The 72,089-nt window shown below is 42.0% G+C and overlaps 2 protein-coding genes across 4 annotated transcripts; both read right to left on the reverse strand.

Moving 5' to 3' along the window:
* Positions 1–14,222: 14,222 nt before the first annotated feature.
* On the reverse strand, positions 14,223–51,366 carry CDH17 (cadherin 17). Of its 2 annotated transcripts, none has more exons than XM_057403014.1 (18): positions 51,215–51,366; positions 37,084–37,153; positions 34,237–34,335; positions 33,443–33,580; positions 31,743–31,881; positions 31,267–31,425; positions 30,383–30,582; positions 28,543–28,674; positions 27,568–27,718; positions 26,734–26,949; positions 25,244–25,320; positions 23,621–23,812; positions 22,368–22,612; positions 20,408–20,538; positions 19,020–19,256; positions 17,976–18,092; positions 17,758–17,874; positions 14,223–14,670 (listed from the first exon to the last, which is right to left on the reverse strand). In XM_057403014.1, coding segments are annotated over exons 1-18 (2,532 nt in total). In that variant the 5' UTR covers positions 51,217–51,366; the 3' UTR covers positions 14,223–14,560. The 2 variants fall into 2 exon arrangements, with proteins under 2 accessions (XP_057258997.1, XP_057258998.1); XM_057403015.1 differs by lacking the exon at positions 51,215–51,366 and adding an exon at positions 39,895–40,012.
* Positions 51,367–58,792: 7,426 nt separating this feature from the next.
* On the reverse strand, positions 58,793–68,018 carry GEM (GTP binding protein overexpressed in skeletal muscle). Of its 2 annotated transcripts, none has more exons than XM_057403025.1 (5): positions 67,742–68,018; positions 65,520–65,862; positions 62,360–62,433; positions 61,673–61,877; positions 58,793–60,017 (listed from the first exon to the last, which is right to left on the reverse strand). In XM_057403025.1, the coding sequence occupies exons 2-5, from the start codon at positions 65,851–65,853 to the stop codon at positions 59,740–59,742; spliced, it is 891 nt and encodes a 296-aa protein (XP_057259008.1). In that variant the 5' UTR covers positions 65,854–65,862; positions 67,742–68,018; the 3' UTR covers positions 58,793–59,739. The 2 variants fall into 2 exon arrangements, with proteins under 2 accessions (XP_057259008.1, XP_057259007.1); XM_057403024.1 differs by having other exon boundaries at positions 62,360–62,436; positions 67,742–67,996.
* Positions 68,019–72,089: the final 4,071 nt, after the last annotated feature.

Below are 72,089 nucleotides of genomic sequence, written 5' to 3' on the forward strand. Positions count from 1 at the left end.
AACCAGGCTGACAGCTCAGATGCAGGAACCATGGATGGTCATGACACCAGAAACAAGGGCTTGTCTCCTCCTCCAAGATCACATGGGATCACCAAGCACAGTCTCCTGCGTCACAGGCAACCCTGTTGGGTGCAATACTTCTACACTGAGATCCTGCTGCATGTTGATGCCAGGCAAATTTCTTGTTCCATTGCTTCTGCTAGGAGGATGTGTCACAGTCCTGCTTTTCTGAGTCGTAAAACCCAAACCCTATTATCTAAACTAATGTTGTTTGTAACTAGTTTACATTTCCAACTTGTTTCCCTTATATAGCTTTTTTTCTTCCCCTAGTGTTTACTCCTTCCAGATGTCTTTCTAGAAATCCTTTGTATTTCTTTTCCCTGCTAAGCAGACTCTGGTCCCTCCTGTAGGATAGTGCTCATCAGTCTGATCCTTGTCTGCATCTGCTCCCATTTCAATTAATTCTTGACAGGGGATGACCAAGAATGTCAGCAGAGTTTCAGATGAGATCTCCCAGTGTCTTGGAGACCAATATTCATAATTTTCTGTCTGCAGTGAAAGTTATTTCCTCTGATACATACTAGGCACGTATTTGCTTTTCTCACAGCTGTGTTGAAGCAGTGGTTCATGCTCCTCCAGCACCACAGCAGTATAGTAGGCTTCTTTCCCAGTCATTCCCATCTGTTGTTTCAGATACAGCAGAAATGATTTTTGATCCCCAAGTGATGGTGCCCTTCATATTGTTAACTTTCAACCCATTTGTATTACTTATTTTTCAAGGTCACCTTTTATTCCTTTGTGATACTCTGGTTCTGTGTTGTGTTGACCATGACAGACTACTTGTGTCTCTAGCAAATGTCATTGGAAAAATTACATTTCTTTGCTGAAGTCCCAAAGGAAAATATTTGATTAGATAAAAGTAAGATTGATCTTTAACAAACTCTAACAATGTACTTCAGCCCAGTAGTTCCTTTTCAACATGATCTGGTTTTGCCTTCTCTGTGTGAAACCCTGGTATGATTTTTAATCCCTCTTCTATCCTCTACCTTCCTCACTCATATTAACCATTTCCCATTTGACAATGTATCAAAATATCAGCTGATACTCAGTAGAATTAGATCTGTTATATTTTTTTATCAGGGAAAATTTATACTTCTGTCAGTCTGGGATAATTCGCAAAACCATGTGTCTTTTATCCCATGCAGCTACTATTTTCATGTCTTTAATTGTCTTTCTTTTCAGTTATGCTTGCTCTTTAAAGCCAGAGTACTGGTCCTGGCCTGCAACACTATTTTTTTTTTCCCTTCCTGAAACAGAGGCATCATATTTGCTATTCTCTACTCATAATTGCACCACTTTTAACTTGCTTCTAAAACTGTGGCTACCAAAACTGTGGATGCATGTAATTAATTCTTCAAGAATTCAGGAGACAGAAGCCCATTTTTAAAGTACCCGAAGGTTTGTTTATGCCTCAAATGCAATAATTTCCTTCAGTTGCCTTGCTTTCTTCCATACTTTATTTCATTTTTGTTATTGTAAAGTTAGACAAAGTATGAGTTGACTCTTTCAGCTCTTTAGTCCTTACTCTGCTGTGGCTTCACTTCTCTCCCCATTGTTTGTGGGTTGTTTTGGTTGTTTGCTTGGCTGTTGTTTTTTTAGTATACTGCTGAAAAAATGTTTTGTTTTTCATTTCCACTGCAGCTTCTAAATCTATTCTGATTTTTTTGTTAGTTTATTCTTACTTAATCTCTGCACATCCTGATGTAAAAAACATCATTTCCTTTGCTCATCAGAATTTGTTTATAGTTTTTAAGGATCATAGCTTTATATACTCATCAGAATTTGTTTGTATTCCTTAAAGACCATTCTTAACTTTTTCTTTGAAAGGATTCCCAGCCAATTAAGTCTGGAGTGTTTCTCTTTCTCTACAAGTAGTTATTGCATTTTCAACTTAAAGAAGTACCAAGATTCCTGTCATTCGGTTTTCTGAGTTACTCAGTTCAGCCAGCTTCACCATTTTTCTTTATTTTACTAAAGCTCATTGTTTGCAATTTTTGTTTACAGACATATCTTTGGCAGTCATTCCAGAAAATGTAAGCTTTTAATATTATTACTAAAGTTATGTTTTATAATCAAGCATTCTATAATTTCCTCCCACTTACTGATGTTCAGTCTAAAATAGTATTGGTTTTGTTTATTTGTTAACTTTTGGAAAGTATCTTCTGGCTTAGTACCTCCAGGAACATCTGAGCTCCAGTAGAGTTTTTTCTTCAAACTGAACTTGGAAGGTTAGAGTATGTTCACATGATTGCAGCCTTTTGAGTCACTGCATCCTAAACATTTCGGTTCTGCTTCAGTTTGACAACTAAGACACACACTTATGGTCTGCTACCAGTTTCCAGCTCAGTTTCTTGAGATTGTATCCTTTCTATCCTACTCCTCTTTTGGTGGAGACATTTGCTCTTCTGTCCTTCAGTGCAACCACATCCTCTTTACTGCTTTATTTCTTCTTTGCACTCCTTTATAACCTTTTTCTTTTAGTCTTTCTTCCTTACTATTTTTTTCACTTGTAACTTACTTCCGCTCCCCTTCTCACACCAGCATCTTCCTTTTTGCATGTCCTCTCCATCTTCAGTGTTACTATTTGCCCACAGGCACTCTGTTTCATTGGCCAGATCAGGTGAATAAATAGCTGTTGTCAGATAATCCCTCTTGCAACTTCTGTTATCTTTGTCATCACGTCCATTCCTGGAGATGTCTCCACTTATGCCTCAAGAACAAATTTAAATTGCCATTATTGAGTCTCCTCATCCTTCACATTTTTCTTCACAGCTGGTACAGGAAACTCTAAGCTCCCTTTTTATAGCCTTTTATTCATTGGTTTCCTTTTGTTTCTGCTGTGTCTGGTCCAGTCAGACAGGGAAAATAATTTCTTCTCCCTGTGTACTGCAATTCAGCGGCGTGATCCTAGAGCTGCCCTCAGTGACCTCACATGTCCTGCAGGTAGCAATGGATCCTGCAGTGTGAGGATTTTTATTCTTGCAGCCTCTCCTGGTACAGCTGCTGCTGTTATTGTTTACTGCCATGCCATTGTCATAGTCAAGACACATTTACAGTACCTGGGTTTAGATGATGCAGTGCCATACATAGCATCATGTAGTTCTACTGAGTTAACAACACTAAAGGTATATTTTTTCCCTCTCTCTAAGAACTAGCCCATAACCCTTTTGCTGGTTTACTCAGCAACACTCTGGAACTTGATAGTGAAAAGTGAAGTTCATACTAAGGGTGAGTCCAAGCTTTGTCATTTATTCTGAATCAAGTCAAACCTGGAGATTTTTATTCCCCAGTCTTCAGAAATGAAGTGTTTCAAAGATAGCAGAAAAGCCCTGATTTTAAATTTAAGTTGGCTTTTCGGAAACAGGCCTGCATTTGTCAGAGCAGTGAATGGAAGACAACACTCTACATCTGATATAGATACTTTGGTATCTTAAATAATCAAATGTCTTTAAATGCTCCAGTGGTGTTCCAGAATTTTATCCATTATATTTGAGCCTTAGATTGATGTATAGGGACATGATACAGCAACCACCCCTTTTCTTGGAAAATTAGAGTAATCTTTACATTTCCTTCGCCTTGGGACATCTCTGTCAAGACAATCTGTCTAGAGGTGTCAGTCATGATATTTCTGCAGACCATCTTCCAATAGACCATAAACATTCCTCTTCTGCATCACTGTTTCGATACTGGGTGCTTGGCGGCTGATCCAACAATTAAAAAATGCATGCTTCCTTGTTGGTGGATGTTACAGGTTCACTGAAGGCTTGGCCTCTCTATCTGTACACTCCAAAATGGAGATTAAATGTTCCAGTGTATTCCATTTTGCTTTGGAGCAGCCGGTGATCACTTCATCCCTACATGTACACACTGAAACCCCACAGAGCTCTGTTTTGTGGGGGCAGCTACCTCTAACTCTGCAGTTAAGGCTGTGCTATCAAAACAACAAGCGGCATGGTCCTTGTTCTCCTCAGTGTTTAGACTTCTATATCTTACTTATCAGCCAAGTAATCAAAACAGCAAGGCAGACACCCAGTAAAGGGCAAATGCAAGTTGTACTCTTCTGAGACCTCCCAGTTACAACACTAAAAAAATGTGCAATTTATAGAGGTTGTTCTGCTGGAATTATCCTAGTAAGATAGTTCCAGTAAGATTCTTTGTGCAGATCTACCCCACCCAGACAGACAAAACCAGCTACCTTGAATTTATATTAAGACTTGAAGGCTTATCTGTCCTAAAAAAAAAAATAAAAAAAAAAAATATTTCATCCTGAAGGCACAAATTGGGTTTGAAATACTAAAACATGGGCAATTTCTGGTGGCCAGACACAGAACTCAAGATCTGAATATCTATTGATTCATGTAGTATCTATGGTTGGTCACACCAATCCACAGAAGCCCACAGCACTTCATTCCTTCCAAACATCACTGACCCTGCCCTCAGAAATCATCTCTGTGCTACCTTGCTCACAAGACTGAATCTGGTGACCGCCATCCTCAGAGGTGGATGTCTCCATGCGAGGATCCCCCACTGCCCACTGCCCTTTAGAGCACCTGGTTCCTTACAGCGTTGCTCAGAGTAATCTCAGGCTGAGGCCCACACTCATTTCTTTTACCTGATGGTAAATCCTTAGTCTTCTAAGCATCATTTTCAAATCCCTCTACATCCTTCTGTCAATTAGTCCCTTGCAATAGAAATCAGTGCTAGGTGACACCACCGACTTCTCAGTCTTCATCAGAGTGACATGATGTACACACTTGATCACACTCACTCAGGACAATGCCTTCCATGCCTTCGCTTTCTGGGGTGCTTCTTTGTCAGCTGGGGATTTCCTCCTGGCTTCCACTCTGCTCTTACTGGCTCTGCTTGAATCTCAAGTACAGCAAAGCTGATCAACCACCATGCCAAGAAAGTTTGGCAGGAACATCTGCATTGTTTCTCCTTGAAAGCACTTAATTTTTCAGCTGACAGATAAGTGTTGGAAGTCCTCAAGAAGCAAACCTACTTGCCACTGTTATCTGAACCTGTTTTCAGCTAAAGCACTGATGCATAATGTGTTTTCTTGCCCAACACTACAGAAGTTTGGGAAAGACTGTCATGTTTCACTGTTGAACCCTTTTCTGTTTGCTCACATCTTCCTCAGTCTCCTCCTCTGGTAGTCATTATTCACGGTCATGACTTGAATCCCAGAGGGTGACACCACAAGTTCCCGTATTCACAAGCTAGGAAGGGTTATGTCATTGCCATCTGTCTGGCCTTGCAGATATGATCCAGGATCTGTGGGAGGCCAAGTACTCCTCAGAGACAGACTTGGCCATAGCCTTAGGGTTCACAGGTGTTGATGACTGCTCCTGATCAGCCTATTTACTGTGCTGTAGTCACTCTCTTCCCTACTGTCCTTGCTTTTTAGATTTCCTGACATTTTTTTGAAGGCTGCACCCCAGTATTCCTGTTCAATGCATAATGTTGAAGGCTTATTGATGTTCTGAATCATGACCTCAACAATACTCATAGAATCATAGAATGGTTTGGGTTGGAAAGGACCTTGAGATCATCTAGTTCCAATCCCTGTGCCATGGGCAAGGACGCTTCACCCTAGTCTGCCTTGTCAACACTTCCACCCTGGCTTTGGTCCCAGACTGTTTTATTGCAAACCCTACTGTGTACTTCCATTACTTCTGCTTTCTCCCAGTTTCAGCTGGTCCATTCTACATCTTTGGTAACACACACATCAGTTGCAACATGCTTGCCTGTCTTTTCATGGCACCACATTCTGAAGGCATTGCGGTGCACCCTGAGAAACAGTAATGCCACTGGCAGGTTAATTATTCTGCTGCAACCATCATAACAATAAAAAATGACACAAGTAGAAGTGCCATAGGGAGTAGTGGCCTCTGTGACAGAGAACTGTTTGTCTCCCATACCTGTCAATTTTTACAGGGATGTTTCATGGGGAAGTGTTTTATGGGCACACTTCTTTGTTAAGACTACCTCCAGCTAACATTGCCACATGAACAAACTGCAGCTTGAGAGATTTCTCAGAATATATTTGAGTCGTACATCATCTTATTCTTCCTGTTGCATGTTCTGGTGGCATATTCAATACCTCTTTGGGAGAGGGAAGCCCTGTTTTAGACTACCGTGGTAGAAAGTAGGATTCCACAGTAGTTGTTGACAAGATCTCAGTTTTCAGGCAAATGTTTTTGGCAGTTGCAGTGGTGATGGTGGGTCATTTCTGAAGAGAAGCCATAGGTCTTACTGTGAGAATTTGAAACTCTCTGGACCATGGTAAAACGCTTGTATTCAGTGCAGCAGAAAACTAGCAGAGTTTGTTTAAGACTCTCAGTGATATGAAAACTACTGACAATGTTTGAATAGGCACAGGCCTGTCTGAGGGGCCAAGAGGCTTCCTAGCAGCAAATGAAAACACTGCAAAAGGAAATGAATGTGGTTTGTGCGCATGCAGGAATGCACATCAAAGGCAGACTGGGGCTGGGTGATAGGCCCTTGCAAATCAAACAATCTCTGGAGATTGCTAGTATCAATAATATTTAAATATCCAGGGTACCTTCCACTCTAAACACCCTTGGAAAGTGGCTATCTTCACAGCTCTGCTGTGATAATACCTTCTTGAGCTCATGGGAAAACAGCTTTTTCCACATCCCTGCAAACTGAACACCCTTTACATGACACCCACTCAGTGTCGCCGTGGCTCTGGCCAAGCTCCCTCCCTCCCCACCATCAATGCTTTCCCAGGCAGGGCTCCTCACTGCACGAGGGTGCTCTGCTGGGGCTGACACCCCACTTTGGTCCACCACACAACTTTTGCTCATTGCTGCTGATGTCTAAGCATTCGCTTAGTCATAAGAATAGCTCATACAAAATGGTCTTTGTTGTCAGAGCTGGGTACATCATCCATGCAAACAGCATGAAAGGAGCTGTTTGGTGGCTTCAGCCAGTGTGAACAAGCTGTCCGCCCAGCAAGGGCTCTCCAGGGAATGCCCACAGCCCCAAGCAGGTGATGAATGCCACAGGTTGCCTTAAAAGCCATTTCTCAGCAGATCTGACTTCAGCAGATGACGTGTGGACCTGGCAGAGAAGACATTTCTTTGTAACTACAGCTCACAACTTTCAGGAGCTAGGCCTTAAAAGAAAGAGACAAGCACGTGGTCTGATGACTGCAAAGCAAACAAGTGACCAATGCAGAAGGGACACAGGGAAGGGACTTTGTAATATGCATATCTCAGGAGCATTCAGGGTGCCACTGTCCCTAGGGTCACCCTCTCTTGCACCATCACAGAGCTCTGGAAAGGTAAGAGACATTAACAGGTAAGAAACCTGCAAGCCCAACATCCAGGATACTCCTAAAATACAAGATACTTATAACTAAATGACTTGTTAGTACAAAATGGTTTCTAATGCTTGAACCCACATAGCCAGCAGCATGAGCAAACACCTAGGGCTTCCCATGTGTCCCCTTCTCATTTCTCTCTTATCTTAACTAATCAGGCATCATTCAACTTTCTTTTGGCCTCAGTTCTCCTGCTGTAACTATGTAGGGAGATGCCATATCTCTTATTCATTCATCCTGTCTGGTAGCGCACACTGACAGCCTAACTTACGCAGAAATAACAAACCCCTCTGAGCTGTGCCTCTCTTGAAAGAAGTGCACTGTGCATCATGGAAAAAAAAAAAAAGGAGCCCAGCAAAACACTTCCTGACTGGGACCTAAAGCAATAGGCGTAAGGCTCTAAAAATTAGACTTGGCAAAAGGCACTGCAGATAAAACCAACAAGGAAAGGATAAGAATGTATTAACAGAAAATATTTCCTGGGGAAAAGGAAAAAGGTTCATAAGAGCAGATTTTAACATCAACAGAGTTATCCAAAGGGCACAAAAATGACCTGCAGCTTTTCAGAGGCTGGCCAAAAATAAAAATATAAAACCACAGGTGCCTTCTCAGGCAGGTCTGGCACCAGCAGCCAGCACCAGCATCAGCAAAAGAACCTCAAGAGAGGTGGCAGCTGGAAATCCCCCGGCTTCTGAAGCCACTGGCACTTCCTGTCTCTAACGTTTCTTTACCCATCAGACTCAGGGTGTATTTGCATCCTGCATTCACCATCCTCCTTCCAGGTAGGAAAGACAGTGGTGGTTTAGAGAAGCTGCACAGCCTTCAGGCATGGCCACTCATGGAGGTTTTCAACTGGGGCTCAGAGTACTCTCCTGCTCTCATTTTTTGGCATGTCTTGCTTGGTGCTACCTTCTTGTTCCTTCTGCCCTCTGATGCTCTCCCACCATCATCTCTTTGGGATTGAAAGCAACATTGCACTTGTTAGTCTTGTTAGTTTGCTCAGCTGGCTGGGACAAATTGGTTTTGAAAGTTGTCCTGGGTTCAGCAGTAGCAGTCATGTTTCTCCTTCTTGGTAGCTGGTGCAGTGCAGTGTTTTGACTTTCAGCTCGGGAACAGAGCTGATAGCGATGTTTTGGTTTGGCCAAGGACTTTGTGAGCCTCATGCTCTGCCAGGGGGAGGGGAAGCCAGGAGGAAGCAGAGACAGGACACCTGACCCAAACTGACCAAAGAGGTATTCCATACCACAGCACGTCATGCCCAGGAGGTAACTGGGAGTGAGCCAGAAGGGCTGGGAGACTGCAGGGTTGGAGGAGGTATCGGTCGGTGCTTGGTCGGGCTGAGGGGGGCGAGTTATCGGTCGGCTGGTGGTGAGGTGTTGTATTCTCTTCCCTTGTTATTTCCTTTATCATTGTTATTATTGGTGGTAGCAGTAGTGATCAGTGTTATACCTTAGTTACTAAACTGTTCTTATTTCAACCCGTGAGAGTTGCATTCTTTTAGATTCTCCTGTTTGTCCCTCTGGTAGTAGGGGTAGGGAAAGAAGGGGGGGGAGTGAGTGAACGAGTTACCTGACTGGGTTTAAACCACGACAAAAGTCTTCTTGGGTTGTAACTCAGGTAAATCAAGTCAGCAAACCTTTACTGGCTTCAGTCTATTTAGTGCTGGTCCTCTACTGCCTTCCCGCAATGGTCTTTCAGAGCTGTGTAAGAACAGCCAAGTCACTTGTCTAGGAAGGGATGAGCAGCACATGTGAGCTTGCTGCATTGAACAGAGGGATGCAATAAACCCTCTGTGAATCTCACCTGAGGATATGTCTTGTGTGCTCAGCTGTTGTGTCATTTTGGTTTTGCCAAGCAAGAGAAATAATTCAAATGTCGGAATGTAGTTCAGCAATGAGGACCTCAGGGTGTGAAGTCTTCAAGGAGGCTGTTTCTGGCAGGTGGAGAAACAGCAGAAGGTATGCCCATGCTGTCTGTTAGCAACTGGCTGCTGACCCCAGCTCTTCAGCTGGCAATGGGATTATTGCATGAGAGACAGAGTACCCCTCTTTCTTGCTTCCAGCTTCTATTCTTCTTCCCCATTTCTGAGAACCAGTAATGACATGTTAGGCCTGCACTCCCCTACTGGACATGCAAGTTAGGTGTTAGCCCTGAGTTAGCAGTGTACTGGGAGAGGAGGTTGTGGAAAAACATTTCTTGACCATATTCAGCATTAACATGCATCTTACAGAATGGTTTAGGAATGGCAAAAGGAATCTACTTATGATACTGGTATCATAACCAGATGAACTGGATGTAAGTATGCATGAGGCTCATGGCAATAATAGTTGTCATCTTCTTAACTGCAAATGCACGACACTTCTTCCCCTTGAGCTCATCTATGGCAATATCCTTTTGCAACCTTACATGTTGCCTATCTCTGGCCCCCAAGCTGTAAACAGAACAGGCTCGAGTAGTTCATATCCTTACACTGTACATACAGTCTTTCACTATCAGTGGGGGAACATGCTGTTCAGCAACAAGTTCAAAGATCTGCTGCTGGTTTGCCTTTAATCTTCTGGTTTACTTTTGGAATATGCAATTAAAAAAACTGGAAGTGTTTTTCCTGGCTTAGGATCCTTGACATGATGATGTTGTCCATCTTTCTGAACTTTTCCATGGTATTTTACTGCACTGCGGGGTGTGCGTGTGCACCGTTGTAACCCTTTGGTTGCAGGCTGAGGTGCCTGCCTTTTCTGAGTTCTGTCCACAGAACATGGGAACATCCTGTCTTTGTAGCTCTAGGACTTTGTCTTGTAGTTTAAGATGCAGATTTCTGCATCCTCAGTTCAAGGCCCAAAGTCAGCCCATAGGGAAGGAGGATGTCTCTGAGAGGGTGAATGCAATTAAAATGACATTTAGAGACTAGGCATGAGAGGTCTGTTCTAGAAGGAGTAGTAATTATGGATTGTGTGGTTCCTTGCTCTAGTTTGCACAAGCAATTAACTAATTTCAGCACACAATTCTGGCAAATCTGCAGGAGATAACACCAAGAATAAATGTGTGTATCTGTTTTGATTTTGGTTTTTCTTTTCTGGTGGTGTTGTTTTGGTTTTAAAAGTAAAGTCTTCTCAAACTCCTGGTGAGGTGCATCTAGGATTCACTGCTACCCAGAGGGACTAGTAGAGCATCCATCCTCTTTCAGCCCAAACCAATTCTCCTTTACTAGTCAGTTTCACACCCATGGTGGGTGCCTGCCTACTGCAAGAGCACAGCTCACTATAGAGCCGTTTTGCAACTGTGAAGACTCATGTGTCCCTGCATTCGCCACGTCTGGGGGTCTGTCCCTCTGTGATTGCTGCTGGCTCCAGGAGCCTGGCTGGCACTGCAGTCCCATCTTCACGGCTGGCCCGCAGCCCTCCCCATGCCACCGCTGGCTGCTTTATCTTCATCCCTACTAATAGTCACAGCAGTAGCTCTATGTGATGGATGCAGCCTTGTGCGTTTGACCGTGTGAGCAGAGCTGATGAATCATACTTCAAAACATGGATTAAGGACAATTCTTTTTCCCACCTCCAACAGCTGCCGTTCTGTGGTGTTTGTTCTGTAAACCCAGGTAAAAATCTTGTTTGTACTTTTCAAGTTTATATTTACAAAAACGTTGGAAAATAGGCATAATGACAGTTTAATTAATGTATGCCATCAATCCTGGAGGTAATCAAACCCCTGATAAGTCTCTAATCTTGTTCAAAAGAATTAGAAAGCACTGAAATATTTTTTGCTATCTGTGAACCTTGTAATGAGATGTTGCATGCTTGGAGGAGGAGCCATGGAAAGGAACAGTGCCAGAGGACATATTCTCAGCAGATTTCATCACTGGACTTCTTGTGTGATATTGTTCTTGGCAGAAAGGTTGTAACTGGAGTCCAAAGCCATCAACACTGTTTTCGAAATTTGTCCTTCTGCTACCAATGTCTAAAGTTGTTCTGATAATCTGTGGATATAAAGCAGGAAAGCTTTATCTTCTCTACAATTTTCTGTTAAGTATCCTGCATTTAAAGCACTAATTCACTTTTAATGCTTGCAGACCTTACTAGTTTGTCTGTAGTGAATTACGTATATGTGCAAATCATGCCGGTATGCCATACCTATTATTCAAGCATACAAACTGAATATAAGAAATAGTTCAAAGTTGTTTAAAAAAAAATAATGTGGCCAACTTCAGAGAACTATTTTTTGGAAGTTTGGACTAATTTCTGCTTTCAGTGCTGTCTATATCTTTACACTTTCACGTTTTAAGTGCAGTTCATATGCATGTGTAAAGTGCAGTTCATATGCTGTTAGTTTTTACCAAGCAGTGTCAGTGAAACTACTTTGGAGGATGCAGTGGCTAACAGACATTGACAGGAGTTGAAGGAGCTCAAAAAGCAGTGCTCATCCTTTAAAACTTGGATTCAGAGCAAAATGTAACGTACAAAGGCAAAACGTTCTAGTATCTGCTGGTCCTGCAGGGACCTGGGAACCAGCTGAGGCCGGTGGGAAGCATGGTGGGAAGGAACAATAACAAATATTGCTTCTCTTCCTCTCCAGAGACCCAAAGAAAACTGAATTTGTCCTCTGGAAAGGAGGCCGGGGGCATCAGTTTGCTGCTGGGGGACAGTTAAGGCTGGGTGAGAGCTTTTGTCTGGCTCCCGAAAGACTGAATCGATGGAGTACTGGGTTAAATAAAGCTTCAGAGGGCTAAGGGTGAAGTCCTGGCTGGTGAGCAGGCAGGAGGGGGGTGAAGAAAATGGGAATATTTGTGGCAGGGTTGGAAATATTTTGGCTTTATTTTTTCTTTCTTTTCTTTTTGTTGCTTGTTTGCTTGGGGGTTTGGTTTTTTTTTGAGGGTAGGACTATTGCACAGTACAAGAAACACTAAGAAGCACTAAGAAGCCCATCATACTCCAGCTGCAGGCTCGTTAGCAGCTGCATTGCTTAGGTAATGCCCATGCAAGCATGAACATGACACATCCCTTGAGTGCAGGGAAATTTGGGCAAGTGGTGTGGGGAAGGGGGTGCAGATGGGGTGAAGGCCTCAGGGTGCTGCAGGCCCTGGCTATGCTCTGCTGCAGGCAGGAGTGTGGGCTGTCTGGAAGTCATTGCAGCAGCAAAGGGAAATGTGCTCTGCCCCTAGAGATGCTTTCCCAAGGCAGCTGCTGGAGAAGGAGCATCCCAAGGCAGCTCCATTCAGACCTCTCCTACCATACGTGAACCACATTTGGTAGAGTAATACCTGCAGGAGGGTTAACCCCTGACACACTGAGGCTGGGAGTCTTTGAGACTGAAGATGTGCTCAAGACACTGAGGTGGGAAGGCTTGTGTTTGTCCTAGAAGCTCTGCTATTCACTGTCTAGGGGGCGGCTAGACAGATGGCGCAGTGCATTACCCCATGAGACACAAGAAACTGTGGCAATGCCTCTGTAGGCTAAAGGAAGGGATAAGGCCAGCTATCAAACAGCCATGAATATAGGTAAATAAGACTTTTTAATATATCCTTCTCCAGAAAAGAAACTTTTGAAAATAGGAGATGCTTTTGAGTAAAAATAGCAAGCAGAAAGGTCAGGGAGATAAAACAAAGTGAAATTTTTGCACATTTTCCCTGTCTTCAGATAAAGCTGTGTTGGTATACATAAGTACAACAACTCCTGAACTTTGGCTCCTTTATTTATAAAACAATATACTGATCCTGATGCCTGGACACACTGACGTAACTTAATGTCATACTTTCCAAATATAATGGATTGCATTCCCATCATAAAATAAATACATTCCAGCAGTGAGCCCCACAGCAAATAACAGAGCTCCAGCAGCTGAGGAAGCTGGGGTAAGAGGTACAACAATTGGGTTGTGTCACTGAAGCCCAAAAGCAAATTTTTTTCTGGCAGCACTCTAGGAAAACCTATTATAATGCAATGCTACCAAAAAAGTGCCCTTTTCTTTCTAGTTCTGTGCTGCATGCAAAAGCTATTAAAAAAATCCTGTGTAAACAAGCATACTCTTTTCCATATGACCTTTGCTTCAGTGTTTGCAGAAGTATATTGTCTTTTCAGTTTAACACAATATTTGTCAGCTTTTATTTATAGCTTAAAAGAAAAGCCTCCCTCAAACTGTCACCAGAAATGCCCTTCTATAGGCATGCTGTCAGGAGAAAGGCTTTCCTTCTCCGAGTGTCATCCTGGCTCAAATACATTTTACTGTAAGTGCCTCTGGCAATCATTGCATCTTGAATCAGCTGGGCATGTATCACTCTGTCCTGAGAGCCATTTTTAATCTGTTATAGGAAACCGAGGGTCAAATTCAATATATGACCACGGTTTGCTCTCATGCACTCTTTTTTCCTTTTTTAATTTTTATGAAATAAGCAGGCATTAAAACCTTTAAAGAACGTTTTTATTCTTATCCAATGTGTAGGAGGCAAGAACAATATTTGCACCAGTATGATAAATCAGCACATTACCCAGTTACACATGACTCAGAGTGCATTTTTTAACTTAGAAACTGTAAGAAAGTTTGTGCTTCACAAACTGGTTATACTCTGTGGATTTCAAAACTAAAAAACAGAAATATCACATTGCCAGTGAATATTGCTAGTACAAATTCACCAGCATAACATAAGGAGGCAATACCCAGGGAAGATCACAGATTGCAGTAAGTTTGGGATCTCCTTCGTTGAGAGTCAGAGAGATTCCTGCAGCTTCATGGGACATCTTCAAATGTAGCACAGGACTTTATTCCCCATTCTGCTATTCAGTAACTCACTGAGACAGAAAGACAAAGATGTCCAGTTATATAAAACAGTCCTCTGGAAAGTGTATGCATACTTCAGCTTGCCAAACAAAGAAGGCTGGTGCCATGTATTGATCCTTGCAGGAGCTCAGCATTTGGAGTTGTCATGAGTTAACACTTCAGTCAAAGCTGATATTCTTATTAATGGCCACTGCTGAAGTGTATGTACATTTTTTCTTTCATGACTGAATAATATTAACTACAAAAGTGAGGATAAAGCGCTGGGAGCCTGCTTTTGCATGTTTGTATCCTCAGTTTGTGATTGCATTCTTCTGGGCTTTGAGAGCTTCAAATCTCACTCCTTCCCAACCCAAAGGGCATTTTTGTCTCTTGATGGAACAGTCATTAAGCCAGCCTATCAAGTTCGGACTTATCCTTTACATCTTTCTGATGGCTCTTCTCTTCATTCTTTTGTTTGTATTTCATGTGAAAAAACACACCCCCTACAATAAAACCTGAAAAAACAGAAGGCACTTGTCAGTGGAGGGAAAATATATTTTAGCAACGGATCTGACACCCACACTGTAATATCCATACTCCTTTATCTCTTAAACAGAAGCAACAGCTTTGGGGAATGATCATGCAGGGCTGGACCAGCAGTGACCTGAGGCACTTCTTGGCCATGATCATATACCTCAGGTCGCAGGAGACATTCCCCAAAAAAGAGCTTTTCCTCTAGGATCTGAACAGACGGCAAAGTGTCTTTTTTAGCCCTTCTCCCCTTGAGCAGTGATTTGTCATGTTTGTCTTGAATTGTAATCCCTGTTTTTTTTCCCCACTGGAACAGCAATTCTGCTGCAGCAAAGCTGAGGTAGCTGACAGCAAAATTGTTCCTTTGGAAGTCCTTGGTATCTGTTAGGAATAACTGATGGACCCCAGAGATTTATGCACCTATGGCCAAGAATGATTGAAATTTTCTTCTGGCTTGGAATAGAAATATTTATACCCTTTATCATCACTTGCCATATCCAATCTAAGGCATTTAGATGTCTGCAAATGCATATATACATATATATGTGTGTATATACACATCAAATCTGCATATTTAATGTATATATTTCCATTTGGTCTTTTAAATACATTATGACCTTGCTACATTGTATGTAAATTTATTTCCTCTCAGTGTTAGATTACATATCACTTTCAACATCTCGTTGCTCCTTTACTAAAGTCTATAGGAATGCTCAGCTACTCCCTTGCCCCATTCATTCTCTGAATATCTATTCTGTAGCAGTTCACATTTCACATTCATATTTGTGGTATCTGAGTACTTAATCAAGGAACATGCCTAGTATCTGCCATGTGAAATTTATTCTTCTACCCTCTTCTCAGTGGGAGAAACATCTTCCAGGAGAGACACAGTTTGTCTCAATGAAAGGGTTTCTCCCATCAGAAAGGACTGGCTTTGGGTTTGGGGTGTATTCTTTTGTTGTGCTGTATTTTGTTTTCCAGTGTCTATGCTCTGTGTCTCTTTTACAGAAAGTAAGACTGCAAAGGATCCTTGCTTTTGGAACAAAAGATGCTGAGGTCTGAGAGAGTCCTTAGTTCATGCAGGAATTCATTCTGGTGTCAGGCCCCAAGGAGATGGCTGGTTTTATGATTATATCTTCTGAGTTTCAAGGCCAAACTCAATGTTTGTAATTTCCCCAGATTTCATAAAATTTTTAGATTCTTCTCATTTCTAAATTCCTTTATGAGCTACATGCATACACTGTATTTTTAAAAAGTCATAAAGCAGTAACAATTTTTGCAGTGCTCTCTGAAGCTGACCAGATCTCTTGTAATGAAAACATTTCAGCCAGTTATCCAACATAATTCTCACTTAAATGTGACACTAAATTAAGTGAGGGATCAGAATAAGACATTGTGCAGAATTAGATGATGTGAGAAGCTTGAACAGAGATGCTAAAGATGAAGTTTGAGGGGTTTCTCTGTCAATCACATAGTCTGAGTGTGGCTTCTTCTATTTTAAGTTCACTGACTTTTTTTCTCTTTTTCTCTTCAAAAGACACACACATATGCATCACATATGTATTGGCACTTTTTTGCTTTAGGGGGTTGTGTATTACAAAAGAAAATCAACACAGAGCTTTGGTTTTGTCATTTTAGGTACTGAACTTGTTCTCGGAGGCTCATTCTTCTTTTAGAATTGAGCTAATGTTAACTTATATAAGTCATGTTTTTTTCTCTTTTATCCTCTAATTTAATCCGACTCTTTCAAATATGAGGTCTGTAACATATTTAATTCCTTTTCTTTGATTTTTTTCCATGGGTTTTTCATGCTTCCTCCCCTCTCTACAGCTGAGTCATAGTTTCCCAGCCTGGCTCTTGTGACCGTCACATTCAAAAATCACACAGGACTGAGTACTGAATTCTTCTTGATCCTCACTTCCTAGGGAGCTGGATCCCATCCTTATTGACTTTTGCATTTACACTGATAACAAGAATACTGAAGGAGCCTAGCTGTGGCAGAACCACTCTCGATCATCTATCAAAGGTCTTGAGAATCTTGGGGAAGTCCCTGCTGACTAGAAAGTAGTCAATGTTATTCCTATCTGCAAAAAGGGCATGAGGAAAGACTGAGGGAACTACATGCTGTTAGTCTAACCTCAGTTCCTGGAAAAATTACGGAGAAGATCATACTACTGCAAGACAGTTAAAGAATAAATGGACTACGATTGAATATTAGGAAGTATTTCTTTACCAAGAGGGTGATCAAACACCAGAACATGCTTCCTAGAGAACTAGTTGATGCCCCAAGTATGTCAGAGTTTAAGAGACATTTGGACAATGCCTTTGACAACATGCTTTAAATTTTGTGCAGCCCTGAATTGGTCAGGGAGTTGGACTAGACCATCATTGTAGGTCCCTTCCAACAGAAATATCCTATCCTATCCTATTCTATCCTATCTTGTCCTGTCCTATCCTATACCCCCCAAAAGGTTTTGTCTTGTTTCTGAAAACCTTTTAAGCTATTTTTTAAAGTTTCATCAGCTCATGCCTTTAAGAACATAATACTGTTCACTACTGCTTAACTATGTAACTGTACTTTGGTCATGCAAATGCCAGATTCCCACAACTCAAAGCAATTATCCATACAAAAAATGGAAAGCTACGAAGGTGAAATGGGTGATGAAATCATAATTGTAAGCTACATGTGCAGACATTGTAAGCATGACCTCCCTGAATGCTTCATTATTTTCACTATAATCTAAGGGCTCCAGTCCTTTTCCTGACAGGGAAAAGGCAGTAGGTAGCAATGAAGTGATAATATGCTACCAGTGCAGCAGTTTCTTCTGTCGTAGCTGTTTTCTGTGTCATTGTACATCGATCTAGGACAGGTAAAATAAAGCTATTCCTATGACCAAAACCTTACAAGTTTGGAGAAGTCATGATACGCAATCATGAGATTCTCTCTCTTTTGCTTATTCTGCAACATCTGTGACATCTTTTCACCCAACAGGCAAATGAGTGTCAGAAATGCAGCAGCACCATCATATCCCAGAGACCTCGTTTCATATCAATCAAGAAAATTGACATACCAATGATGAGCAGGACCCCAATAAGAAGCCCAATTGCCTGGCCAGCGGTTGGCCAGGAATGATGACGCTCTACTTCAATAAAGCATGACTTTTCACTTGAACACTTGCAGATGTTTACTGCAAAAAGAAATGCCATGAGGTTAATGAGAAGTTAACCAGTTTGGTTATTCATAAAAGCAACTGTTGTCTTGAAGTGAGCAGTTCTGTGCATAGTGTACCTTCAACATTCACTTTTCCTTCCAAAGGTGGTTTTCCATTGTCATTAATTATTACTGGAACATTATACACCTTCTCTTCAAAGTTAGCATGTTTCGGAGAGAGGTAAGCATGAGTAGCTGTGAGTAGGAAATGAAACATTCATGTCAGTACAAGAAAGAAATGTAACTCAACATTCACACCAGCTGCAAATGCTGTTTTTTAAGGCTGCTGTGTACATATTGGTAGTTCCTGTTTTCCCCCATCCCAGTTGTCATTGGTTTGCAGACAGTAAGTCAAAAGGAACTAGTCTGGCCTTCAGCATCATACAATCATAGAATTAACTTCCTAATTTCCACAACAGGCCAGATCTGATTAGGGAGAGTACGATGAAAGTATCACATTTAAACCAAGAATAACCCCCCCATAATCATAGAAGTCCTAACCAACTTAACTCATTCACCCAAAAAACTCTGGAAAAACCATACATGAACTCCCTTTGCTGCAAGAGCTGACCATTTACTCCAGCTCCTCATTTTTAACTTACAATCTATCCTGTCAAAACTTGTTCCCGACAACCACAGTTTTCTGTAATGGGACATTTCATCAAGTATCTGTTAGGAAGTCAGACAGGCTCTATTGGCCAAGCTTTTATCCAGGCACTTACTGACCCCCTTTCAAATAACTCCACTTCGTGAGGCATGACTTCCCTTTGCACATGAAATGTCAGAAATAGGCAGTTTGCAAACTGCTCTATTTCAATAGCAGAAGTGATTTGTGTTCATTAATCACAGGGTACATTTTATTCTTATGTGTTTCTTCTGCTGGAAGTACTAGTGAAATTTTAGCTTGCAACATGATGGATATAATGTCTTGAAAAAAATCATGACATAGGTGTTCACTAAATAGGTGTCAAAATGCATGTAATTTCTCAGCAACCTGTTTTTTTTCTACATGGAATACTGGATATACAATAATAGTAATGAAAAGGAAATTGATATTTCTTTATATTTGCCAGAGTACTTAAAGGGTCCCATATTATTATAATAATAGCTTTATTAACTTACCATTGACTTTTGAGATTTCCCAACTATTTCTTGTATTCATATCATCCACGAGAGAAAAAGTAAATGTTGAATAATAATGCTGTTCATCAGCATCAGTAGCTTGAATCAGAGCTTTCTCTCCTCCACTTAGTGGGTGGCAGAAGAAATTAGTATAATCCATGGCTAACTGAGGAGGATTATCATTCACATCAAGTAATTGTAGCATCAAGGTTGTTTTAGATTTCTGAGCTGCATTATCTGTAGAGTTAGATATTATAGTTAGATAATGCAAAGTTGCATACACATCTTGGACACAGGCTGGGCTGTTGCATTTGCAGCTATTCTATAGGTACACCGTCAGGCAGGCAGCGGGAGGTGGGATTCTGTCTGCAGGTTGCAGAGGCAAGGTCTCAGGACACCCTAAGGGACTCATGCCAGCTGCTTTTGCTAACTATAGAACTAGCAAGTGAAAGGAGGCAGATAGACCATCGTATCCAGTAAGAGGCCACATCAGCATTACATCTGGTAAGTGGTCACATCCAAGGTGACCAGTGCTCTTTGGAGACTTTTAAATACAAACTGCCTAGCTTTCCCATATCTCTTCTATAGATAGGAAATGCAAGTCAATATTCTGCCTAAGGCCTAGACACAGGGCCCAGGAAGAACTTACAGAGCCCTGTCATTTCTCCAACCTGTTCCTGCAGGAACAGCCCCACTCTATCGTGGTGCTGAAGGAAGCATTCTTTTTTCCTGACATACAGGAAATGCGTCTTTACCCATATTTCCAAAAACAGTGGCCAGTATTGTTGTTTATCTGTTTTTAATAAAGGAACTCTAGATTTGTACTTAATTCAATCAGATATAGTCTAGAGTTTTTAACCTGTTAAATGTAAATCACACAATGACATCTCCCCAGATGGACTTTTTGAAAGATTCTAACGGCTGGAACTAGTAGCCATAATATATTTCAGACTAACTAGTGTACAGTTTTATTCATAATAAAGTAAAATTCTGTACAAGGTTGCAAGTTGCTCTCCAGGTATGCTTTCAGGATGCCTAAACATACCTATAATAAAGACTAAAATTTTTATAGCTATAGAGCAAAAAAGTGGCAGAAAATGTTAATGCTGAAAACACTGAAGTAATTCTAGCCTTTTTTAGGCTAGAGTGCTGTGTGACTCAAGCAAATATGATAGCTAACTTCATGAAACCTCTTTTAACCCTCATTATCTACAATATCAAGATTTCTTTTAAGAAAGTTAAATTGTTAAGAAATATGAACATCTAAGGCTACATTACATGTTCCTGTAATTTCATGAGTTTAGTCATGGGAAGTATGATAATTCCTCATAAAGCAGTTAAGAGCAGGAGATTCTTCTGTGTGCATATGTAGTTGTTTCATCACTTACTTAACTCTGATGCAACAACATCGACTGTGTACATTGCTTGTTGTTCTCGATCCAAAGTGGAAGCAGTGTATACCTGCCCAGTGGTTGAATCAATCCTCAGCCATTTCCTCACATCACCTTCTAAGGAGTATCTTTGGAAAGAAATAGGAAAAAAATCACATCTACTATTCCAAATCAAAAAGTTGCTGACAAAGCAAACACTTCTTCATTGATTTTAGGCTTGATCAGAATTGTGCTTGAAGAGAGGGTTCTTGAAGAGTCCTGATTTGACTACAACCAAAGAGGAAATACAGATAGTGGAAGGGAAGCCAAAATTATTGAGAGTGAGAGCAGAACCAGGGCAACACCACCACTCCTTCAGCCTGTGTACTGCAACTCAGCCTTCGTCCTGACTGCAAAGTCTACAACCTTCTGAGCTTTTGGTCCAAAAGTGCTCTCTGTTCCAACCCCATGTCTCTCTTTCCCCATTACATCGCCCACATCTTGGTTTTCATTGGGGCACAAGCCAAAGCCTGGGGGAAAGAGGGAGCAGTAGAGGCAGGCATCCTTTTTTGGATCAGCAAGGGGCCTGGACCCCAAGGTGGACTCCAGTGGTTATCTGCTGCCAGTCTTAAGCAGCCTATAGTTGAATCAGGTTAGCCTTGGAACAGAGAGTGCTTTAAACATTGCCACATAATTGCCTTTATATTATTGTTTAAAAAACCCCAAGGTCTCTGGGTATTTACTTGTACAAATTTAACCACGAACATATGACCCAGTAAAGCACAGGCATTTGCTTGAGTAGATGTGACCTGACCTTCTCATTCAATGTTTTTGTTCTTTCAGTACCCCTTGCATTAGAAACAGCATGTTGACATGCTTGTACATCTTTTACTTTTTATACTTTTTATTTTATGCCCTTTAACCTATTTCTTAGCAGAAATGTGGTTTGTGTATGTATGAATTCCTGTCATCTGTCATTATCTCCCAGAGCTTCTGGACTATATGGCTCACTTTCAAACCAGTTTGACAAGAGGCCAAACATGCTAAGTTCCCAAAAGCTAGGGGAAAGTAGAAAGCCAGATGAGAAACCTCTGGGAATAAAAATCCATGGGAGGCCTAACAGTCATATTCTGCAAGTCCATTAACTACTTGGTGTTTTGCCGAATTTTAGTAAGATTTCAAGGCTTGTTTGGTTTGGGTTGATTTGCTCAGCATCCCAGCAGGGAATCTTGCAGCAAGAGCCACAGATAATACTTTTATCTGGCTTTACTGTGTAAGGTACATTTACACTGTGCAACACAGCACTGTGCATCCATGAGCTGGCAGGAACTCAAGGGGACTTAACCATACAACATGTCATTGAGCCACTGAATGGACCAGTTTGAGGTTTTGCACCCCCCTCACAAGCGTAGGAGTTGCCTGTCACAGAGCTTTGCATCCACAGTGGAAGCAGGCATATTGTCTTTGGCAATTGAAAAAGAAAATTAATTAATTGTCGATGACAGACTTGAGCTTCACTGCAGGTTGTGTGTTTTGGTGGAGAAAAAGCTCTGTTTTCCACAGTCCAGTTTCTGTAGAACATGAAAAGAAGTTACTGTCCTACTGGTTCCTGGGGGTAAGCAGTATGTGCTTCATTCATCTGTTAAAGACATTATGGATCTGGAAACCCTGTTAATCTCAGACCAGCTCTGCCTTTTCCTTGGAGACATATATTGGCCCTTTTGGTTTCCTGGTTTGGGGGTCTTACTGGCTGATGCTTGTCACAGCACAGAAAGGGCCCTGGTTAGAAAAGCACCGCCCAGCAGTCTGTTCCAAGTGGGTCACTGGCCACCACCCCACCACTCCTCCACCTTCTTCTAGGAGATAAGACTTCTGTAAAAGTCTTTTCCTGCTGTCAAATGCTGGGTGTGATTTCCTTGTGTCTCTTTCAGAACAATTTTCTAAATCTAATAAATAAATCATGGTCACTTTTTTTTACCGTACAGTATCCCCCTCAGGATCATAGGCCTCCACCGTCATGACCAGCGTATTGACAGGAACATCTTCAGACACTTCTCCTTTGTAAAATGTCTCATGGAAACTGGGTGGTTCATCCACATCTGTTACGAATACTTTAAACAGGGCAAGGGAGCTTGAATTGTACTGCACGCCTGACACCAGAGGTTCGGGGTTTGTGGCGTTGATCACCAGGTTGTACACTGGAGCTGTTTCAAAATCAAGAGCCTAGATAAATCAGGAAAGAAAAGAGGTGCTTTAAGCAATGGCCCTACTGTCGGGGGGAGCTCCCACGGGAAACTACAAAGTCCCCCTCTTTTCAGGGGGGAGACTGCATCTCATACACAGATTAAATAAGGGGGAGCTGTCAGAAGCACAATGACACTGGGAACAGTCAATTTAAATGAAACCATATGCCGATTTGGAGGCCTCCTCAGCAACTGCCTTTCCTAATAATGTTGCCACCTGCCTGACTAAGCTCAATAACTATATCCTGATTACAGCAATTGTATTTATAGTTCTGTATGAGAAGGTCTTGGGTGACAAAAGTTGTGTAAGGGTTGTTACATTGTGGAGTTTCTCACAATTGCCTCCTTGGGAAAAAAAAGACACTGAGGTTGAGCCTGAAGAAGGTCCACCAAATGCTGCGCTTGGCCTGGCTGGCAGCAGGTGAACCGAATGCAAATAACACATCACCTCTTGAAAAATTAGTGGTAGGCTTTCTGGACCCATAGTTCAAGCACCTTTGAGAAGGCTGATTTCACTTTTGCTATTGAAATTAATGGGTGCAGAGAAAGTGTTCTCCAGCTTTCAACATGTGGGATATATCACCTGCTGCAGCATGCTCTGACCTTGGCTTTGTCCCAGTTAACATTTGCCTCAGCAGGAACACACTGCTTCTCCATCCTGACATTGAGACATGCTGGTATCATTTGCATCTCCCACCACAAAAGCCCAGGCCACCAGCAGGGAGGAGGATCTGCCCCATGACAAGCCACCACCACAACCACAGCCCATGGAAGAATTTAGCTGGCTTTCTCATTTAGAGAAATGCTGTTGCAAAATCAAATAATGCCTTTTCTTTTCTTGATGGTGCATCAAGATCTACTTCATCAACCACAGCCTGCTTTGCTGGAGAAAGGGCCTGCAGAAGAGCCAGCTACATATTTATACATATATATATATATATATATATATATATATATATAAAGGAGAAGAATAAAACCTTCTATTTACCTTGTTAATCCTGACAAACCCTTGTTTTGTGTCAGAATCTGTTTCTATGAAGAACGTGTTATATGGATCTCCTTCCTTCACTTGGTAAATGATGTAGGAGCTCCCTGTGCCGGGCTCATCTCCATCGGTAGCTTTAATTTCTAGTATCACTGTTCCTACTGGGAGATCTTCTGCAACAGTCACATTGTGATACTGAGGAAAAAGAGATCATTGAAACATGACACACCAAGCACCATCTGCAGATAAAACTTGAGTGCTACACCAAGGTTGTGACCCACAAGCACAGATGTATTTTGACCCAGAGCAGCTGTGTGAGAGAGGGAAGTAGTGGGTACACTTCACAGCAGAGACATATCCGGGTCAGAAAAATGTACTAAAGCATTAGTAAAGTGCCCTACAGCAATCAATACATGTGAGCTACCTCACTGCCCATGGGAACCCAGAGCTGCAAGCTGGGCCTCTGCAAAGTTGCTATATCCCCCTTTTTAGCCATACATTTATCAAAGGTGATGAGATATCTGTCAATGGGTGAACAGTGACCAACAGTCCCAAACCTTTACCTCCTCCGTTGAAACCACTCCATGTTCATGCAGTTCTCACAGCAGTAGTGATAGTACAGCTCCTCTGTACCCAGTAATCACCATAGCCACTGATTGTTAAATATTGAATTGCTCCATGCACCATAGGCCATTGCAACATTAGCAGCCCGGCTCCATTTACTCTGTTTGATGTGTGCCCTGACCCATCAGTCTCATCTTAAAACCAAGTCCTGGACCTTGAGGTGAGAAAATCAACAACCTGCTAGTCTGCATGTGTTCAAGCTCCTGTCATCATCAACAGAGAGCTGGGCAATGAATGCAGTCAGCAAAGCCCCAAAACCACCACAGATTCCCCAAGAAGACATCGACACCTGATGGACCAGACATCTCTCCTGAGCCCTATATTGCCTGTAAATGTGGCTGTAGCTTACGCAACTAAATGTAGATACTTCAGCCACTGCAGTGCCTGCAGGGAGGCTTAGGCCAGCAGGCAGAAGTCATGGAAGGTTTGCAGGTATCTCTTCCAGATGCCAGCACCTCCACCAGAGAAGGAGACAAGAGCCTGACACCCATTCTGTAACCAAGGGCCAGTGGGTATGCATTTGGGCATGGATCACAGGACCACTGTTTCTGGTTAAAGAAAATAGAACCTTTGTTTTCCATTCACCTATGTGTTTTCTGGATACATTAATATAGGTTTTGGAATAGAACTTGGGAGACGTTAGTTTTTTTTTCCATTTAGCTACTTTATTTAATTTCAAAGCCTTTTCTTCCACCTTTCCCTCCAGAACTTCTATTTCTGGAATAAACTGCCTTAATGGAAATATTTCTTTCTGCACACATAGTTTTCCACTGAAATATTACCTTATATTTTAGAACTATGAGTCTGTCCCACTGTTCACTCTCTAGATAGAATTTATATGCAGGCTTTGCAGCAATACCTTCCCTTTATTTTCTCTAGTAGATTGCTGTTACTTGTTCTGTATATGGTTATTTTCCCACTGACATTCAATAGACATGAACGTATGCTCAAACATTCGTCAAAAGCTATTGGGACATCAAGAATGGTGTTCAAAATACTCACATCTGATTTTTCAAAGATGGGAATCTGATCATTGATGTCGATGACATGTATTTGCACGTCACAGATTGTTTGGAATACTGCATGGAAAGAGAACAAACCGGGTCACTGCAGTCCTTCTGCTGAAAATAACTTTCCTTTGAAAGGGTTCACTGTGAGCAAAAGTGAGCACTGCCAAATTGCCCGATCCAATCGAAGTCCTGCTGTTGTAAGAAGCACTTGGTCTCCAATATCTCCTAGTCAGTGACAACCTCACTCTCTTACTATTCACTTTCCCAGTTCATTCAGCATTGTCCCATCCTGTTTCATTTAATTTCCCTCATTTTTTTCATCATATCCCTTTACCAGAGTGATAATGGAGACATTCAAGGCCAGGCTGGATGTGGCTCTGGGCCACAACCTGATCTAGTTGAAGATGTCCCTGCTCATTGCAGGAGGGTTGGACTATATGACCTTTGAAAGTCCTTTCCAACACAGACTATTCTATGATTCTATGATTCTATGAATTAGGTTAGCATTCTCAATATTACTTCTGCATGTTGAAAAGTAAGCCCCAGCTTGTTATGCTACTTTGCCCTCTTGGTGGGTCATCAGGCAGTACACCCATTTTTATTCATTAAAGTTGCATTAAATTTTAATTCTATGTAAATCTATGTGCTACTTGGGAAAGGACACCCATAGCAATGGGGGTTTGTGATTTTAAAAGAATACTCTGTCTGGTTACGTGCTATTCATATGTAGCTGGATTTTGGTGTTTTACAGATGCACTTTGTGAGCTGGAAGTTAAGGAATATTCTAAACAAATCCGTTTGGATGAAATTCAAATTAGTAACCAAAGCAAATCACCAGCTTCTCCCTGTGCAAGGTTTTCATATCATCTGCCTAAATGATGCCATTTCACATACAGATATGTCACACTACTTTCTTTACATACCAGTTCCTCCATCCACAAGTTTTGCCTGACTATGAGGACTCCAGCACAAAGCTTTAAGCTTTAAGGTTTAGTATGGGGCTTGATTTCCTTTCCATTCAGTGAACCACAGAAGACTTCTGGGAACTTACAGAATCGACAAGATTCTTTTTGAAGATTAATTTCAGCTTTTAATCTTTTAAAATACATTATCTGGACTCTCTGAACATCTGTGTTTAATTTCTTGATTTTCTTCTTTAAGTGACTTTGAAAAATATTTGGGGAAAACCACAATCATGATCTCTTCAACATTTTTTCCTTGTGGAAGGAAATCTCTTACTGGAGTACTTGTTAACAAGCTTCCCAATTTAGCCATGCTCTACCCTGGAGCTGGTTTCCTTCCATACTTGTATTATGAATCATGATTAACCTCTCTGCATCTCAAGAACAAGGCAGTACCATGCCAGAGCAAGCCAGCTTTCAGTGCTAATGCCTCTCCAGTGAATCCTCCCGGTCTCCTCTCATCTCCTGATACTCCTGAACATAATTATTTTCCAATATATATCTCAAGGCATTTACGTACCTGTATCTGTCACCAGCACCTTCAAAGAATAGTTGGATGCAATGCCCTTGCTTAATGAACGGCCAGTTAACTGCAAAATCCCAGTATCTTGCTGAATGAAGAACAGATTACTTGCAGGAACATCAGGAACCTGACTTTCAATTTTGTACTGCAGGCGAGAATTAAGGGTGTCCTCCTGATCCCTGTCCGTAGCTAAGAGGGTGCCAATATTACTTCCTGTGGCAGAGAAGAGACGAGAGTCAGTGGTCGTTTACAGAAGTACATACTGACAGCAGTGATATCAACGCAAAGAGTAGAGGGGCAATAAAAATACAACTGCATGGAAAACACTGCAAAGGATACAATTATTTGACTTCTGGGAGATTTTCTTTTAGCATCCCAACCAGCTGTTTTGGGCTTGGAACAGTCCAAAAAGACTAGGCCATGTGTTTTGATCGAAGAAGTGATTCTAACAATAGATACTTCAGCCTTGAAACCAGATAACTGATGTGAAGGCTTGGGGACAGATTATATGATATTAGTAAAGAGAGGTGTGTTTTTCTTTTTACGTTCTATGCAGTTGTCCAAAACTGTGGTTGTGGAAAATGGAATTTTACGTTTTAAATGGAATAGCATTTTTTAAGTGGGGGTCTTGGGTCTGCTTTTCTCAGGTTAATGAAACCATTTCAGCATGAATTCCTGAAGTGAAAACAAGGCTATTTGCACATGAAAACATTCATCTAGGACAGATACATTTTACTCTTTGGGATCAAAACTTCTAGCTTTATATGCACCCAGCTGGAAACAATAACAGGGCTAGAAGGATGCATAAATGACTAGAAGCTGTTTTCTTACCTCCACCTTCATTTTCTTGAACTTCAATTACAGTGAGGGCCTTCTGGCACACAGGAGGATTGTCATTAATGTCTTCCACCGCCACATGAATTTGCAGAGGCTTGTCCACCAGTTCTCCCTTGTTATCTTTTGTGACCACAAAGAAATTATACTGCAATAAGAATATTGAGATTAGATGTTTTGAATGTCCAGTGTGACAACATCGTGCATGTAAATGTGTAGCTATGGAGTGCTCCATGCAAATGAAGTATTCTTATATGTTTGTTCAGTATTTTCACTTTGTTTAACTCAGAACTCTTCCATCACCCCTTAGCGTCTGAAGTCTGAGATCTCAAAAGAATTTTTAAGTCCTGAATACTTCACTGCACTTTGAACTTGCTCTCACAACAATACAAGAAAAGCAGAAATACCTCATTATCATCACTTTGCAAGTTCATCTGTCACATACAGAAGTAGGATTCCTCCAGCATATTTAATCTCTGTGCCCAAAGTTCCTCAAATAACAAAAGGCGACAGAGGTGTTTCTGTCTAAAAGGCCCCTGGATGGGTTAACTTCCCAGTTGCAACTGAAAGTTAAACTCCGCTTCCGCTCTGGAAAGATCCCTGGGCCCCTGGGATTTGGAATAGATATAAAACATCCAAATCTCCTGTCCTTCACAAATGCCATCATCTACCTCTTGCTCATGCATCTACAACCCTGCCATGGTTGTCTGCATTGTACATTATACATACACTGTGGGCAGTGATTACTACTGCCAGATGCATGAAGAAATGTTGTAGGGTACTAAACTGAAGGCTGTTCGCAGTGTAGTAGGTGAATGTTCTGTCATATCTATCAAGTCATTCCCAAAGAGAAATGACAAGAAACAAAGATTTTACTTTTTTCTAGTGAGCTTTCTTGAATTTAGTCCCACACCAATAAACAGCTGCCTGCTGCGGTCTCTCCCATTGGTGAGGTTTTGTGTATTTACTTACAGTATCCTTTTCTTCCCTGTCCAACGGTTCGGTCACGTAAATAACTCCATTCTGATCGATGGAAAATGGGAGCCGGGGCAGCTTTTCTTTTTCAAAAATGTCATAAATTACATCTTGCTCATTTGAGTGCACCTAAGCCCACAAAAATGAGTCAGGATAGGAAGTCAGAAGTGCAGACTGAGATTTAACAAAGATCATTTCTGGACCACAAACAGAAAAGACTGCATTCCTGTTAGCTTCGGAAACCAGAAAACTAACAGTTAGGCAGTTACTTGGGATGAGCTGCAGAAAACCAAACTGATAATCCACCTCTGTTCTCTAAATTGTTGTGTTCAAGCCATTTTACCTCAGTTTCTTCAGCTGTCCAGGTGGGCTACAACATTTATCTTTTTATGGAAGGGTTTTGGGATGTGGAGCTAAATGGTGGTACACCAGAAAAAAGCATTATATATATTTGAATGTCTTGAAACTAATTTATTCCATCTCCTTACACTGTATTTTCCTGCCTGTTGTTTTGGTTTACCTAATTCAGAGGTGTGGAACAACAAAACTAATACCAGGTACCTATTGGCACAAATGCGTCTGCGTGCTCTTTATATGAATCAAAGTCTGTAATGAAGTATCTTTAGTGGGGTGTTTCAGATTTAAAATGAAATGCAGTAAACAGACTTCCAAATTAATGGAGTCAGTATTGCTGGGGCTTTTATATATACACTATATTGCAGGAACTGCATTTCATTTTCCCCTATGCAGAAACCACTTGTCATTGGCTGTCATGGGAAATTTAGATGCAAGTGACCTCTGAATAGGAGCACCATTGCATATTAGTTTTTCTTTCACCTGTTTTCCCTCTGGACTGCCTCAGACAGACACTGAGGCCAATGGGAATAACATTGAGTGAATTACTTTTGCAAACAGGATTCGAGGATTCCTGCCATGTCCAAGGTGTGACAGCATTTGGGTGTCAGTGCCAAGGCATTTTTCAAAGTCAAACATTTCTGAAAGGCTGCTGGCCCGTTAGTTGATAATTGCCAATGTATGTACACTGTTATTGGTCTACAGTGATCCGCAAAGTATTTTGTATTTGCACTGTGAAAAGAGGAATACCATGGGAATGCAGGATGCCGAAGGACAGCATCAGTCCTGCCAAGGTATTTTTGATATAGCAGGTGTGCTGCATCACACCAAACTGGTCACAGCAGAGCTTCCTTGGTCCAGGGTTGGAGTGGAGATGACCCCCGGCCAGACTGTTCTATGGATAGAAGAAGCTAACCTCTGAATAACCTTCAGCGGGTTAGCTCTTGGTCTGCCTAAAGCCTGAAGGGTCCATGGTGTTAGAGTGAGGCTGGAAATGCTCAAAGAATCCCATTAGGAGAGAAGAGTGGCACCTCCACAGAGGGTCCCAACTGTCTGGGAGCTCCCTTGGGATGTCTCAAGAGCTTTATCTTCCATATTGTGCCAGGTAGCCTTGTAAAGTACCCTTTTTCCTCCAGTCATCACACTGTAGCAAAACTATCCAAATGTTTCCTCTATCTATGCGATGCTCTCACACAAAGGCAGTGCTGACAGCCTCTCCAAACTGAAGGGCAAAGTCCAGTCACTCTAATGTTTACATTGACTGTATTCAAACTATTCACTTTCACACTAACAATAATTTAACGAGACCAACTAGAGGTCGTTCCCAAAGGATACCGTATAACAAAAAATAATAGGGAGGTACCAAAGTGTTTCTGAAGAGCCTGGTGTTGAGTGCAGTGGGGACACCTTCACAGTCAGCTGTGAAAAAACAACGCCATGAGGCACTGAGGAGAGGTAGAGGAATCACGGTCAAGGGCCCTACCTGGCTGATATTGACAGGGTGGGCCTGGGTTGAGTTTTCTTGGATGTGAATGATGGAGGGAGCTTTCCACAAGCTCTCCTTCACAGTGATGATCACATCGGTGCTGCTGGTGAAAGCATTCATTGTCATTCCTGCCATGTCCTTCACAGTGACGACGAGTGTGAAGGTGTCCTGCTTTTGAGGATCTAAGTAATAAGAGCCTAGAGACAGAGCAAAGAGCCAAGTGAAGTGAAGCAGAGGCTGTGGAGATGGGTCATCTGTCCATGGTACTATAAGCACTGTTTCTACATGCACTATGCTTCTTCATCTGCTCCATACTCACTCCGTAGATTGGCCTCTGTGACAAATCTTAGCAAGCCATTTCCTCTGGCTTTTCTGCACAATGCAGCACAGCATCATGTGAACATAACTGTATGAGATTTCTCTGCTGTGGTCTCATGTTGTGGAGATGCATCACTGAACATCCCTCACTCCAGTTACGCACTCCTGTTCAGCCCAGCAGAAGACACAGGGAGTTTTAAACCATTGCAATTCAGTTGGGATCATGTGGCCAGCTGAGTTTTTTTTGTGTTTTTCATGCTACTGCTTTTGGGTTTCTATATTTCAAGGAAGAGAAAATCCCAGGACATGGGTCAGTGTAGTCCTGAGGGCCAGAGGATCTACCTCTCTTCTCAATGTTCTTTTAGATCCTAGTCTCCATTTCTGATAACTTCCCTTGAATTTGGTAGAACACAAAGTTCCCCCAAAACCAGGACCTCAGTGGAGTATGTCCCACTGACTACATTTATTCAGAATTTAACATGAAGGCTGTGCTGTTGTTTTGCTCCTATGTACACCCAGGAATTCATGCTTGCTTTTTGACAAATAAGAATCTTTTTACATACCCATTCTACTCGGTGAGATTGCTCCAGTTACATTGTCAATCTGGAAAAGCATTTCTGAATAAGGATTGGGAAAATGATGAAGAATGCTGTACACCAGCTGTGCATGGAGAGTGGTAGGATCATCACGGTCAGTGGCGTGGACATACATGAAGGGCTTGCCTGTTTGGATTAGAGAGGAAACAGCAGTAAGAGGAGACAGAAACCTCCACATGTAGTCCATCCAAGCAGAGCCCTCAAGCTAGGAAGGCAGCTTATGGAAAGTTATGTATCTCTCGTAGTAAACGATGCTTGTGTATAGAGGTTACACTGCCTGTGTATCATCCCACACCCTACCCTGGTAGCCCCCTCACCAGCTCTGCTTAGTATTTTCCCAATAGTCATGAAGACCAGTTGATGAAGAAGATGTCAGGAAATATAATTAAACTAATCTACCTAGCTTCACATTAACTATAATATTTAATTCTTATGACAATTACCTGGACGGGAGTTCTGCCTCACTACTCCAGTATACTTCATCTGGTCAAATTCTGGTGGGTTGTCATTGATATCCTCCACATATATTGTAACAGCACATGGACCTTTCACTGTGTTTCCATTTTCATCCAAGCTTTCTACCTTGAGTTGAAAGAAAACAAAAAAAAGAAAGCAAAGAAATATTTTCATGTATATAAGTTAAATGACATAAATGAACATCAGGATGTCAAATGCTAAGTCCTTCTTACTGTGATGCAAATCTGGTGAGAGTCATCACTGGGTGGCTCCTTTTACAAGGTATATACTGTGGTGTAGCTCACTGATAATGATTTGCCAGAGTATATATTGCCAACAGAACAAAATAACTTACTCCTACTTCTGATGACAATTTTCCCACTTCCAGTCTCAGCAGACTACTTGTATTCTTGAACAGCTTAGACTACACACCTTCTTTAAATAGAAATAGATAGTTTCCAAAGAACAGGGAGAAAACCCAACACGATATAGCAGAATCAAGTGTGCTATTGTAAATATCAACCTGAAAATAGACTGATCTACGGATTTGTAAAGAAAACTTGATTCCTAGTTCTGATTGATTGCATTTTCATTCCAAACAATTTGACTTATTTTTTGTACTTCTTTGACCTTAAAGCACCAAGAATGTATTATGTCTGCCAGAATTAATTTTGTTAGCATATAATAGAACAAATTATGATTATTTATGTCTATTATTTTGACTGTTGTTGGGAAATGTGTTATTATGCCTTAGTTACTATGCCTAACCAAGTATCATTTTTCAATTCTGTCATTACTTGTCTGTAAAGGATTCCCATGTTTAGGTTAATAAGTTCTGGGGCTAGAAAATTGTCCTCTCTAATTCCATTTCAAGGGTGCTTTAAAGCTGAGAACATGAAACCATTAAACCTGAAGTGCTGGACTTTATAAAGATAGCTAAGGCTAGCTGAAACATCATAATGTTCTTTGTTCAGATACTGATTCTCTCACAATCACCTTTTCAGTTGCCTGTGCCTCAGAATAAGACAACACCATTTTTGACACAGAATAAGGGCACAACAGTACACTGAGAACAAAAGATCGCCTACCCACTGTCCCACTCCCAACAGTGTTTACAATGACACCCTTATGAAAAGAGCGTAACAGCAGGACAAACACAGAATGCTTTTTAATCTAATAGCCTCCAACATATACAAAACAAACTTTCTGCTGTTATCTAATAGAGGTTAGATCTGTGCCTCTGTGGTTTTTACTCACACCATTTGTCACTAAATAGAATATAATCGTAATAAAAAGATTACAATAGCTAATTTTCCCATTTCAGCCATGGAATTCACCCAATCAGTCTTCAAGGTTAACAAGCTAACCTCATTCATGGGCCAGATTTCACTTCCAGTCAAGTGTTCTCGTCATATTAGAAGAACTAAAGTATGGGTGTTGGCATTAGGGTAATTTCTGTTTTCTCAAAATAACTTTTGTGTGTTAAGGAGCATTTTCCTGCAATAGTTTCAGAACTATAAAAACCATGTGCCAGTCAGCAAAGCTCAATATTAAAAATGAAAAGCTGCCTGTCAACATAGACAAAGGAAAGAATTTGTAATTTCAGCAGTTTTCCATTAATTTCAGGTTTACCAAAAAAGGGTGAATATGAATAACCCTCCCTTCCTATTTTTCACCAAGTTTTTACCTGCAGTCTGTGCACTGCTTTGGTCTCCCAGTCCAGAGACCCATTGAGATACAGGATGCCTGTCCTTGGCACAATGTCAATTATTCCATCTTTTTCACCAGTCACTCGGAAGCTCACAGCAGGTGGCTCAGATGTGAACTAGAATTAGGAAAAAACAGAGGGAAAAATCATCCCCTTTTTTCAGCATTTTCACTATAATCAAGATAATTCCATGCTTTTGTGTCTTTAAAATCTGTGGCCAACAGTATACTTGTCTGAGGGAATGATATTCCAAGAGTCTGCTCAAACAAATCTGCTCTTTTCTGATCCTCAAGAGAGGAGTTTTCACATTATTTCCTGAATGCTTCAGGAAATCCCAACTGTGGTTTCTTTCCAAAGCAAACGTCTGCTTAGGAAGAGGCTTTGTCTGAGCACGGGAATGGAAAAAAATGACACACATTCTCCATTTGCCTGGGAGCTTGATCTGTCCTTCTGTGGCTATGGCTTTGGGAAGAAAACCTCAGAGCTGAAGGAAAATGATGACACAAGTTACATGGAAACCCATTCTCTAGGAATGCTGGTTTTATTAAACTCTGCCTTTGGATATCATCTCAAAATGTGTTTGAGAAGGGACTGTCTGATGTTTTTTGCATGCAGACTCTTGAATTCCCAGATAGAGGAAGTCAAAGTTAAATTCAGATCCTCTCAGAGGACTGTTCTTCCCACCAGCACAGATAACAACAGTGCGCATAAGGTCAGTGTGTGCAAACTATGAGGGTTTTGACTGGGCTGGCTACCAAGAGACATTTGATTACCTGGTAAATGAAGCGCACTCCCCCTCCTTCTGGAACAGAGAAATTCATGTCCTTCAGAGGCCCAGTCACGTGCAGGTCCCCCATATTCTGGCACATTGCCTGTGAGAGATAGAGAAAGGGACAGAAGAAAGCAGACGAGGGACGTTTGCTGTCACCACATACAAATATCAGTTCTCCATCAACTGAACCTCTTGAGAGTTATTTTGCTATAATATAGTGGAAGAGACTCTTTCTGGTTTGCACTGAACACCTCTGTGTTATTTAGTGTACATTTATTTTTAAAAGCAGTGTTATTTATTAATCAATTTGGAAACAAACATTTGGGCCCTACCTTTTTCTGACCACTGCATAATTACATGAGATTTGGTCTACATTCAAGAGCAAACAGAAGCACCAAAGAGCTGAATGCAGACTGACAGCAAGAAGAAATTCATAAAAGCATTTTTGGACCACCTCTGTGTCCCCGACAGATCCAATCACATCCCATTCAGGAGCCACACAGTCCCATGGCCACAAGTGTGTTGGGAGACCCAGTGCCACATCTGGGGATGGGAAGGAACTGGGGCTGCACCCCTTGTAATTTCCTGAGTAAATCCAACACTTTTTTGTAAGGGGGAAAAGGTGGAGATCCTCAGGTCCCTACTACCCCAGCATCTGGGAAAGCTGCTTGAGCCCTGTGACTTCACATCAGCAGCATGTGAGTGCAGTCCACAGCCAGAGCAAACATGTCCTGCTGATCTTTGGCTTCTACCTTGTCACAGAAGTGCCTTGTAAGTCTGTCTCAGCCTCTGTTTTCTTTCTAATGGCTGACAATGCCTTCACATAGTGTTTTATCTGGCAAATTTTTCTTGAGTTTTATATGAGTTTTACAACCACCCCCTCCCTAGTGCCCAAAGACCTCTTCACACACTCCTACCTTAACATTTCAGTGCTGTTCTTGTTTTCAAACAAGAAAAGGAAAGCAAAAATCAGCCTCCCAGAACAGCCCCTGCACACAAGACAATTCATCCTGTGGTTCAGATAATCTACCTCTTTCTCCAAATGCAAGAATAAACTCCTCTGAATGCCTACCCTTCTCTCCCTGTCACCAAGGTCTTGTTAATGCTGAGGAGCTGCCTGCCAGAATTAGGTCTTCACCATTTGGCTGCACAGGTAAAACTCCCTTTCTTTTGGAGTAAAAATGACTTTATTTTGCTTTATGGATTTGGAGTGCCATTGCCACCCTCTTTATTGCTCCATGGAGCCGGGCTCTGAGAGTGCATGTTCTCTGCTGCATGACTTTTCCCCTGGATTTAGTGCTATTGCTGCTGGGACAGCTACTCAGCCTCTAACAGAAAAGCACAGTCTACGTATTACCAAGGGAAAGCTTAATTCTGTCTATGACAAAAACATAACTGAGTTCAGCACGATTTACCCTAAAGCTCTGCTCTGTGTGTGTGTGTCACAAGTCATGTTTGAATAACACCAGATTCTGCTTAATAATAGCCAGAGGAGCTGCCCTCCTCACCTACAAGGGTTTGTGCCTCTTCTTGCAAACAGGAATACTGGGATATAGCGAGATCTGGGGAAGGAGGAGGAGAGATGCTAGTGAGCAACAGTAGAAAAATGTCAAAAAAAAAGCCATGTAATTGGTTCACATGCCAGGAAAGAATACTTTACAGCTACCCTTTACCATTACTGTTAAATGCTGACTGCTGGCCTCTGCCTGGAACAAAACTGCAGGACCCTAGATCTGACCTGCTGTGGCTGTTCCTGTTTTGCACTGGTGGGCACAACCTGGCTTCTGGAGGTTTTTCCCAGGGCTGCTCTGCACAGGGCTTTTGCTTGGTCGTGTTCTCTGCCATGGAAGAACAAAGGCTGATGCTATAAAACCCAAAGGGTTCAAGGTGCAGGCTGTGAAGCAAATAAGAGATATCTCTTCCTGTGGATTAAAATTACTTTATGTGGACCATAAATATTTCCAAACATACGTCTACAGCATGAATCAATACTCGGGAGCCTGAAGGGGAAATAGGCTTTTCTCCTTGGTCTGTATCCAGCTGGCATCTCTTTTGAAGATGGCTGTAATGCCTGCAGAGTGGCTTTGTTGCGGGCCAGTACTACTACGGGCAACAGCTTTTGAAATGGGAAGGAAGAAAGAGGTACTCGCTATTGTACATCAGTCCCACCCCTCGGGGTCTCTGTATTCTGAGACATTTTTTAGTAGACTTGAATTTGACTCATTTTCTTATCTTTTCTGTCAATTTCACTTGTAAAGTATAAGACACCACTGTAGCCTTCACAAACATCAATCAATTTAATAGATGACAACCATAAATAGCACAATTAATACATTTCAGCACCAGAAAATCTTCTGAAAAGAGATTTATATAGACAGCATAATGAGCATATATAATTAATATGAATGGTTTAAACTATGTGCCATTATATGTCTTGGAATACATTTAATATGTAGCACATGTATGGATTATAATACAGAACACGATACAGACGTCTTCACTGTTTGGTGATTTGTTGCATTATTTTTAATTCTTTCCTAGCATGAAACCCACTTATTGGAAAAAAAGAAATAACTAAGGAGGAAGTACAAGAGGCAAAATGGGTAAGCATGTGTCTTTTAGGCTTTTTAAAGTTTTTCCCTAATGATTGACATCTCTTCTTAACTTTTGGCTATGGGTCACACATGTGCCAGGGATGTACTCCCGCACCCACAGTTACAGCTGCTCTGCTGTAGCACGCTGCCAGCCTGACCTGCAGACTGGGACACCCCACGGACTGGAGCTCAGAGGTTTGCAGGTAACCTTTGCCATTTGCTCCCAGATAAACAAAGGAAAAGCTGTAACTCACCAGGTGAATGACAAGCAGAAATTGAAGTCCACACAGCTTAAACATACTGGAATAGGCTTTGGTTTGGGTCCTGCAAAGAAGAGGTGATAGTCACTTTAACACCAAAGAGCTGGCCCAATCTCTTTGTGAATAAAGGCTACAGCTAAGCCTTCTGGAAGCTGTAGAGTTGGAGCAGGTGAGGAGTTTGCTCTGAAGGACCAAGTGCAGCTCTGCCCACAGGAGGTGAGACTGTTGGTGTCCCTGGGCTGGTTGGGAAGGTCATTCCCATCAGGTGTGTCCCCAGTGATGTAGGAGGTGCCACATGCTGTAAGAACCTCCAACAGCAGTCAAAGTTAAAAAGCTATGCAACCTCCCTGCTGCAATGACGCTATGTCACACAAGTCCCATTTTCATTTCTGCTTTGTTGAAGGCAACAGGACGTTCTCATGAAACATTATAACCACAAGAAGATGAAGGTCTTGCAAGGACCACCCTGAAACCTCTATCTTCTGATTACAGAAAGCAGCTGTTCAGTGTGGTTTGCAGAGTCAGAGGAAGCTGGAGGTATCTGCACCCTTAAAACACATTGTTACTGGAAATGAAACTTCCAAGTCCAAGGAGCACTGCCTGCCTCAAATGCCGAAAAACTGCTGAGCATACACTGCCATGACTTGTGTTACATCCTCTTGGAAACTAGATGGGTTCTTCAAAACTGAAATCCTGCTTTCCCACGACTTCTAGATTTTAACAAAAATGACGAAGCCAGCTCTGGAAAGAGGTGAAGCTGGTGTACAGTGCTACCATCTTCAGTGGTGCTCCATGTTACGTGGTTCACACCTACAGGTAACCTTCAGCTACCGCAGCTCTGTGCCATGGAGGATCCCAATGAGAAGATGACACTGTGGAGGCAGTGTAGAGGCACAGCTTCCTCCAGATATCTTCCTGCTTGGGCTTCCCATCATACCTTTCCCCCCCTCCCACCTTTTCCTTCTTCTTGAGGAAATCAACAGCTGATGAAAAAGGGGACCTGTAAGCATAGAAACTGCTGCCTATAGTGTTGTTTTCTCCAGCATTCATTTTAGGATATGACACAGGATTTTATCTTGCAAACCCCATTCTGAGCAGGGTCTTCTAGTGTGTGCAATTACACCCTTTGAAATTACTGGGCTCTCTTCTTGGGCTGGAGCTAGCTGCATGAACATGGGATGAAGATAAAATGGCACTGCTTTGAGACCTGAATTGATCAGGAAAATCAATAAATGTGTCAGGAAACTAGGACTGAAGGTGAACCCGCGGTAGCTGCCTGGCAGTGATGCCTGCTGCACTGTTCCTTCACTGACCCGCCTGGAGCCAGTGGTGCTGGAGCCTAGCACAGGCAGGACATAGGTCAGGAAGACACTTTGAACCTCCTGGGAAGGCACTTTGAACCAAGACCATTGCTGCTCGTTCAGTTAGAGACTTGGTGGAAATTCATTCAGTTCCTCCGTAAGTCCAACAGCCTCTCTGCTCTCATGCTCTGGTCTTTTTTGGATACATTGGCCAGTTTTAGTCACACTTAATAGTAGGGTGGGAACATTAACAATCTAATCTCTTATTAATTTGGGGTAGCAGGTGGGACAAAGGACCCAAAGGCATGTCCTCCCTGAGGGTAAGGCTGCAGTGTGTGCCCAGTAGCTGCCTGCATGGTTTCATCTGCCCCTCTTAGGGAGATATATGCCTCTCAGCCAGCCTGTGGTGGAGGGACACTGGGGAGATAAAAGTACTGTGAGAGTCTGGCAAGAAGTGAGGGAAAAGGCCCTCATTTGTGCATGGGGTGGTCTGGGGATACCATGGTCTGGATTCAGGAAAAAGAGAAGGAGCAAGACTTACTATGGCAAGGAGAAAACTTAAGGAAGGGACACGTCCAGCCTTAGTGTACAGGACAGAAAATGCTGAAAATGCACTCCTTCATGTGCTGCCCAACTGCGCCGTGTCTCAGCCAGGTTTCTGTCCAGATCCGACTACAACACACAAAAGTGGAAATACAGCCATTATGTAGGTTATGGGTTTGCATGGTAAATGCCTTTGCTGTTCCTTTCTCTTATTCAAACATCATTCCCTAATGTTGTGCCACTGTGGAGCCTGTTGCCAGGCCAGGATGAGTGGCTTGATGAGCCCTTGAATGTTAATTTTTGGCTGGAAGCTGTTACCAAGTCTCACAAAGCCTTGCACTGCCAAGGACCAAAGCACCAAAATACATACTGTTCTGTCACTCGGAATAGAGTTTCAGCATATATAAATTCATACAAAAGTTTTCAGTAACAGACAGTTTCAGGGTTAGAATAGGATCAGCTTAACTGAAAGCAGCCTGAGATCTGGCTGAGCGTCAGAGCCATATTTTCCCCTTCATTTCTTAGCTTCATCTCAGCGCTATATCCCTAGTGATCCCTTATGGTTCCCCTGCCTGCACAGAACTCTCTAGGATAACCATCATTTAAATATTCCAGCAACTTTCAATAATAAACATACAAAGAACAAAGAATATTCCTGGAGGCTAAAGATCAGTAACAATCACAAGTATTTGGTTCCACAAAAAAAAAATAAATAAAATAAATACATAAATAAATTAAAAGTTATTTTCTTTAAATGATTTATTTCAGATGTTCAAATTCAGTAAAAAGAACATGGAGGAAATTGATCCAAATCAAATACAAACCAGACTCAGCCTTAGCACATCAGTCATCCATTTTACAAGGACAGCTGAGTTCCTAATGTTGCCTGAAAAGCCTTCAGCAAAGAATTTGTTCAGGTTTTAAAATCTTCCTGTGAAATGACAGTTAGATTATCCCTTACCTGTAACACAAAGAGCTTATTTTGCTCTAAAAATGCTTCTTTCTTTCAGCTGTGGGAATCACCTTTGTGCAGGTTGGACGTGTCTGCCCGTGCTTCTCCACACGGAGGTTTATAGTTCCTCAGACTTGCCCTAGAGATTCAGCAGCTCAAACATTAACAGCATGGAGAATTATTGATTCTTAATGACTAGGTGTGGTATGAAACTGCAGCCGTGTAAGGAAGCAATGTAGCCCTGAGATAGTTTACAGCCTCCAGTATTTCTATGTCCTTTGGTATTTTCCTTCTGAACACATTTTTTTCAGTTGGGCTGTGAGAAATGAATGCACAGGGAATGGGTTGGAGCCACAGAGAGAAAGTTATCCTTTCTGTAGGAGAGGAGGTGGAAAGGAGAAGGTGTGGGCCTCGGGTGGAGATCACGTTTGCTACTTGCCTAGTCACAGGGAAAATTCATGTTGAGAAGACAAGAATTTGGACATAAAGGTGGCTTGTTTTCACAGCAGATCTGTGCATTGGGAGGACCAAGCTGAGTTATGAGAATACTTGGTCAGTCATCGACTCAGAAAGCTCCAATTCTGCCTGAGCTCTGCAAGAAATTTACTTCAGGTAATTTTGGGCAAATGACTCTATTTTCCCTTTTCCAGAAGCTCATTGCATAATGGAGGTAATCATTCCTTTCCCCCATCTGTCACCTTTTATTTCTGTTTAAGGTTTTCAGCCCTTCAAGGGAACCAGCCCTGCTAGTGTCTGTATTATAGCACTTGTAGTAAGGGAAACAGAAATCAACTGGACTGTAAAGGACTAAGGTAAAATCTATAATAAATGGAATATATTTGGGAAAAAAAACCAAGTTTTTAAAAAAATCATCATCCTTCAAATGCTATGCTTTCTGCCAACTCCCTTCTTAATATCATGCTTATTCAGAAGTTTTTAACAGGGTTATTTTATTCTCTCATGAAATATCACTTTTCATCCAGGTTCTAACTTCTGTTCTCAATTTCCACAGTATGTTAGATTGCTCTTGAAAGCTGTTAAATTATTTGTACAGCACATCAATTTCTGACTTATATACCCAAAGAAAGAAGCGTCTAGAATCTATTACAGCTGGAGGGTGTACAGTTCTGGGAAAGGTGAGCTTTCTGTTTGTCTTTCGGATCACACTTTTCCCTCAAAATCAGTGTTTGTTTCTCCAGGAGAAACCCTGTGCTTTCAGCATGCTTTCAAACACAACTGTTCTCCATTTGCTTATGCACTCAGAATGATTCAGACTTTCTCAAAGCTGTCTGCTAGCAGTGAGTTATCTTTAGAACACAGCTGAAAACCAACAGTTTCCATAAAAGCATTAGAGCTCATTGTTAATGGTTTCAAAGTAAATATAATAAGAGGGTAGGAATTGAGCTTTCTTGGAAACATGTTGACTTTAAACGACTTACATGCAGATCAATTGTGTGCTAGTTGGATATGAAAGAGTGGTACTTTCAGCATGAAGTATAAAATTCAAAACAGCAACAATCCATGCTGCAATTACAAACTCACATAACCAAAATCCTAATGTCATTTTTTTTTAGCCCTCCTTCACATGACAAGTGCAGAATAACTCGTGTTGTGATGTCAGAAGTCAGAGCCACAAAAACAAGTCAGGTATTTTTCTTCAAACGCTTGTATCTCTGCTTGGAAGTCCAATTATTAGGAAGTGCAGAGGGAAATTGAAATATAAATTCAAGGTACAGAATATGCTTAATTGAACTCCTATGTATTTTTTAAGTCAGAGGAAGATGTGAGCCTGCTCACCTCCAGTATCTTTCTCTGGCTGAAATAATTTCCCAGCCACAGCAACGGCTTACAGGTTGTAACCACACAGGGAAAAAAAATCTCCCATGTCAAACGCATTACAAAGTCCAGAAGCACTTAAGGCTTTACAACAGTCATAACATTGTGCCACAGATGAAATCACAAGAAGAAACTCAGCAGTGAGACTGGTGCCTTGAGCCAGCTGTTTCTCTCAGTAAATCTGATGAAAAGAAGGCAAATCTCCAGGTGTTTATTGTGCAAATCATTGCTCAATGAGTCAGTTTTTCCAGAAACAACTCTTCACATATAATTAGTCACATCCTTTTCACTATTCCCATTTATCAGCTTTGTCATTCCTCCTTTTCTCCTCTTTGATTTTTTTCTTTCTGTCTTTTTACTTTTATTCCTTGTTTCAATTCACCCTATGTCTCTCTACATCCCTCTTCCACTCCCACAAAACTAACAGGACCTGCCTGACCTCAGCTTCTTTCCCTTTCTGTTTGTTTAGAAAATACTTCTTTTGCGGATCTCTTAGGGCATGATGACTTCACATCATCATCAATATGTGTCAAAAAGAGCTAGCACCAGTGGAGGAAAAAGAACCACAGAAAAATAGTGCTTAGAAGAAACAAGTTTCGAGTCATCTAGTTCATTTACTTCTCCTGAAGCAGAGTCAGCTAACCTTGCAACCTCCCTGATTGTATAAAGTGCAAACAATGACCACTCCTAGTCTCCACAGGTAATACATTGTGGTACTTTCAGACATCTACTCATTCACATTGTTGCCCTGACACTGCTTAGTCACCTTTGCTGCTGAGCTGCGCCCCGGATTCTCCTGGGTGAGGCTTTCCAATGCTGCTGAGGACAGATTCTTACAAACAGAATCTTCCAAATGATACAGCTCTTACCAATGCACTTATAAAGTATTTTCATGTTATCTTCATTGCATTGTTAGCTCTGATTTTGCTTGTATTTCCCTTTGTTATACAATCACCTTTAATGGTGTAGCCTACTTATGACTGTCTTTGTGCTTCCTTGTGAATTTGAGAACACTGAAGAACTCTGATTTAACTAAGTAGTTTATTCTTACAACCCTTCCTAATATTACTTCTGCATTGGGACATATTATGCCATTTTTTCCATTTATAAAGAGACCTGGTCAATCCTGCTAATGCTTTTCTTTGGTTTGTTTCCTATGAAATTCCTCTTATTGATAACCTTATGTTTTTTTCAAGTGCATCATATTTTTTTTTCCTTATCCTTCTTTCCATTTGTAAGGACTGTGGTATCATTGTGGTATAATTACCATACACTCATATCAGCCCCATCAGCTGTACTCAACACTCCAAAATAAATATATTCATCCCCATCAACATTTCACTTTCTTTCTTGACAGTTCTTTCTGAAGCACTTTACCCTTTCATACAACAGTCCAGCCTCAAATTATTCAGCCAAATCTCTGTGGCTCTCATAATCTTGAGAGCAAATTCAGTATTACAGGGCCTATATTTTGATAGCTTTGCCCTTTCTACTGTTTATACCCCTGCTCATGTTGAGATAATTTATGTTTATACAACAGTGCAAGATGTGGTGTTGAGGAGAGGGAACTTGGACAAAAAGCACGAATCAAAAGATCAGATGAAACATTTTTGTGAGCAATCATGCAGAACAAGAGGCACCACGGTAAAGGGCATAAACATGGGGGTGAACTAGGTAGGCATGTGTTGGGACAGCAACAAAGCATTGCACTGACTGTTCAGCAAGGTCCCTGCAAAAAAAGGTATGCAGATGTATTCAGCAGTTCACAGTAGTAATTCTTGGTGTCCAGGGTGATGAAGCTATACAACTTGTGCAACTCTGTTCTCCTGCCCACCAGATGAGGCTTTCTGACTGGCCTTGTATGATAAAAGTCTTTCTTGAGGCATCCCTGTTCCCAGAACTCTATATTCAGTTTTCACCTGCCAACATTAATTCTCAGCTGGATCAGTTATCCTGTCTGGGGAAGCAGGTAACAGACCACCAGTAGCTCGGGTGAGGTAACTAAAAAGGTTTACACCATCTCACAAGCAGAGACTCTCTCTGGTAGCTTTCTTCCTTGGAGCTGTCATTGTGAATTGCCCATCTGCTAGAAGACATGGCCTCTGTCCTCCCTCAGCAAAGCTCACAGTCCATTTCCACCCCACTGTTGTTGCTGCCCTATGCCTTCTACATCTTTGTTTGGCTACCCTTGGAGGACTCCTTGTCCATCATATTGATACAATTCTCCTAGCCGCTGTTGTGTCTCAGCCTAGCCACCTCCTCCAGCAGTCTTTCACCTGCATGGTACTTCGTTCTTGGCTCGCACTGACACTGATACTACCTTGCAGCTCAGTAATCCCCACCAGGACTTGGGCAGAGATATTGCAGGCTGGTTTCATTCATAGGTAGGTCTGGCCACCCTCAAAGCAGGAGGAAGTTCAATCAGCAGCATGACTGGCTCTGTTGAAGCAGCATGTCCCCACTTTTGTTCCCAGAGGATCTCCCTGAAGGCCTTGATCAGCCCCATCCCTGCAGAAATTGCCCACACATGTAGTATTCTTAGCCACAGTCCCCACCTCCCCACGCACAGATGCCTGACCTCTCTCATCACACACAGGTAGATCCTACTGGCTTGCCGCCTTCATCACTGGCAGAAGAGGCCTGTTGAGAAGTTCCCTTATTTGCTGCCTTCAGGTCCTGGCCCCTGTCAGGTGCTGAGCTAATGCTGTTAAAGTCCGGGCTGTTAAACTTGCCCAGGTCAAGATGACAAATTCTAGTTTCCTTCTTTTTTCTTGCAAGCAATGACATAATGGAACCAAATGGCTCTTCTGAAATAAACAATGCATATTCTAGAGATTACTGGTGTTTATACTACTTATTGCAAGACCTCCAAAGGAGATTAAAACTTGAGCTCCGTACTGAAGCACAGGGAAATTCACTTTCTTTCAGTGTGCTGGTGTCCTCTAGCTAATTCTCATGACATCTTAGGGTAGCATATGCATTAGAAGTTGTGAACTGCATATTCAAAAATCATATTTTTTCCTTATAAATGCAGAAGCAGCAATTTTTTTGCCTCTTTCAATCATTACTTGATACATATAAAGACATGTCCACAATTTGCACAGGTCAAAAAATGTAATACTGTGTCAAAACAAAATAGGAAAGCCAAGTCTTTCCTCAGCTATAGTTTATCTAGAAATCATGATAGCATTATGACATAATGCCTACAAGGATGCTGGAGAGGGATTCTTCACTAGGGACTGCAGTGATAGGACAAAGGGTAACGGGTTAAAAAAACAGGGGAAGTTTAGATGGGATATAAGGAAGAAGTTCTTTACTGTAAGGGTGGCGAGGCACTTGAATGGGGTTGCCCAGGGAAGCTGGGAATGCTGCATTCCTGGCGGTGTTCAAGGCCAGGCTGGACAGAGCCTTGGGTGACATGGTTTAGTGTGAGGTGTCCCTGCCCATGGCAGGGGGGCTGGAACTAGGTGATCTTAAGGTTCTTTCCAACCCTAACTATTCTATGATTTCTATGAAACAAACTTCAAGCTGGCAGTCTGACACTCTTTTATGTTTATTCACACACATGTAAATGGAGATGGCCTTAGGACCTGTGAAACAGATGGTCTTAAGTCACTATCATCTGGATGTACATACCCACCTGTAAGACATTGAAAGACACATGATAAAACAAACTAGTCTCAATGGCTGTTTATCACTGTGATCATAGATTCTGCTGCCTCAACTGCTCCATATAGCAGTCACTGGATAAAAATCAGAAATAAACACAGAAGCAAAGCCCAAATGCCAAGATTCCCTCTTCAAACTGAAGCAGAATTCAGGTACTCTTCATTTCCCTTCTCTGCTCATCAGAAATCACAATCAGGAAATCCCCACGGACCCTGGCAGGGATCTGGGACTCTGAGTCCCAAATGTAGCAGAAACACTTTCCTGCAGGCACCCAAACACCAGAGCCAGGACAGACACTCACGTTCAGCCCTGTGCTTAGCCTTCCCTGGTTCCCAGCACTGTGCAGCTCACTGCTTCGCCTCCTCACCTCCTGGGTTTGACACCTGAGGTGTTTCACTGTCCCTATTAGATGTGTCAGGACCAAGGTCCTGGAGCTTTGGGGTTAGATTTTACTCCAGTATCTTGAGAAAAAAGCACAGCAGTATTTATACTTTTTCTTATATCTGGTTCTCAACCTTTTCAGTAAAAACTGCTGTTACAATATGCAACATGCACTATGCACATGGTGACAGACTTACCAAGTAGTAAAGCCAAACTGAAATTCAGTGGAGCATACACAGAAATCTGCAGTGGCTGGGCAGTCCCATGTCCCACTGCTCAGTTGGGAACCTGGAAAACCAACCTTTCAGTGAAAACATCTTTCAAAAACTGGCACTGGAGTAACTGGAAGCTGATGCCGTTTGTTTGACTCCCTCCCACCCACACAGCTTTGAATACAAATTGAGTTTCTGCCACTCAAGCTTTTCTGACTCTGCCTTTGCCCTGGCTGTGCAAAAACAGAAACAGAGCATCAGTCCAACACACTCAAGTTCAATGAGTCTTCTAAATGGCGGGATTTATTGTTGCCATGTTAATATAAACCAAAGAATGGAGATCTTGACCAGTGAAGATAAAACTGCTTCAACATTATAGTTTGTAACAAGATGCTTCTGATGGGATGGGTTCAAAGAAATCACTTTCTTTCCCTAAACAGGCATCAGAAAATCCTGGCTCATTTGCCCCTCGGTTTGAGCTCATCTCTTCTCCACGTCGACAGTATTCATACTGACACTGTGTTACATCACAGGGTAGAACTTCTACAGCCTGATAAGATACCAAGTGGCTCTCTTGAGCACAGTACTGCTCATAAATATTTGTACAGCAACTGTAATAGCAAGAAGAGCAGCAAACTTCAACTCATAGGAATTCTTACTGATAGTTGAGTTCCCAGAGTACGTTTCCCTAAATAATAACTGCATTTCCAACATTGAGTTGTCTTCCTTAAAGCCTTTGACAAGACTAGGGACAGAGAGCAAAGGACTAAATATTTGCACTGATTTTGACTAGAAGTGAATGCACTTTATGTCTAAATATAAAATTCAGGGTTTGTTTTAGCACACATTTTCTTTAGAGGAATTGTCAGATGGCCATAAATGTAATACCTGCTGGAAAATTGTCACAAAACAGTCCTACTACCACACATCTCAGCAGTACCATGAGATCTGGTTAAGTCATGCCTTACACTGAAAGCATTATGAACTTCCAGAGAAGTGCTAGAAGTGGACTTGAGCCTTTTTAGGGATCTGACTGTTTCATTTCAGAGTCAAATTACATGGCTCACAACACAAACCTGAATCAATGCTGAGACTGACCTTTATCTATTGGAAGGAATTTTACGTTCGTTTGTTGCCATTCCTGTTTGGCCAAGCCAAACATAAAGTATCTCATTTATCTCAATTACCTACTGTGGTGATCAAGAGATTGTCACACGGATGAGCCATTAGAGGATAAGGCCTATGGTCTGCAAGACAGGACTGTGCATATTGTGTGTGACAGCCACCTACAACAAACAGTATTTAAAGTACTAGTTCCTGTGCTTAGAATAGAAAATGCCAGAAATACCACATAATTTTAACTTTGACCAGCAGTGGATAACCAGCTTTCACTGGCACACCATATGCAAGCTAGGACCTCAAGGGACTATTTCTGTGACTAAATAGCTGTGGTATTAGGCTATCAGTGTATGTAGTTCATGTTCACTTCCGTACTTCCAAAGAGTGCAACCATTTTAGCTCCTTCCCTGCCTCACTTATGACTTATATGGAAATGCCTCCCTCAACATACACGTCTGTTTGCTTGACATTAATGGAAGGTGCATGACTTGATGCCCTCCCTCACCTCCCACTTTAACATCTCAGACTTGCATGTGTCTCACCACCTTTCAAGTTAGAAGGGCAGTCAGTAGGATAAATTCATCAGTACAGAGCTACCTCTGCTTTTTTGCATCTCAAGGTCAGTGCAGTCAGAGGATGAACTAGTAATTTTAGCATCATGGTGCCTTGGAGCAGAGCTGCCCCAGTGCTGGCCTGGACTGTTGGTACCAGTATGCAACCTAGACCACAGGGATTCAGGACCAGCAAGGCTGAAACTAAATGCTGTGCATTCAGGGGTTAATTTCATGGCCAAAGACAACAGGAACACAGAACAAACTTCTTCCTGGGGAGCCCAAACACGAAGTTAAAGGTGTCACTAGAAAATGAAGCACAAAGCCATTTCCTTTTACCCCAGTCTCCAGCAAGGTGTGCTAGGCTGCACTCAGGTCAGAGCTGCACCTCTAGCCTGCTTTTACTTTTGCATTTTCTGCCTGTAGCTACTTCCTAGACCATATCCCCAGCATAGGCACAGCAGTGTAGGACTGAGCAAACAATCTTCCTGGCACCCAGCAAGCTCACTGCCATGGGCAGATTCTCCTCCCAGTCCAAAGGGAGACCAGCACGCTTCAGTAGCACATGTATAAATCAAAACCCAGCCTGATGGAGAACAGTTTGTCTGAACTTCTTGGTTTTAATGGGTCTTCTGTAAGTGCTAAGTGGACCCAGCAGTTTGTGGGATATTGAATAAATTACACCAGTTACTGGTTAATGATAAGTTTACATTTATAATTCATTATAGGAGTTCCAAGTATTAATTTAATTCTGCAAGATCTCTGCAAGTAAAATTATCTCCTTTCCACAAAAGCAGTGCTGCCATCAATTCCAGGAATTCAAAAACCGTAATTCAAGCCCCAAAACACCATGATAGGCTTAAATAGGTCTTAATAAGGACAGACATGAATGAATGTCATTTTGTTCACCTTTTGCTGTGTGACTCATCATGTTTCTTTGTGGCTATGAAGATTAGACTTCTTTGAACAAAAGGCAACTTCTCACATATTCATAGCATTGTGAAAGCTGTTGAGCAGAAAATAAGATTATTTCAACTTCACAGTCAGAACTTTCTGTGTATTTTCCAAATGAATTAGTATGCTGTTTGGAACTACAGAGATATTTAGCTCCCATCTTTAACCTAAAGTGTAAAGAGGTTGTTACCAGTCTAAGGATTTTGAATTATGTTCCTGAAAGAGTAGTGCTGGTTGTAAACTATTTTTATTAGTTACTCTTGCTGGAAAATTAAACAGCACAATGAGCAGATAATGCAGAAAGAGAAGCAATACATGTCAAATGCCTCTGATGTTCATTCAACCTACTGTGACGAGATCAGAGAGGAGAGATGGACTGCAGATGGGGTATCACACTTTGTAGTAGTTGGTTGGGATTTTTTAATAAAACTGGAGGGGAGTTTTTTGTCCTTTGTTGCCCAAAACATATTTAGCTACATTTCTATTTACTTCAAAACCAGTTTAATTTTTAGTTTAGCCTTCAGATTCCTGTGTTTAATAGGTTTTTGCTGAATTTCTTTTAGCCTTAATTTATTTACATCTTTTGTTTATGGTGATGCATTGCTTGTGGAAAACTGTCTAATATTTCTCTTAAATGTATTTCTCATATTTAGAACCTAGGAAAAGCTGGTCAGGAGATGTGTCCATCACTTCTGCTCTTCTCGCAGTGACTGAAGGGGGTAACCAGCTGCGCTGGAGGGAGAGTGTTCCTGTAAAGCTCCTTAAAGTGTAAAATCTAATGTCCAAGTCAACTTCCTGTATAGCACCTCACAATGCTTTGCACCACACTGACTGAGACATTTGTAGGTGTACCCTCTGGTCTGATGCAAAGTCAGCAATTTCCAGTGCAGCAGTCAGCAAAGGAGGAATTATTTTTGAAACCGCAACAGTATCGACCAACTACAAGATCATCTTCGTCAGACATTGACACTTCTATTAATTCTTTCTTAAATTCTATCTTTAATTTTAGAAGTCTTTTAAGTAAATTCAAAGAATTGAGTTTACTTTAAAAATGTAAATCAAGTTATTTTATTAATCTCCATTAAGAGCCCTTTTGCTTCCAGTAACACTTTAAAAGAAAGAAGGAAACACAAGAAACACAAGCGTATTTGATATTCTGCTTATTTTCAAAAGCAGGCTTGAGAGAAGTAGCAGGTTTTAACAATGGTAGAGTATTATAAGTATAAATAAAAGATGGACTTGTATGTGTATAGTTTGACTACAACAGAATTCTTACAGTTAATTCCTACAAAGTACTAATTACTCTTAGAATTGGTAACTTCATGTCACTGCAAGTTTTTACTAAATTAAGCTTGATGAGCACAACAGAAGCAGATTTATTTTCCTTTAATTTGTTTTGGTTTTTTTTTTCCCTTTATTTTTGTCTGCTTCTGGAATCCAGTTTTAAACACGCCGTATTTGCAGACTTTGCTACACTTTAAGAATGAATGTCAGCTTTTATGGTTTCGGGTTTGTTTTCCTTTGCTTTTAATATCTAGCTACTATGGAAGTTATGCATGTATGTTTATGTAGATATTTTATAGGTTATTTACAGAAAGGAAAGTAGTTTGTTGAGTAAGCACAAGTGTTTGACACAGTGGAAATGCTGCAAAGAACACATGGAAGGGAATGTTACATAAATGTTGAATAATTTCCATTTAAATAGCATACCATTATTGCCTATATATTGCCTATAATATAAATAATAAATATTTTATTCATATAACATATAAATGCATGTGTTCTTAATTTGTAAGCATTAGTTCTTTACCTATTGTGCGCTTACACTTTACTTTCTATCTTTAACACGATCCCATGTATCTGTAGTACTGATCTAAATTTTTGTTATTAATTTCTGCTCAAGTGGGCAACTGGCACAGAGCAAGCCTGCTCTCTCCTCCATTGGCTGCTGCTGTCTCACCAGTTCTAAATGGGATGCTGGCCCTGTGTGTTACTACCAATTCGAACAATAATTTATCTCACTCTTGCTATTGCCTTACTATCCTTATGGGCAGAACGAAAACTTTCTGGCTGGCTGTGCTACAGTTCCAGGCCACATCCAACTCTCATTTACATGCACTTTGAAAGGGAAGAGTTACAAGAGGAAGGGAAAAAAGACAAAAATGAAAATAAAGAGAACATAACATTCTTAAGGGCCTTACTTATGTCTGCTTGAGAGAATTCAAAACCAAAAGGTCACTAGCTCACTCCTTCATTTTCATTTCCAAACAGAAACTCGTACTTCTTTTATGCCCATCAAGGGCCTGGCTTGCTTTCCAGTTTGACAAAGAGCCTGTAGTCATTTGTCTATGCCATGCTTGCTGAGGGAGTATGGACCGGTAAGTATAAGCCATGGACTGGCAGAGGTCAGCCATGCTGAAGGGGTCAGCTTCCAGCTGAGCTATTGATGCCAAGCGGCCATGGACAGGCAAGCTAGATGGCAGCCAGGCAGCACATCTGGCTTCATTATTTTTGCTAATGGCTTTTAATGCAAAGTCCTCTGCAAAATAGCAAAGATCACAACCAAGAGAGAAGCCCTGTGAAGTGAGCAGCATTAGTGCTACTTACATAGGCCAGGATGGCAGGACTGCAAGCGGGCAGGGCAGGGGCTCAGTGGTGCATGGTCTTCCTGGGGATTTTTGGAGGTGCTGTGCAGGGAGCCTTCTGCTTTGCTAAAATCTTGCAGATCAGTGGAGAGTCACTTCAGGAACTGTAGTTTTTTTCTTATTTAGATTTCAAGTAGTTTCATTTTCTTTAGCCAGACTTATGTGTCAACAGCTGAATATGGTCTTCTATTTCTGCAAATGTGGTTAGTATTTCTGTAACTGCTTTAAATACATACTGCATCCAGGCAATAATGTGGCTTCTGAAGACACATGCAATTTTTAATAGCCTGGTTCAAGGTCAGAATCTCAACACTATATAACTATGTATGTTACATACACTTTCCTGCCATCCGGCTAAACTCCTTTTTTATTTAGAGAGGGAAAAGTTTGTTAGTTTATTTGTATTGCAGTAAACTTTAGCAAAGACTTTGACAAGGATAGCCAGAATCACTGCAGTAAATGCACAGTGACAGAGCCGGCACCATGCCTGAGGTTCTGCAGAAGGGTTTCCTCTACTGTACAGCATGCAGCAGTCTAAACTGTTGTAACCAAGGTCTTCTGACTCCCACAGCAGGACTAGGAAGCAGCATTTTTCCCCTCTAGGTTACCACTCTGGCAACCAGAACTGTCACTGGTGTCTTGTACTACAGCAGCCTTGTAGCCCATACCGTCCACCAGGGATGCAAATGTTCTACAAAGTCACTGTGGTACTCATAGCAAACCCTGCCTTCCAGAGCTAAGCCCTTAAATCCTCCTGTGAATCTGAAGCACTCTGGTCATTTCTTTCTTCTATTTAAATGGGAGTGCTTAATCACCACATTGATGAAATACTGCAGGTAGGAGCTATTAAAGTAGTGGCCCTCAGGTGTGGAGCTGGACTGTGGGCAAGGTTTGCCTGGACCTCTCCCAGCTGGCAGTCCTCAGCCTCCACACGGCAGAGCCCATGTCTTATCATACTGAGGTCAGGATTATACACAGGAAACACTGTGCTGCACATGGGAGCTGGTGGGGCTGGATGTCATCTACCGCATCCTGAGGAATGCACCTCCCAAAATGTACCAGCCATCCTTGAGCCTTGCATGGCATTTAAAATGACATCTTTCAACCACATATGGTAGAAAAGGAGGCAGCGCTGCTCCCAGCATGCAGGGGGAAAACAGGCTACTTTGTTAAGTAGCCTGGCTGTAATTGGATCCAGAGTCAAGGAAGGGATCAGGAATAAAATTAAGATGCCATCCTTAACCATGAGGTTGCTGTAAGCTCAGAGAGACCTATTTTCAACCAAATTCTACACATGAAATTACTTTTTTCAGAGCAAATGTGAATCAGCTAGTGGATCTATGTGCTATCTTATGGATTGTACCCATTTTTAACAGCTTTTGGTGATCTGGACAGCAAGTTATTGAAGAGGTTGAGTGCACAGCCTAAATGGAAAATTATACTTGCACAGAAATGTTGTCTCCATGCAGCATGCCTCCAGCTCTGAGCAGTTCAGAGAAGTTTGTACTCAGTCTCAAGACAATATCTTGTTTCGGTGTATGCCAAAGTGCAGAGCACTTCCAGGCCCCACCCATCGGAGATAAGAGCACACCTTAAAAGAAGTATCAGACAGACCAGATGAAACCAGGATGTGTTTCCTTTTTGTGTGGAAGGATGACATAACTTCTTATTCACAAACATACAACAGATCTTTTTTGGCACTTAGTCCTTCTTTGATTCAGTAAAAAGGACATCATCTAGTCCTCAAAATGCCACTGCTGTGAGTAACATGGAGTGGACCACTTGCTTAAGCAAACATCTGCAAGGACTAGATGCAGGCATCCCTCCTCCCGCTCATTGTAGGGTGTAATCCCACTGTCAGGAGTGACAGAGCTGCCCTTCACCAACCTGTCACCTCTTCAGGTGTCCATACAAGATTTTTATCTGTGGGAACGACTTGGTCCAATAATCCTTATGAAGACAAGTTTTGTGGCACCTAGACTATAGGAATTGTGTCCTGTGGCTAAACATACATATTTAAATCCCTAATTAGGAAAAGTTTGCATTACAAATTGTATTACAAATTAGTAATTTTCAAACTAATGCATGAAAGAAATGTTTAATGCATTTAAATGGAGCATAATTTACATAAAAATTATTCTTGGTGATGAAGTACCTTAGAAAATTGAGTGAGTGGGTAAAAAGATGGCAGGTGACCAGTTACCATTGACTGGTCTGAAAGCAGTGTGTAATGTCAGTCAAATATGCCAACAAATGCGAAACATAATCAAGAAGGGTACTGAAAGCAGGCTAGAAAGTGATGTTATATTGTTCTCTGAAATGTAGCATCCTGAGTAGTGTGTGCTGCATCCTCTGCCTCTCAGGCAGGAGACCATTATAGAATGAACGGAGAAGGGCAATGAACACAATTAAGGGATTTGAGCAATTGCCTTAGGGGAAACACTGAAAGGTTTGGGACTTCTTGACATGGAGAGAAGGTGGCTGAAGGGGAAGTGACTGATAATTTCAGTTTCACAAAGCTAGTGGAGAAAGTGAGTGAAAAACTGCTGTTCATAAGGTCACATAGGTGATATCCCTGAACAGCATGTCCTATTACTGCTTTGCTTCCTCTTCTTAAAGACAGCACAGGGATGGAAACACCACTGGTCCAAAGCAGTAGGGTATTTCTTCTCAAGGGTCCTTAGATTCCTTTTCAATAGTTCTCCAAGGCAAGTCTGAAGTCCTTAAACCAAACAATATCAATTTGCTTTGCCACAAATATCAGAGGATGAATTTCTGTATGGGTAAAAATCCTGCCATGGGATTGCTCCCTGCCAAGGGAGCATCCTTAAGGGAGCATCCCTACTTCTGAATAAGGAGGAACAAATGCAGCCATTCATGTCACAAGATTGTACCAAGGGGAAGAGGAAAATCTTGAAGCACAGAAGACTGAAAATATAGCTAAAAAGCATATAAAATGATACTACAGTGACAAAGCTTGAAAACACCCTATTGGCAGTGATTCAACAGTATTTAGAGAGGAAGTACACCCTGAGCAACTTCTGAGCAAAGCTGTGAATTGGAGAAATGCAAACACATTGCTGAAAGCCACAAGTAGTCACAGAAACAGCTTCCTGGCTGTGTAAAAGTTACCAAGGTCCATTCCGAGGTCCATGGACGTTAAACCATTGAGCAATTCAGTGAAACCCACACAGAGTCAGAGAATGGGTGCAAAGCCCAGCAGTGCTGGAGGTCTTTCCTCCGGAGGGGTGGGCACTGGGCTGCCCATCATCCCTGCATTCAGTGCTGCCTGCCCAGTGCCTGTCAGTGCTTCTCTCAGCTCCCCTGCTGCTCTCCTTGCCTCAGGTGGGCAGTGTCACGTCCAGCGGGGGTGTGGTATCCCAGGGTTTGCCATACGCACCAACAGTGCAAGAAGGGAAGAAACACTAGTCCCCGTGTGCAGTATGTATAGATGCAGGCGTTGGAAGTCAGACATCATTCAGTCTATCCATGTGATACTCTTGAGTTTTCCCATTGAAAATTCCCACTTCCCTTTCTCCTGTTGACCCAAAGAGCAGTCAGAGTTCAGCTCTGGGCAACCCATGTCTAACTGGAGTCTTTTGAGTATATACACTTGGAGTATGTGCTTAGGAACCACTGCCACTTATAAAATGATTGAATTTTATACTTACTCAGGCATACAAATCAGAACTGGGAGGAAGTGTGTTACACTCATCATATTCTTAGCAAATCATTAGCCAGGTGGTGAGACAGTGCTGGTGCTGTAAAGCAAGCCACACAGGACTGGTGTGCTCTCACATGGTGCCTGGTCCTTGCTGTCTGACAGCAGGGAACCCACTGCAGCAAAATCGCTAAAATCACAAGTATTCAGTACACTGAATTTCAGTGTCTTCGGGCAAAAAGCCACTACTTTGATGCTCTTTCCTGATGATCACAGAGGATAAATGCAGTAATATTGCAGGTGCCTGTGTGAGGGGGTCACTGAGAGAGGTGGTAGGGCTCTCTGAAATGTAGGAGATTTCTGGGGTGAGAGCACCATGGGGAGGGTGGAGGCAGGGAAGCTGTCGGGCTGCTCACTAGCATCATACATTCCCTGGTCATGTTGGGATTCACCCTGTTTCCTGCAGCTGTCCCTACCCAGTGCTGTGTCCCTAGCCCAGCAGGTCACTGGCCTGTGTTCCCTTCTAGAAACAACGGCAGGAACAAGGTTTCTCTGAAGCCTTTCTGGAGCATGGCAAAGAGCATAACATGGTGTTCCCTTTTTTAACTGGAGAGGGCTATATTTACAGACCTAGAGGTCACTGTTTAAGTCTCCCACCATTTGTCACGTTTAAAAGTGCTGGTGGAGCACCAGCAATGTGCTGTTTAGCATAAATTTAACACAGGATGCCACATGTGCCTTGGGTGCTACCACACACTTAGTATTATATGGGTCCTACAAGTGGATAAGCACCAAAGAAACCATGATCTGTCCTTCCTGTGCTTGTGAGTCAGACACAGGAAAGCTTTATGCAACATGTTCAGCTCCACAGTCTTGAGAGGCATTGCAAGGAATGAGTTGTAGGGTTCAGTTCTGGAGATGCAAGAATTTATTAGGCCAGAGATCTTACCAGTAGAACACCATTAGTACGCCTTAGCACCTTGTATCTTCTCTCACGGAAAAAGGTGAAAGGTAATGGGTATAAATTACTCCTGGGGAGATTCCGATTGGACACAAGAGGACAATTTTTCACAATAAGAACAATCAGCCATTGGAATATTCTTCTTAGAGAAGCGGTGGATTCCCCACCCCTGGACAGTTTTAATATTCAGCTAACAAGGGGTGACACACCTCATCTAGGTCATGCTTTGCCAAGAAAGGTTGGATCCTTGAGGTCCCTTCCAGTCTGGTGTTCCATGATTCCATGACTGTCTGGGTGCCACAGCATTCTCTAAAAAGCCCTCCCAGAGATAAAGCTGATTGTAGGGGCAATACGTAGGGGCAGTACTGCAGATGCACGTAGTGCCATAATAACTAATAATTCCTTACCGTAGTATTGTTCCGAAGTGCAACTAAACCTTTCTTCTTGCAGTTAATGTGTCATGATTAAATTAATCAAAGGTAGACATAACCCCTAATTCCTATTGCTGATCCAATCTATCTTCTTAAAAGAGTTTTTTATAACAGCCATTACACTATAATTGGCATTTTGTGTGTTCTTAGATTTATTTTTTTTCCTGTATTTATTTTATTTTATTTGGCCTCTGTAAGTTTTGCCATTTTGGCCTTGGTGCGCTCACTGCTGTGACTCACGTATTCCATAGCTACTGCCAGATCTCTGAGACCAGCACTGTAATTATCACATTAGGATCTGTCATTGTAGCCCTGACTTAATAAATAGCAAGAGCAGTGATTAGAATCGCTGATTGATCCATTCCACAGTTTTGGACACTCACATCTGAGATGAACAGAGGGATTGCGGATATATAGGGTTTGAAATGTCAGCATTCCAGATTAAATTAGTATTAATTAGTCATTCCAGGTGCATTAGCTACTATATATAATACTCATTTCTATATTTGATAATCTGGTGATGATCAGCTATAACCATGACTCAGATTCATCTCATAAGCTGCAGAAGAAAGCCCCACCCTTCCTCTGTGCCTAGTTCACTGGAGCTGTGCAGATCACAGGAGGTGACCAGGTTCCCTTTCAGGTGAAACTCTTGGTGCCTTTCAGGAGTGCAACTCAGGCACTGCAATCCCAAGTGGGCATTCAGTCCACAGGACCAGGTCCAAAGCAAGAAAATCACTGAAATTCACTGACTGTGGATGCTCAGCACCAACTCTCTCACTCCACACCTAGAGGTCTGACAGGAATACATCCGGATGGGGTCTGAGCAAACAGAAGCATCAGTTCCATGGAAGGGATGCTACTGCTGGTGGTTCTTCACCCACAGCTTCCTCCATGCTCTCCCTGAAAAGTCAGGGCAAGCCAGAAGCCTGCAGGCTGGACCAAGAGAGCCAGTGGGAGGTTGACTGGGGCATACAAGGTGGAGGCAGCTCTTTAAATTGTTTTGGTCCAAAGGCAGTGCTGTGTTATTCGGAAGGACCAGCCCTGGTCCAGCAGCAGCTCCACAAGACAGACTTGCAGTGATGTCTGTTCCCCATTCTCATGGGAAAAGCATGGTGATACAGCATGCTGTGAATGACCACCACATGGCTCTGTGGCAGCTTGTGACAGCCCTGGGGAATGGGCTTACCACACTGGGTTTTTTCTTTAAAAATCATGTGTTTTAGAAGAAAGGAGTGGAACGAGATGAGTGAGGGCATGAAAACTTACTAGATAACTCCCAATTGTTATGATACCATCTATGCATCCACTGCTGCTGTGAACACAGATGGCTTTTACCCCTAAAGACTTTATGATCAACATGGGCATTTTATATTTCTTCAAAACCTGTTTGGTTTAGATTTGTTGAGTCCATAGTTCGACAGATAAAGAACAAACTAAGGAAATGTGCTTGTTGTATTCAGCTGTGCTTTCACTTCTTTAAAACAATATTAAAGACTCATTTAATTTGTGTAGTTTTGTTTCCATTCCTGAATAGGGAAAATGTTCTGAGAGTTTAAAAGTTCTGAAAACTGGTATCAGAGCAAGTATCATTCTCTAGACTGCTCTGTATTAACCTTAAATTGCATGCTGACAGCTCAAAAGCATTCATTCAAAATCCAGCAACAGGCATCTTGTCTGTGCTCTATTCAAACTGTTGTTTTCTGTTCTTGCCAACAGGTTATTCTAGGTAAGGAATTCCCTTCCAGGGAGATCTGAATACCACACAGGTGCAGAGTCATTCTGCAATGTGATATTTTACCCTTAGAGAACAGCTAAAAGTCATCCCCTCAGCAGAGGTAATTTTTGGCACTCAGTAAGCTCACTCCTTTCCACAGCATTTGGTGCATGAAAGATGCACAGAACCCAGATCTCACCCTACTAGTTTTGCAGTTTGCTGCCTTCATCATCAAGGAAGATGAGCTGCTAGGCTGGAGATTGGCTTTTCTGAGCCACCTATGGGCAAAATATAGTGACTGTACCTCAACACTGAACTCTGAGGCATGGCCACAAAACCCAGCATAGTCAGGGGGAAAATAACACAGTCATGCCCAAAGTAATTGAGGATTAGGGCCCCACCATGCCAGGTACCTGCTTTCTGTTGCTGAATGTAGCATTTCACTTCTTTTCATCTCCAGGATGGGGGTAACAGTACTCAACAACATTTAAAAGTGTTTTCAGAATTGAAGACCAAGTACCTCATTTAAGAATGATTTGTTTTTATCTCTGTCACCACAAACCCATGCACACGAGGGATACCATGTGCTCACAGCTTTAAGGCTACAGGTGATTCTTGCTTTGTAATCACAGGTTGCTCAGCAGCCTCTGTTCAGAGGTGTGAGAAACCCTTACTGCACTTTTCATGTAACAATCATGCCCAGCATTCAAAATATTTTCTCAACTTGATAAAATTCTTAGGGATTTCCCACTGAGGCTCAAAACCAGTCATATATTTTATTTCTTTTATTACAAGGCATGTAAGTAAAAACTTGCATAGTCTGAAAAAAAGATAATAGATAGAAAACAGTAATAAAATTAACATCATTCTTTTAAGAAACTTGGTAATAAATACATTTCCCCTCGACATTAAAATGCTTGTTATTTTGCACAACAATAAATACAGCATAACTCTGGCATAGAGAAAGACCAAGGCTGGATAAAAGAAGTTCATGTGGTTTCTTAAAAAAGCTCAGAAATGGTGGTTTATAAAGGTTTGGCATCCTGCACTTGATGCTCTTCGATACAACTTGCACTTTCATTTTATTATGATTTTTAAACAGTCCCATAATATGAAAATAGGAGAGGAAAATTTGTTTGATTATAGGGGTTTTCCTTTAAATATTTTCAAAGTAAGAGATGTGTAAATTCATTGAAACCAATCCTTGACATTAAAAGAAATTACAAAATAGTGTCTTGGTGGCTATTCTACAACAATGCAGGTTTTTCGGCAGTGGGTGCTCAGGCCTGGCCAGCCAACTGGCACAGGACCAATCCCCAGTCGATTCCTCAATTCTTTACACGGTTTTAAAAAAGTAATAATAATACCAAGAAGAAAGAGGAAAAAGTGTAGTATTCACTTCACAAGTCATTACTGTTTGAAGTTCTTACACTAATATCCAAAGGTGAGAGGAGAAAGAGCAGGTATATTCCAGAACACTTCCCACCATATCTTTGGGTCATTCTGGTCTATATTTTTCTATTAAAACTACTGACAAAAGGAAAGGAAGAGAGATATTTCCATGCACTGTGCTGTTCTTATGCCAGCACGTATAATCACAATCACAACTGTGAACCTAAGTCACTTTGATAGCCCAATCTAATATAGATTGATTGATTGTCCCACGACATAGGTAATGTCCACAAAATGCCACAAGCTCTGGCAGAGTCCAGCGTTCTTAAAGAACTGATAGGTCATGGCAAGACTTGGACTTGAGTTTGAAGGCCATGTTCTTGTTGTTCTTAGCAACTATTTTGCCCCAGAACCGCCTGGCTTTCTTGGGGATGCTCTCCCTCCGTTTCTGGTATGCCAGCCGCTTCTCGTTCTTCTCCTTGCTGTCCCTGCGGAGCCGCACTTGCCGCACGATGCCTTCAAACAGCTCTTTCACATTATGCTGCACGGCTGCCGAGGTCTCGATGAACTTGCAGTCAAACACAACGGCACAGGCTCGTCCCTCTGCAAAATTGCAAAGTGAATATGTCAGGAGGCGTCATGAGCAGGGAGGGCAAAGTGGCTGAAGGTTGCAATGTGTGGGGAGCCATTGTCACAGGGGGGAATTCCTCAAGCCAAATATAGGCACGGATAAGTCTTTAATCGCCTGATGCCGCCTGTTAGCCCATGATTCATCTGCTCTGTGTCACACTCCCTTCCCAGTGAGGGGGGGAGAATCCCCTCCTGGAAAAGCCCAGTCCCTTCCCTTGACTGTGAAGGCAGCTGGGGCTGACTGACTCACACTGGGACACAGAGGCTCAGAGGTCAGCCATAGCTCAAAACCACCTGGTCATCTTATGTCCAGGATCCCTCAAGTCGCATTAAAGTGTGACGACAGCACCCTGCATGCACACAGCACAGCACAGGAGGCAGGGCCAGTCCTCCTCTATGGGTCATGGGTGTAAACCAAGACCCATAGACCAGACCTCTGAAGGTCCTGGGACAGCAGCAGCTTTGGTGTGAACAGACACATGTACAAAACGCTTAAATGAAGGCAGAACTATACAGCTTTAGAGGTACATCTGAAATCATAGTTCTTATCCTTAATTACATGAGCTTAAGCTAAACCTGACAGCTATCTTTCACACACAAACCAATTTATTCTGTCTTCTGGCTTGCTGTAAACTCATCACCAGAGTGACATGAATGCACTTGCCATCTTTCAAGAGATTTTTTTCAAGTGGGGCAGAGAGGAATGAGAAGGCAAATAGTCATCCATGGGCTCCCAATGGACTCCCCAGTTCAAACTCTTCACCTGGGTCAACTGTGAATGGAGCCAGAGGAACTGTGCACACCCCCAGTGGGAAAACAAATATAATCTAGCTCAACTGCGAAATAGAAGAAGGGAATAGCTGCAGAGAGAAGATAATGGTGAGCAGAGGACCTCACGTTTTTGATAGGCAAAGTTGAAATAATCTAATGCACTGCTCTGTGTTATGTTGTGTCACCTAAGCCTCAGGGAGACACCCCAAGAAGACGTTTTACTGACTGCAGGCCTCAAGAGCCAGCAGTAGCTTTTCCAGCAGTCTCTCTATTCCTATTTATGGGCTTAGTGGGTAGTCATTTGTGTGCAGCAAAGGGAGGGCTGGTTTAGCATCCCAAAGCAAGGCACCAAGATCTCTCCTGAAAGGCTGCATGGTCCCTTCCCAGACTAAAGAAAACAAAGGGGGAGAGGGAATTTTTATTCATCAGGGAGGACAGACGACTGGTTATAAAAAAGATATAATCTTTGGCAGCAGAATAAAGGGGCTAAACTTGTTACACATAAACATGTATTGGAAATATAAAATGTTTCCAGCTATCACAGAAATCACATTCTGCAGTGCTCTTACACTGGGAGCTGGAAGGGAAGAAACTCAAGTTGCTTTTATGATGGTTCTTAATAAATTTAGGAAAGAGATTATCTGACATGTAACAGCATTACCAAGGGAGGCTTAAAGACCTGGTAGACCCTTCCCACTCCTCTGCCTTCTGTTTCAGTCCTCCGTTGTTTTATTGTTCTTTTATTGTCCAGTCCTGATCACAGCATATTCCTTCGGCCAGAGCTCTGCAGTTCGTTCAAAAGCTACGAGATGACTTTTTAATGTTGATGTCAGTTTTATCTTCATCATTTTCCTTACCTGCCACGGAAACTTCACGGCACCTGACAAGGTCACTTTTGTTGCCAACCAGAATAATGGGGATATCTTCCTTCTGCCGTGCCCTGCGGAGCTGTATTCTGAGTTCCGAGGCCTTTTCGAAGCTTGATCGATCTGTGATGGAGTAGACAATCAAGTATGCGTCTCCCACTTGCATGCAGTGGTCTCGAATCCATTCTCCCTCACGCTGTTCAAGTGAAATGGTCAGATATTGTTATGTCCAGAGCAGATTTTACTTAGTAAGTACAACATTAGAGAATCCAAATACATTCCTGCTGTAACTGTAATGGGTATGGTTTGAATCACAGTTATACTGAAAGTAATTCCAATGCAGTGATGGTATGAATACTTCACCACAAAGGAGGGCAAAACTTGTCCCACATAATTCATTGTGCTGACTTTAGACTGGAATGAACATGGTCTGGAAAATGGCTTGAATGTTTTGGTTTATCATTAAAAAAATAAGGAAGGTTTGTGCTTCTCAGGCTCACTCTACAGAGCCAATAGGCATGCTTGCCTTGGAGCAGGGGTGGGTTTAATCCTATATTTTCCCTGATGTTGACATATGGAAAACACCTACTTGCTTTCCCAAAAGATACCTTCTTTTGACATTAACAGTCATTCATATACATTTCTGTTTTGACATTTAACTAGAATAAATTAAAGTACCTTATTATCCCACATGTCGAGAAGTATAATGGTTGCACTTTCCCCATCCACTATCAGTGTTCTTTCATATGTGTCTTCTGGAAGGAAAAGCAGAAGAGCTGGTAATGTATTATTCCATGGCATCACGTACATTACAAAAACCATGTAGTTGAACATGTGTAATTTGTTCACAGTTCAAGTTATTGAGCCAAATTTTATGCTGGCCCCCATTCAGTTCTTTCCTCATTTCCATCAGCACTGAACCTGCACTCTGTTCATTACTGGTTGTCTTACTTTCCATGATATATGAAGAAGGTTGAAAGATCAGGAAATGAAACGTTCGTTGTTTTGGCTGATATTCTCTTTATCTTATGTGAGAGAGAGAAAATAGAACCAGTGGAAGAAATAACCAAAGGCTGAACATTTGCCCCATGGGAGCAGCAGAGTCCAGTGAGGCTGAGTAATGGAAAATATTTGCTTTCACTTTAACAGGGACAGTTTACGGGTGAACAGTCACTGCTGCTGAGAGCAATACAGCTAACGGCCTACCAAGTGATGAGGACAGGGGAGTTTCAGACAAGCTGTTGAATTTTAGAGAAACTGAGACTTCTACTGCATCCTAGTTCTCTCCCATTTCAGTTTCCCACATTACCTTTGATGTCAAACACCCCACAAGAACCAACAAACCACAGAAGTTTGGTTGTTTCATACTGAAGCCACAAAAATTTATACCTAGGTTATAAGCACCATGTGGCAAAGTTGTGCTTAGATGTGAGGGGGCTGTTCCCACTCATAAATTTGATCAGTCCTTGCTGTGAAATCTCAGTCTAGGTTCTGCTTCAAATACTTATCTTCCTTCTTTTCCCCAAACATGGGAACATTTGGAAGAGTGATAAGGGATTTGGACCCATCTCTAATCTTGCACTGCTGGTCAGTGAGCATACCACCCCTCTCACTGCTTTAAGGGGTCTGTCCCAATGACACTTGTAAACAGGACTGTGTCTTAACCCTTGTCATAAAACTTCTGCTGGGCATTAATGGAGTGAACTGTCCCCTAAATTCTAATCAGAACCTTTCCTCAAAGCCAGGAATCTACATTCATACCAAAGAAGGAGCCAAAAATATTACATATTTAAAATAAAATCAAAGAGACCCCAGGCGTGACCCAGCTTAAAATGGCAAGATTAAAAAGACAGAGCTAATCAATAGGAGCAGTTTCCCTTGCAGGTCCAATAGCATGACATTTTTGTTTGCAAGTAAGCTTAACCTTAGAGTCAGTAGCAAAGCCTGTCCATAAACCAGCTGTATGCCCTCTGTGAATTGGCTATCCTGAAACCATTCTGTCTTATGATCAAATTCCAGTTTGCAAGCTAAAGTTTGGAGAATATTTTCTTCAACTGGATGCACATCAGTGTGGGAACAAGCTCCATATACACCAGAGGACAACATCCAGAAGAGATTTTCTCCGCTCTATTACACTGATGAGGCTACAAATACATAATCACACTCCCTGAATATATTATGCCCAAATGGTCATAGTCAGCACTGATTTGCATTCTGGTGAATCCTAAGGAAATTCCATAGGATATGAAACACACTGAAAGTGAGCTGTTAGTTCACCTCATGCTTATTTTGAAGCTGACACTGAAAAAGGAAAGCTGTAACAACAGCAAGTTTTCCAATACCTTAGCAGAGCTGGCCTTGAAAACCTCTCACTGCTACACTCCAAGCAATATTGCTAGGAGTGCAAAGGAAAGAGGAAACCATACGGCTTCTCAAGGAGAAGAAAACTGTCTGAAAGGGCTGTGCAAAACAAATCAGCTGCACTTTCTGACTGCTTGCCCAAGGGTCCTACTCTAGTTCACTCACACAGTACTAGGAAAACTTATTGGAGACACTGCAGGCTGAGGAGCTGATGGGATTATTGGGAAAGTGGGTGGTAGAAGCTGAAGACAAGGCACACCTGAATAACTGATTCAGGGTGACTGCACTGTGGGGAGCTTCAAATCCCTGAAAGACACAAAGATCTGTGTCCCAGTCTATGCCAGCAGGCAAGGAAAATGTTGGTCTGACCTTCCTGTTGCTGGGCTGTATTAAATCCTGGACAGAAGACACAAAATGCTATCCTGCTTGTGCTCCACTGAAGATAGGAAGAGAAGCCCAGGAACTCTGTGCTAGCACTGGCACCATCACACCAAGGGATCACAGGCAGGAGAGGGAAAGGATAAGCAGGGACGAGGAAAGCCCTGCACACTGATGAGGAAAAAACAGTCACTTGCACTTCCTCCAAAGGTGACAACATCTGCATCCTTAGAACTACAGCAGACTTCTGCTGCAGCCCAACCCTTCCACATCAACATCTTGCATACAGTATAGCTCAGGACTTAGTGCCACAGCTTCACTTTCTGCATGATCAGATCTTTGGGATTAAAGAACACTTTGCAATCCTAAACAAAGCAGAGGAGGATAGTAAGGGGGAACTATCAAAGAGAATCCTACAGCTTGTGCCTTTTCCCCATTTGGGCAATAGCAATTTTCCTACACTGCTAAGGGACCTTTATCTGTTTTCCTCTGGGGGAACCCATGCTGTGCAAGTAACATGAAATGAGGAGAGAACATATTTTACTCAAACTCCATATAGGCTACACTGAGGCAATGTGTTTATACAGAAAGGCTGACATGACTTCTAATGGCAAATGTCTGGGAGGTGACTGAAGGACTCAGCACTAGCTTTTCTATTTTGCTATATGTATTATTTCTAAACAGTTAATTCTTGTAGACCATGGGGACCTTTGGTTGTTTTCTCTCCCCCATAGAAAACTGAAGTCAGCCCCATGGAGCCAGTGGTGACACAAACGTTTGGCCAGCATGAAAGCTGGACCAGACTTTTGTGTAGTATCATCACAGGCAGGAATGAGGCAGCTTCCAACAGATATTTTGGAATTAAAAAGCGTGTGAATCCAAATTATTCTAGAAAGAGATTTTCAGTCACTGTTGGTATTTTACTCATCTTATTTTGCTTTCTTGTTTTTGTAAGAGAGATGCACAAGTTGAATCAGTTTTGAAGACCAGATCCAAACGTTTGTTACCTCAGTTTTTCATTAAACAGCCTCTCTATTTTTCCCTGCCATGCCAGAGCTGATTGCAAGAGAGCACCAGCATCCCAGGACATAACGCTTACCTCCGAGCACCTCACAGTCACTGTCGATGCTGTCATGCACCCCTGCAAAGATGTTGGCTAGCGAGGACTTGCCTACGCCATGCTCCCCGATCAGCACCACCCGGTAGCAATTGCTGCCTGACTCAGAGGAGATGACAGAATCGGATGACTCCGAGGACCAGCTCCTTCTGTAATATTCATCAGGACTGATGGTGTATCGCTTCTGCGGGTTGTACTCATTGGAGTCTTTCTGGACCAGCAGATTCTTTCCATCAGCAGGGATGCTCCATCGCTGCTGCTGCTGCTGCAGGCTGCTGTTGTGGGTGCGACGCATAGTAACGTTGTTGAGGGTCATTTTCTACCCCTAGCAAGAAACAGAATCACAAGTGTTAACAGAATCACAAGTGTTAACAGAATCGCAAGTGTTAACAGAATCACAAGTGTTAACCCACAAAACATTTAAAAATTCATTAACACTCTGTTATTAATTTCAAGGCAGCACGTGCTTTAAAGTGCTTTTCTATAGGGATCTAGCATACAGCAAAAGGAAAATTAAACTTTCTTTACTCTTTCATAGTTACTGTTACACAAAGTAATTCTCATTAGTGACTTGGAGGCTATTTCCTAGGGATGATACCACTTTCCCAACCCTAAATACTATCTTTATTTAGCTTTTATAAGTTCACTACTGTGCTAAGTGCATCCTAGACATGAAGAAAGTGAGGCAAGGCTGTGCCCCAAACAGAGAAGGAAGGTGCAGCATTCACCAGAGCTGTCTTACATGGGAGCTGCATCCCTGCTGAGGGGTAGCCTATGGTGCAGGCAACACCTATCGGTACTGCTCCCCACCCTTTGTGCTTAACAGGGGCAAACAGAGGCATCTGTCCCCATTGCCTCCAACTGCCAGTGCAGCTGGGTGTAGAATGTCTTTCATATTGTCTCAGTTAAGAGCTGAAAGTTTTGGGAAATCAGTTAGGCATCACCCACTATGCATGTAGACAACCCTGACATGAGAAAAGAGACATGCAAGTAAGTCTTGCTGTGATCCTATGATTCTATGGTTCTGTGATCAGGTGGACATGGGTATGATCTACTGGCTGGGTGTACAAAAAATGACTCTGCTCCAGACAGTGACTTTTTGTCTGGTAAGAGGGAGGACACAGTGAAGTCCAACAGCTTTCCTGAGGAAGAACAGGTTCTAGCTGCTGCAGGAGAAAATACAGTGCTGGGAGAAAAAGCCCATAAATTTGCAGACTTTAAATCAGCAGCTTCATTCACTGCAAGTCAGCTGGGTAAGTTCACTCTTCTAAGCATGGCTCTTAGCTGTGTTTTACTCAGCACACTCTATTTTGCCTTGCTTGGAGGCAGAGGACAGTGATGTCATTCTCACAGGCCAGCAGCTACCATTTTTAGGAAAGTGAATTTGATGCATTCCAGTTCTCAAAGTAAGCTTTTATTATTTGGATTTTTTGCTTTTTGCCATATATTTTATGTGTCTTGTCTATCTTCTCCATATTAGTAAATAGGATAATTGTCTATAAAAAGCACTCAACCACTTTAAAGCCTGAATAACAGGTGGTGAACAAAAAAAAAAGCACATCAAATCATGAAAACAACACATACAGATTGCTATTTCTCTTCACACAAAACTATCAGAAAACTCCCGTGAATAGATGCACAGCAGGGCATAGGATAAACATATAGAAAAGCACACCCTGTCTGAACTTACTACCGCACGCACACTATTTTCTCCATGATGCGCAGTACTTGGGGGCAAAATGAGATAGTTTGTCTAGTCCTAGTCCCAGTAACTTTGTCAGTAAGAAACACGTCTCAACTAGAAATCATGCACCAAGCAAAGGCTGCTTCACAAACAAACTGAAGTATTTACTGTGGTTGCATTTCAAAATGCATTTCTTCCTTGCATTTTCTCCACTGAAAAGACCTGATGAGAAAAAAAACTGGCTCTAATTCAGTCAAACAACAGCCTAACTCACAACCTGCAATAAACAGTTACTCGCTAAACAATCACTAACACACAACCTGCAATAAACAGTCACAAACATGAGCATTTCATGATTTCACCCCTAAAAAATTATCAGCCTTCATTAAACAAAGCCAAACAAGTACCTGTCGCACCCTGCGTTTGAAGTTCAAACTGGTTTTGATACCCTGTACTGCCTTTAGCTGTCAGGGTCTCTAGCATCAACAGTAAAAGACTGCTCGAACCAACTCTGCCTTACTTGTGCCAGGATTCTTCAGGCAGCCAGGTCCTTTGCTCACACTGCCCTTCTTTCTCAGTGAGCTGTGATGCTCTGAGCTGCTCTGCCGAAGTAAATCCTCTCCTGCTTTGGAGCTGGCTCTTTAATTCTTTCTCGGCAAACCTGGTTTATATTAAGCCCATCTGATCAGAGACAGGGCTTTTCCGTGACGTGGTTGGCCTTTCCATACAACAGCCAGCCCCCAGCTGGGAGGAAGCAGACATGCAGAAGAGCAAAAACTTGCAAACAATCTCAAAAGACTTACTCAAAATCATATGATTGTCTTTATACTGCCAGTAAAATAAACACATTTGGTTCTTTCGTGATGAAAACAGGAAAGTGGAAAAACCCAAAATAATACGTGTTATTTTGCCTCACTCAGTTTTACATTTAAGTGCTACCAGAAATAATGTTGATTTAAAAATTACCTAAGTTTCATCAATGCATAAAAACCCGTAAATATATTATGTTCTCTGTCTGCAAAATACACTTAACCCCCTGTTGGACAAAACATTCCTTTGGAATAAAATGTCTGACTGTTTTTTTGGAATTATCTTAAAAGTAGGAATATTATTCTGTTGTTTGGGGGTTGGTTTTGTTGGATTCTGTTTAAAAACTCCTATTTTTCTCTGTCAGCCTCCAAGTGACTTCACCCAATTTCCTGAACTGCTTCCACGTCTGCTGCAGCCCTCTACTAGCCAGGGCTTGAAAAAACTTCCAGCTACAAATTCAGTGTTACTTAGCTGAATGGTGACAAAGATGCATCAAACCACACAAAGTCTGCACAAAGCTGGAGTAGCTCACTGCTGATGCTGTCCACAGGAAAGATGACTATATTGTGTACATGCTACAAACCCATAAACCCAGGGGCTGCTCCTTAAGTTCTTATATTCTCATAGCTCATTGTTGGAAGAAATATTGCCAGAAGGGAAAAAAACACAAACCTGTAACATGTGCCACCAGATGACACTTCTATCAACATACACAAAGTACTCCCTGATCAACAAATGAAGAGTAATAAACTTCCACAGCACTTCTTGGGAAGGGTACTACAACTTACATGAAAGTATATGGAAACCCTATAGTCATCTCTCAATTATACAGTCTCTGGATTAAACATGATGAGCTCAAACCCAAGCTCCTACAGCTTTCCTTTATGTTTACAATCTCCTAGTTACTCTGTCAGCCCCTAAATCTGATAGGTGACTAATTCTTATCCAGCGTGTAGGAAGTCTGAGCAAGGGAAAGAATATGTTTTTCATGAGCCCATTCTTCTCACCCTTGTTGCTACAGGCAAGCAAGCCATTAACTGACAATGTACCTTTATTGAAGGGAGCAACGATATGGGCAAAAGAACATCTCTTGCTATGATTGCAGCTTAGCACTTATTTCACATTCTTCTGCTGTAAATTTGATTAGTTTTCCTCTGAAAAAGCAGACCTTTACTAAATTCTTCAAGTGAAATCTGCTTCCTTTGTATCCCCTTCGGCTTTATGGCATTCCTTGGTCTTTCATGAAGATTTGCAGGGTCCTCCTGAGCTCATTCTCAAGTTTGAAGAGCCAGGAGCTTTTCCAAAAGTAACATGCACTCATCAGGGTACATGGAAATTACTCACATCTACCGAGGGAAGAAGTGATCAAAAATATGCTCTCATTTTCCTTCACCTGTGTTTCAGGGGCAGCAGTGGAACTGGCCCCAAGCCTGCATCTTCACCTCTTCTGTCCCTTACACCTCAAGGGTCTGAGTCTCTGCTGCTGCGTGATAATCCCCAAAAGCACAAAGTGTCACATCCCTCTGTGTAGGATGCACGGAGTGGCTTTTAATACTTACTGCACAAAATGCAACAACACCTCTGTCGGGGAAGGTTTATGGCATGGCCAGTGGGTTGTAAAAAGATGCTTGCCATCGGCATACTCAACTGAAGTTGCTCATTCTCTTGAAACAAGCTGGAAATGATGACGGGGAGGGGGTGGTTGGAGTATGGTGCTCTGCACCTTGGGTTCACTTAGCTCTCTTTAAGTTGTCTGTAATTTGTCACTGCAAGTAAAAGAGCAAAACCTGTCCACCCCAGGACTGGAGAGATTTATGGCCAGACGGATCTCAGCAGAACTGCAGGCTTTAACGTCTCACCCGAATGTTTAACATATAGCAGAAAGTGCAGACAGCAGAAATAAACCAAAGTCAGAAAAGTCTTTGTGTTTAGTTATGGTTAGTGTTACATTAGGAACTGCTGGGCATCATCTTCCATAACCTCTTCATAAAATTCAAGGCATACAAAGAAAACACAGCTCTCCAATGACCACACAATATATATCTCTTCTGTAAAGCCATCCAGGGTTGTCCCAGCCATGGCATGAAGTTCTTGAAACTGGCAAATTTGCAGGTATGTTTTCCTTTGTGCTGCCTCTTCTGAGCTTATTCTGCTTTACAAACTGGACTATTAACTCTCCAGATCTGTGCTGCTCTCTGCCTACACATGATGAAAAGCTCTTGTTCCTCAGGCAATGCCACCAGCATTCATGAATTTCAATCAGTAGTGAAATTAGAAATGTAGTAGCAGTGAAATTAGCAGTGAAAATAGACATGTGGGGAAAACCTTTCCCCTCTCTTTTTTAAGTCGGAGAGAGGTGCAGCATTTTCAGCCTCCTGGTACTTACTTGCAAGGGACAATAGCAGGTTGGTTAATGAAATATATGAAGTGAACCCTTCTCAATTGTCCTGGGTTCAGCTGTAACAGTTATTTTTACCTGCTTCCTAGTAGCTGGTGCAGTGCTGTGTTTTGGCTTCAGTCTGAGAACAATGCTGATAACACACTGATGTTTTCAGTTGTTGCTCAGTAGCACTTACCCTGATCAGGACTTTTCAAAGTCTCATGCTCTGCCAGTGAGGAGTGGCACAAGGAGCCAGGTAGAAGCAGAGACAGGACACCTGACACAAACTAACCAAAGGGGTTTTATATTATACCTTAGTTACTGAACTGCTCTTATCTCAACCTGTGAAATTTACATTCTTTTGATTCTCCTTCCCACCCCACATAGAGGGGGAGGGAACGAGGGAGGTGAGCGAATGGCTGCATTCTGAGTTACTGGCTGGGCTTAAACCACAACATCAATAGAGTTGACTATAGGTTTTGATTTCCAAATGCAATCCCATAGATCGATAGAGGCTGATGTCCTGCACTATTCTGCCCTCTCGCACTCTTCACTGGTCACTGTCTCTGCAGCTGAGACTGCCTGACACACAGGCACAAGAAGAGACAAACTGTAAAGCCAGGTGCTGTCGTAAAGCAGGTTACCACCTGATGCAGTATTAAAACTCGTGGCAATTGCTTTTCACCCATCTTATCCATTCTCTGCTTCAATAATCGTGTCTTAAAGGAATGCTCCTGCGGCCAGGTTGAAGTAAACATCTCAGAGTAACACTTCTGCAATCCTTCTCCAGCCAGTTACAATTAGACTAGGTGATGCCCATAGAATGAGGCAGAAATTTTCCACTGGATATAAAACAGCAGTGTTTTTTAGCTGGCACTTAATTAACCATTTTGTATCTATGTATATGAAGGCAAAAGTAGTTCCTCAAACCACCTTCTGCAATAAGGGTCTTGCGTAGAGAGGACCTGAATCATCTTGGAGGGGGAGGGAAATGCAAGAGGAAAAAATCTCAAAGAAGCAGGAGAAACAAAATTCAGATTTGCTTTAGTAGAAATTGTGCGCAGAGTGTCTGAAAGTGCACTTTCTCCCTTTTCATTTAGCAGGAGAGAACTTCTTCATTTTTCCCCTCAGAGGACCTTAGTAGACTGTGCTCACAACAGTTAGTTGCCTGTGAAAGCAATGAATAAAATCCACCACCTTCCTTTCCTCCAGATCATTGCAGCGTTTCACATTTGCTCTGCTCTCACATCTGTCAGTGCTGCCTCTGACAGTTTGTAGCCCCACCAGGAGCATTAACTACGGACAGAAATGGTTTTGGATGAAGACAAGATGCCAGGCTGGATAGACACACCAGGAGTACCTGCGATTACTGTACTCCCCAGGGGAGCTACTCCAGTGTCACCATCCATTCCTGCAGCACATAGGGCCACAGGCAGCCCAGTGAGCAAGCGTAGAACAAAAACCAAAAATACATGTGTGTTAACTGCATTAGGCCCATAGCAATGGGACCATTAGCTTATTTACACCAACTCATGGGCACAGCTTTGCCCTTGCCTTTCCTGCTTCAAATCCAGTGACCAGGTAAGAAGTTTCATGCTCAGTAAGAAAACTGCCAGGGATAAGATACTCTGAAATATAGAGGCATGAGGTAGGGAAATGGAGGATTATGTGCCTGAGG

This window comes from Pezoporus wallicus, unplaced genomic scaffold, assembly GCF_028554395.1.
Source record: "Pezoporus wallicus isolate ANWC-B61680 ecotype Strahan unplaced genomic scaffold, APGP_CSIRO_Pwel_v1 contig_2456, whole genome shotgun sequence".
NCBI lineage: Eukaryota > Metazoa > Chordata > Aves > Psittaciformes > Psittacidae > Pezoporus > Pezoporus wallicus.

Excerpts from the sequence above, each read along its gene's own strand:
- CDH17 (XM_057403014.1), bottom strand. Across the intron at positions 25,321-26,733 it reads GGTGCTGGTGACAGATACAG|TATTCCAAACAATCTGTGAC; the intron begins GTACGTAAATGC and ends CTTTCCATGCAG. Across the intron at positions 18,093-19,019 it reads GGAAATCTCAAAAGTCAATG|CTACTCATGCTTACCTCTCT; the intron begins GTAAGTTAATAA and ends TCCTACTCACAG.
- GEM (XM_057403024.1), bottom strand. The coding sequence starts at position 65,853 with ATGACCCTCAACAACGTTACTATGCGTCGCACCCACAACAGCAGCCTG. Across the intron at positions 61,878-62,359 it reads TCGACATGTGGGATAATAAG|CGTGAGGGAGAATGGATTCG; the intron begins GTACTTTAATTT and ends TCACTTGAACAG. Across the intron at positions 60,018-61,672 it reads CCGTGAAGTTTCCGTGGCAG|AGGGACGAGCCTGTGCCGTT; the intron begins GTAAGGAAAATG and ends GCAATTTTGCAG.